The sequence below is a fragment of the Oncorhynchus keta genome, unplaced genomic scaffold, assembly GCF_023373465.1.
Source record: "Oncorhynchus keta strain PuntledgeMale-10-30-2019 unplaced genomic scaffold, Oket_V2 Un_contig_19568_pilon_pilon, whole genome shotgun sequence".
NCBI classification, from domain to species: domain Eukaryota; kingdom Metazoa; phylum Chordata; class Actinopteri; order Salmoniformes; family Salmonidae; genus Oncorhynchus; species Oncorhynchus keta.
This window is the reverse complement of record NW_026281544.1, coordinates 32,154-95,149: the sequence shown is the minus strand read 5'-3', so window position 1 is coordinate 95,149 and position 62,996 is coordinate 32,154. Positions and strand designations below refer to the sequence as shown.

General features: G+C 44.6%; 3 protein-coding genes and 2 long non-coding RNA genes across 73 annotated transcripts; 3 read left to right on the top strand and 2 right to left on the bottom strand.

Annotated features, from left to right (window-relative positions):
* The first annotated feature begins 6,144 nt into the window (after positions 1–6,144).
* On the top strand, positions 6,145–7,212 carry LOC127920467 (uncharacterized). Of its 2 annotated transcripts, none has more exons than XR_008106346.1 (3): positions 6,145–6,935; positions 7,016–7,048; positions 7,196–7,212. It is a non-coding gene; the product is annotated as an uncharacterized LOC127920467 (long non-coding RNA). The 2 variants fall into 2 exon arrangements; XR_008106345.1 differs by lacking the exon at positions 7,196–7,212 and adding an exon at positions 7,163–7,179.
* An 18,331-nt stretch (positions 7,213–25,543) lies between these two features.
* Positions 25,544–29,556, top strand: LOC127920469 (uncharacterized). The gene is made up of 4 exons (XM_052504557.1): positions 25,544–25,709; positions 25,908–26,076; positions 28,021–28,655; positions 28,955–29,556. Exons 1-3 carry the CDS (start codon positions 25,592–25,594, stop codon positions 28,532–28,534), a joined length of 801 nt encoding a protein of 266 aa, XP_052360517.1. The 5' UTR covers positions 25,544–25,591; the 3' UTR covers positions 28,535–28,655; positions 28,955–29,556.
* Positions 29,557–29,752: 196 nt separating this feature from the next.
* On the bottom strand, positions 29,753–32,561 carry LOC127920465 (uncharacterized). 50 transcript variants are annotated; one of them, XM_052504526.1, is made up of 8 exons: positions 32,173–32,561; positions 31,855–32,021; positions 31,734–31,765; positions 31,252–31,447; positions 31,188–31,219; positions 31,080–31,149; positions 30,786–30,817; positions 29,753–30,132 (listed from the first exon to the last, which is right to left on the bottom strand). In XM_052504526.1, exons 1-8 carry the CDS (start codon positions 32,476–32,478, stop codon positions 29,792–29,794), a joined length of 1,176 nt encoding a protein of 391 aa, XP_052360486.1. In that variant the 5' UTR covers positions 32,479–32,561; the 3' UTR covers positions 29,753–29,791. The 50 variants fall into 50 exon arrangements, 30 of the variants coding, with proteins under 30 accessions (XP_052360486.1, XP_052360484.1, XP_052360490.1 ...); XM_052504524.1 differs by having other exon boundaries at positions 31,188–31,447; XM_052504530.1 differs by lacking the exon at positions 31,188–31,219.
* Positions 32,562–36,097: 3,536 nt separating this feature from the next.
* On the top strand, positions 36,098–37,993 carry LOC127920462 (uncharacterized). 3 transcript variants are annotated; one of them, XR_008106305.1, is made up of 4 exons: positions 36,098–36,388; positions 36,459–36,503; positions 36,548–36,682; positions 36,783–37,993. It is a non-coding gene; the product is annotated as an uncharacterized LOC127920462 (long non-coding RNA). The 3 variants fall into 3 exon arrangements; XR_008106304.1 differs by lacking the exon at positions 36,459–36,503 and having other exon boundaries at positions 36,098–36,343; XR_008106306.1 differs by lacking the exon at positions 36,459–36,503.
* A 2,142-nt stretch (positions 37,994–40,135) lies between these two features.
* Positions 40,136–48,643, bottom strand: LOC127920464 (mpv17-like protein). 17 transcript variants are annotated; one of them, XR_008106316.1, is made up of 6 exons: positions 47,372–48,643; positions 46,970–47,040; positions 45,885–45,914; positions 42,279–43,174; positions 42,138–42,246; positions 40,136–42,105 (listed from the first exon to the last, which is right to left on the bottom strand). XR_008106316.1 is itself a non-coding variant. In XM_052504520.1 (5 exons), the coding sequence occupies exons 2-5, from the start codon at positions 47,691–47,693 to the stop codon at positions 42,941–42,943; spliced, it is 657 nt and encodes a 218-aa protein (XP_052360480.1). In that variant the 5' UTR covers positions 47,694–47,802; positions 48,097–48,643; the 3' UTR covers positions 40,136–42,940. The 17 variants fall into 17 exon arrangements, 4 of the variants coding, with proteins under 4 accessions (XP_052360480.1, XP_052360481.1, XP_052360482.1 ...); XR_008106319.1 differs by having other exon boundaries at positions 40,136–42,137; positions 42,183–42,246; XR_008106321.1 differs by having other exon boundaries at positions 40,136–42,137; positions 42,183–42,246; positions 42,311–43,174.
* Positions 48,644–62,996: the final 14,353 nt, after the last annotated feature.

The window sequence follows — 62,996 nt, the reverse complement described above, 5'->3', positions numbered from 1 at the left end:
TCAGTAGGCTAAATTTAGATGATCAACAGTGATTTATACTTTTTCAACCAAAAGAGATAGACTTCTCTATTCAGCATTTCCAAGTCAACAATGTGCTTCAGGCAAGAAAGGACAGCAGAAACGGGTTAAAGGAGGTCAGTGAAAACTACAACGACATAAGTAAGTCATCACAGTCATCACCTAGCTAACAAGTGCGCTGTCAGTGTCAACTGATGACAATAGGCTGGCTGTCAAACTATAGGAACGCAAAGAAAGGCACAACGGCAAGGCTTAATGAACATCAATTTTATTTAAAAAGCCATTTTTACATCAGCCGATATCTCAAAGTGCTGTACAGAAACCCAGCCTGAAACACCAAACAGCAAGCAATGCAGGTGTAGAAGCACGGTAGCTAAGAAAAACTCCCTAGAAAAGCCAAAACCTAGGAAGAAACGTAGAGAGGAACCAGGCTATGAGGGGTGGCCTGTCCTGTGCCGGGTGGAGATTTTAACAGTACATGAATATATAATGTTTATTCAAAACAAAGCAAATGGACCAATTTGGAATATGACTTGTTTATTTTGTAGCCATTGCCATTCTACTCATAACCAAAATCTTAAAAGCAGTGTTTGTAAGATTTAAACAATATCTAAAACGTGTACATTCAAGTACTTGCTAACTGATGTTTGGCAACAAGCAAACAAGGCTGCAAACAAAAGAGGCTGCACTTTGGTCAGAATACAAAAGGGGAAGTGTATTCTCTCCTTCACACCAGTGACAAGCAGTGTCAACTGGATAACGTTAGATTGCGAATGCTTGCAATATGTCGTCTCTGGTCAAAATAAGTAGCTACACTCTGGCATTTATTTTCTGCCAATTTTACAACAACGCAACCAGAGTCAGAATTGACAAAAATGCAGTTACAAATGTATATGTGCAGACAGCATCATTTGCCTGTACATCGAACTATCGGACGAGTGTGTCATAAATTCACGTTACCATCGCGATTTAAATCCCAGTAATTTGACAGTTAATACTAACCTACCGAGGATTGCTTGCGGTGGCTAGCAGCCGGTGCTCCAACAGTGCCGAAAGATGACGGTACCTTTATAACGGAGCTACAAAACGGAACAGAAGTATCCAGCAAATGTTGTTACATAGATCATTCCTTGGCTGAAAGTAGTGACAAAGTTGCCACCTAGAACAATGCGAAGGCTGCATATATATATCTCTTTTGTCCAAAGTAGACTCATCGCTAATCCTCCAACCACCGCGATAGTTTAACCGCTCACCATTGGTCGGTTAAACTGTCAATCAAGTGTGTAGGGCGATGAATGGCCAATCGCGTTCATGATTTGCCTACGAGGTCGGTTAAATCAAATGCGCTTTTAAGCAGAGAGGAAGAGGCGAAGCGAGAGGTTTTACTCCGCAGAAAATCTGTCCAAGAAAATGTTTGTATTGGAGGTCAATGAGTGTTGAATTTGGTAAACAAAATATGTAATTGCTAATTTGCTACGTGAGGCTTATATGATCTAATAAAGGTTTGTAATGGTTAGGTTGTTACAAATGAACTGATATTAGTGAACGCACGTGGCAACTTCGAGAAAAACCCACATTTATATCCAGTGTTATTTTTTTAATGTGTAAATGACGTCATCATTTCCTAAATCAACGTTTGTACTGACAGATGTAACCTATCATTACAGGGCTCTCCAACCCTGGTGCTCTACCGTGCTGAAAGGATTCACTGCTACCCCAGTTGTAACTAGCCTGGTGCTCCAAGGGGTCATTACAGACCTTGGTTCGATTCAGGCTTTATCACAGCCGGCCATGATTGGGTGTCCCATAGGGCGGCGCGCAATTGGCCCAGCGTCGTCCTGGTTAGGGTTTGACCGGTGTAGTGGCTTCCTTCCCTCTTTACCATAACCACTGCCCAAGCCTGAAGCGGGGTTGTTTGGTACACATACAGTCCACACTCAAGGTTTCCAAACGGCCAAACATTCCATGACATCCAGGGATGTGGTGCAACAAAAATGTTTATTCTTCTTATATCTAACAAATAAATGAGTCTCCAATCAACTTAAAGCATAGAATACTTGATATGGAAAATACATATTATGACCTGTATGTCTGTATGTCTGTATGGTCAAAAAACTATACCGCTCCCGCATCTAGCAAGGACTCTCTCTCCCGAAGGCCCAACTTCCTGCCTTTATCCTAACACACTTACCACAATACAATGAACAGGCAAGAGGGGGGCAAATGGCTGAGTTACACTAACAACAAATTAATATATCTCAATCAGGTGAATATAAATCATAAAGGTACGTACCTAATATTTCATCATTTACATTAATATTTAATATATTTACACAAATATACATGGAGCTCCATATGTTCGGTCTTTTATACAAATATGTCCAAATCGGCTCTAACAACCGGGGTGAATTAATTTGTTCTTAACTGACTCGCCTCGTGAAATAAAGGTTAAATAAAAATAAATAAAATAACCTGATTAATCTTATAAACCAGCAAATTATTAGAATCAGGTGCGCTGGATTAGGGTTGTAAATGAAAACCTACAGGACGGTAACTCTCCAGACGCAGGGATGGTGAGCCCTGTTACAGAATACGCATAAAATGCATCTTCCATTAGCAACGTCTGACTAGGCCCACACATATTGTCTCAAGAACATGTTTTATTGTTAATGCCCTCAAACACCAAGTTAGACATACCTATAATTAAAACGAATAGGCCGTCATCACTGTCAATCGTTGCTCGTAATTCTTCAGATTTTACCGGTGAAACGGCATCTGCATGCCAATCGTTTGATTGGCTCTCAATCAGTTTTCAACTACAGCAGATGGTGTTAACTAAGTGTTAGTCTTTCTTGTATTCTAGTTTCAATCGAAGCATATATATCCGGCCTAGTGGCTCTTTTGAGTTTGGGCAATATATATATATATTTATTTTTTTTTTTTTTCCACTTTTCAGCTTCACCATCCTACAATCTCGATAGAAATGTGGTGTGTTTGGTGTAACAGTAATGTTATTGCCCTACTGCGCTACGCTATTATATTTGGTTTTGTCAAGTGAAATAGGCTACTAATGAATCATTGTGATTTTACAAGACATTGATTCCCGCTTTGATCTAACTTTACTAAACGAGCACCTTTGTGAGAAGTGATAATCTTCTTATTTTGTATCAATAAGTCACGAGCAGGACTATTCAGCCGTAAGGCAACAGATGTTGAGGGTTATTTTTTAAAGGTTTGGAGCGCCCTTCGTGGTTCTAAAAGGTCAGCGCGAAATCTATTTTTATTTGATTAGCTTGAACACATGGTTACAATATACCCTATTACTGAATAAAAGAAAAACACAGGGGTTAACTATAATCTAATTTATTTGCATAGACGTAATCATCAAATCAATTGATTAAGTAGTGAACATAAATCATTACTACGTAGAATTGCAGGAAATTCGTTTTAAAAACAGCCATTATTATTATTATTGCTAACTATGTGTATTTGACCAATAACATCTGCTAACCATGTGTATTTGACCAATAACATCTGCTAACCATGTGTATTTGACCAATAACATTTTATTTGATTTTGGAGGATTGAGAACTTTGGCCAATCAGAACGTTTAAAAAGCCCCAACTAGATTCAGTGTGTCTGCTTTGATGTCCGTGAAACTCCATCGACCCCCTCTCTCGTGTCTGCTTTGATGTCCGTGAAACTCCATCGACCCCCTCTCTCGTGTCTGCTTTGATGTCCGTGAAACTCCATCGACCCCCTCTCTCGTGTCTGCTTTGATGTCCGTGAAACTCCATCGACCCCCTCTCTCGTGTCTGCTTTGATGTCCGTGAAACTCCATCGACCCCCTCTCTCGTGTCTGCTTTGATGTCCGTGAAACTCCATCGACCCCCTCTCTCGTGTCTGCTTTGATGTCCATGAAACTCCATCGACCCCCTCTCTCGTGTCTGCTTTGATGTCCATGAAACTCCATCGACCCCCCTCTCTCGTGTCTGCTTTGATGTCCATGAAACTCCATCGACCCCCTCTCTCGTGTCTGCTTTGATGTCCGTGAAACTCCATCTACCCCCTCTCTCGTGTCTGCTTTGATGTCCGTGAAACTCCATCGACCCCCTCTCTCGTGTCTGCTTTGATGTCCGTGAAACTCCATCGACCCCCTCTCTCGTGTCTGCTTTGATGTCCATGAAACTCCATCGACCCCCTCTCTTGTATCTGCTTTGATGTCCATGAAACTCCATCGACCCCCTCTCGTGTCTGCTTTGATGTCCATGAAACTCCATCGACCCCCTCTCTTGTGTCTGCTTTGATGTCCATGAAACTCCATCGACCCCCTCTCTTGTGTCTGCTTTGATGTCCGTGAAACTCCACCGACCCCCTCTCTTGTGTCTGCTTTGATGTCCATGAAACTCCATCGACCCCCTCTCTTGTGTCTGCTTTGATGTCCATGAAACTCCATCGACCCCCTCTCTTGCACAGTGGAACCCAAAACGATATGTCACCACTTGGTTACAGTTATACCGTTCTTCCCGAGGACACCCAACCCAGAGTGGCCACAGCAAATCCCAAGGAGCCGGACCCTCTCTGGAAGTTTCTGTAGCCCTGCTTGGGATATTTAGCCTATATTGGCTATTGGTTGAGATGGAGTGCCGTTCCTCGTCTTTCTCGCCACCACCAGAGAGAAGACCTGTAGGCTGCTGTAGGCTGCTGTAGGCTGCGTATTTATTTGGTTGGTCATTCAATCGTTGTTCATGGAATTTTTGTGAAAATTAAATATAATATATTTCGGATCTGAATACATTTTCGGTGTATTGTCAAACTGAAAAAGATGAGGAAGTGCACCTACCTCCTCCAGCACTACACACCTGTTATATCTGAGTTGTCCCTGTTGTCATAGAGATAAGAAAACTCATGAGAATAAACCGTTTTATTACAAGGGCTTCCAGTTTCACCATTTTAAAGTAGGGTGGGGATTCATGAGTTGGGAGCAATTAATCCAATGAAGAAGAAAAATGTACTACTTTAAAATGGAGATAAGAGCTAAAAAAAAATGGCTGATACAAGAATGAGTCCTGTATCTATCTCAATGGCCTGTTGTTCACAGTGTATCTGCCCTCTCTTTGGCTAGACCGGTCCCACCTGATCTCACCTCCTCCAGCCTGCCTTCCATCATGGAGGATTCCATCATGGATTTCCATTGTTAAAGCAGTCACTCAAAATCTTGTCAATTTAATAAACAATTGTTGTTTCAGGACAACTGGGAATTCAGAAAAAACTGAGGTCAAATCCTGATTTCAAATGACCTTCATGTCAGAGGGATTCCGACTTGAGCTGGACGACGTTTAAAAACACATTTTCCCTGTCAGAGATAAAATTAGTAAAGTTGGAGGTTGGCGATTTCCAAGGTCCCAGATGTCTTGAACGCAGCATGATGGTAAATTGGGACTGATGGTCTGTTTACGTAGCAGGTTAGGATAATTAACTTTGCAGGTTAAAATAATCTGGTTTCCCATTGTTGACGTAGCTATGCAGTTCTGAGACAACCATCCGTGGGTGGAGGGGGCACAGACTGACGCCTTGATCACACCGACAGTGTTATTGCGCAAAATAGAACGCAACATAATCTAGATATACGGCCAACAGAAGTTCAACGTTGACCTACTGCTATTTCTGTCAAGCCATCTACACATAGTTTGACGAATCCAATGTATGCACCACGCAGAACGCACTGCAAGGCAAACGCAGCATTCCATTGGAAATGAATGTCCTTCTGGTGTACCAAAACGCAATGGCACTGTCGGTGCAATCGAGGCGTGAACGTGTCACCTCCCCACAATTCCCAACCAAACGCAGCTCCATCAGGACCAACTCAAGAAACTGCTTGAGCTACGGCTGAGAATTAGAAAAGTATGAAAGACAACGGTCCGATATTCTAGAACATTGCTGTGCTCTAAAAAGGAATACACCTTTTTGGATTATGATCGACACACTCCTTGATCCCAGCGACAGCGTCATTGCGTTTTGGTTCACTAGAAGTGCTTTCCTTTCCTATGGGAACGATGTGTTTGCCTTGCACCATCGCGTTGCAGAGGCAGTTGCAGTGCGTTCTGTGTGGTGCACACGGGTGGATTTAGCTAACATATGCATCAAACTGGATGCAAAGACAGCTTGACAGAAATGGTAGCAGAAGTTGAATGTTAAACTTGTGTTGCACACATATCTAGGGGCTCCCGAGTGGCGCAGCGGTCTAAGGCTCTGCATCTCAGTGTTAGAGGTCTTACTACAGACCCTGGTTCGATTCCAGGCTGTATCACAACCGGCCGTGATTGGGAGTCCCATAGGGCGGCGCACAATTAGCCCAGCATTGTCTGGGTTAGGGTTTGGGGTAGGCCGTCATTGTAAATAAGAATTTGTTCTTCACCAACAGACAAGGACAGGTCAGTTCTAGGCTGAGGAACAGACAAGGACAGGTCAGTTCTAGGCTGAGGAACAAACAAGGACAGGTCAGTTCTAGGCTGAGGAACAGACAAGGACAGGTCAGTTCTAGGCTGAGGAACAGACAAGGACAGGTCAGTTCTAGCCTGAGGAACAGACAAGGACAGGTCAGTTCTAGGAACAGACAAGGACAGGTCAGTTCTAGGAACAGACAAGGACAGGTCAGTTCTAGCCTGAGGAACAGACAAGGACAGGTCAGTTCTAGGCTGAGGAACAGACAAGGACAGGTCAGTTCTAGGCTGAGGAACAGACAAGGACAGGTCAGTTCTAGGCTGAGGAACAGACAAGGACAGGTCAGTTCTAGGCTGAGGAACAGACAATGACAGGTCAGTTCTAGGCTGAGGAACAGACAATGACAGGTCAGTTCTAGGCTGAGGAACAGACAAGGACAGGTCAGTTCTAGCCTGAGGAACAGACAAGGACAGGTCAGTTCTCGCCTGAGGAACAGACAAGGACAGGTCAGTTCTAGGCTGAGGAACAGACAGGTCAGTTCTAGACAGGACAGGTCAGTTCTAGGCTGAGGAACAGACAAGGACAGGTCAGTTCTAGGCTGAGGAACAGACAAGACAGGTCAGTTCTAGGCTGAGGAACAGACAATTCAGTTCTAGGCTGAGGAACAGACAAGGACAGGTGAGGAAACAGACAAGGACAGGTCAGTTCTAGCCTGAGGAACAGACAAGGACAGGTCAGTTCTAGCCTGAGGAACAGACAAGGACAGGTCAGTTCTAGCCTGAGGAACAGACAAGGACAGGTCAGTTCTATATTATTATTATTATTATTATATATTATTACAGTTCTAGCCTGAGACAACAGACAAGGACAGGTCAGAGTCATTCTAAATGGAACAGATTATTATTATTATTATATATTATTACAAGGACAGGTGAGGAACAGACAAGGACAGGTCAGTTCTCGCCTGAGGAACAGACAAGGACAGGTCAGTTCTAGGAACAGACAAGGACAGGAACAGACAAGGACAGGTCAGTTCTAGGCTGAGGAACAGACAAGAGAGACTGTGAACAGACATTGGACAGGTCAGTTCTAGGAAACTCTGAAACAGACTTGACTGGTCAGTTCTACACGCCTGAGGAACAAGTCAAAATACATTTCCTTGTTCCGCTAGCAGTTGGTAGACACGAGTGACTGATCTGGTCAGTAAGGAACAAAGAGAGACACAGGGATGTGTCCTATCAGTGCTGCCAGTGCTTTAGCCTCCTGGTGGATGGACCAGTCCATTACACCAAGGCATACAACTCAAGGTGAGATGGGTGAGTGATCTTGCATTGGTGATACATCTTAAAGCAGGGGGCAGGATCGACTTCGTGAAACCCAGTCTTAAAACCACCATAATCAAGGCCAGATTAAGAAATCGTAGGCGCCAGCGCATAATATAGACTGGATTTTGTTTTGCTGCCTCTGGGGCCCCCACTTTGGCCCCCCACCTTGGGCCCAGGGGATCAGCCCCAGTGCCCTGAAATGTATTCAGAGTTAAAGTAGGCCTATAGGCCTATTAATCCAGCACAGAGTTTTAAAAAGTGCTTGACATTGAAAAACAAGATTTGTTCCTAAAATAAAAACCCAATTTCAAATTCAGTTTCTTGGTCAATGTGGCGTTTAAAATTCAGCTTTTCACCAAATCCCAAGTTACAGGTAACACTATCAATTTGCTGGCCTCACATCTGAAAGTGACTCCACCTGTCTACTTTCAGAGAAGAGAAAACCATACATTTACTCTTGCTTGCAATAAAAGCACACGTTTCAATTGGAAAAAGTTGATTTTGAACAGCATCATGGTGTCTTCAGCATACAGATGAAGATTTGCAGTCAACAGTCTTCCCTATATCATTTAAATATAGTGAAAGGATCAGTTCTTGAGCCCAGAAACTCCTTTTGTAAACCTCCAAAACTCAGGACCCTCCTGTGCTACAGTTCTGTTTCAGTTCTAGGAACAAACAACTGGTCACACGTGCTGACAGGTGTAGACCGAACAGTTCTTACAAACCTCTTAACCAACAATGCAGTTTTAAGAAAAACAGGAACAGAATAGCATATACAGGGGTACCAGTTCAGAATGAGTCAATGGGGGCAAATTAGTTTATGTACATGCCTAGGGATATTGAAGTGGCTATGCATAAATAATAACAGAGAGTAGCAGCAGCGGGGGGTACAAATAGTCTGGGTAGACATTTGATTAGCTGTTCAGGTCAGAAGCTGTTTTGAGCTTCTTGGAACAAACAAGGACAGGTCAGTTCTGGCTGGAGTCTTTGACTGAGGGCCTTCCTCTGACAGATTGAGGTCCTGGATGGCAGAAGCTTGGCCAGGTGATGTACTGGTTCTAGGCTGAGAGGAACAGACAAGGACAGGATGCTCTCGATGGTGCAGCTGTAAAACCTTTTGAGGATCTGAGAACCCATGCCAAATCTTTTCAGTCTCCTGAGGAGAAATAGGTTTGGGATGTTGGCCCAAACTCATAGGTTTACTCCAATATCTACATTGTTTTTTTTACATTGCATGTAGACAAACAATTGACATCTTGATTTTAGATTTTTACTTTCAAAATCTACAAGTAATACTGTTTCACAGAACTTTTTGAAATTGGCTGATTTAAGATAAAACTACAACCCTGTTACGGTCCACACAGAGACACTGTACTTCTGGAAACACCTACAGCTAAGGCACACGTTATGCCCTGGGGTCTGGACCACCCGTTTCATCAGATATCCCTGGGGTCTGGACCACCCGTTTCATCAGATATCCCTGGGGTCTGGACCACCCGTTTCATGAGATATCCCTGGGGTCTGGACCACCCGTTTCATCAGATATCCCTGGGGTCTGGACCACCCGTTTCATCAGATATCCCTGGGGTCTGGACCACCCGTTTCATCAGATATCCCTGGGGTCTGGACCACCCATTTCATCAGATATCCCTGGGGCCTGGACCACCCGTTTCATCAGATATCCCTGGGGTCTGGACCACCCGTTTCATCAGATATCCCTGGGGTCTGGACCACCCATTTCATCAGATATCCCTGGGGTCTGGACCACCCGTTTCATCAGATATCCCTGGGGTCTGGACCACCCGTTTCATCAGATATCCCTGGGGTCTGGACCACCCGTTTCATCAGATATCCCTGGGGTCTGGACCACCCGTTTCATCAGATATCCCTGGGGTCTGGACCACCCGTTTCATCAGATATCCCTGGGGTCTGGACCACCCGTTTCATCAGATATCCCTGGGGTCTGGACCACCCGTTTCATCAGATATCCCTGGGGTCTGGACCACCCATTTCATCAGATATCCCTGGGGTCTGGACCACCCGTTTCATCAGATATCCCTGGGGTCTGGACCACCCGTTTCATCAGATATCCCTGGGGTCTGGACCACCCATTTCATCAGATATCCCTGGGGTCTGGACCACCCATTTCATCAGATATCCCTGGGGTCTGGACCACCCATTTCATCAGATATCCCTGGGGTCTGGACCACCCATTTCATCAGATATCCCTGGGGTCTGGACCACCCATTTCATGAGATATCCCTGGGGCCTGGACCAGCCATTTCATCAGATATCCCTGGGGCCTGGACCAGCCATTTCATCAGATATCCCTATGAAGATCATTGAACACTATGGGAAAAGAGACAAGGTCTCATATTATAATATACTCTACTCAACCTTAAGTCTCCAATCAGATTGCATGGGAAAATACTTTATTTAACCTTTATTTAACTAGGCAAGTCAGTTAAGAACAAATTCTTATTTACAATGACTGCCTACCCCGGCCAAACCCGGACAACGCTGGGTCAATTGTGCGCTGCCCTATGGGACTCACAGCCGGATGTGATACAGCCTGGAATCGAACCAGGGTGTCTGTAGTGACGCCTCAAGCACTGAGATGCAGTGCCTTGGACCGCTGTGCCACTCGGGAGCCATATGGACATATCCTTCACAGATGAGGAATGGCAAAACATACTGAGGTCCAATAAGACACGAAGACCGTTGCAAGAGAGCTGCGGTCAAGGCTATCTCCGTTGACAACCATCCACAGGTTCTACTGGACTCTCCTGACTGCTGGGGATGCAACCAGGACAGAGGCACCTTGGTTCACTTGTTATGGACGTGCCCACATTTACAACAGTTCTGGAAGATTCCCTTTGGCCCCAGACTGTTCCCCAGACTGTTACCCAGACTGTTACCCAGACTGTTACCCAGACTGTTCCCCAGACTGTTCCCCAGACTGTTCCCTAGACTGTTCCCCAGACTGTTCCCTAGACTGTTCCCCAGACTGTTCCACACTGTTCCCCAGACTGTTCCCCAGACTGTTCCCTAGACTGTTCCCCAGACTGTTCCCCAGACTGTTCCCCAGACTGTTCCCCAGACTGTTCCCCAGACTGTTCCCCAGACTGTTCCCCAGACTGTTCCCCAGACTGTTCCCCCAGACTGTTCCCTAGACTGTTCCCTACTGTTCCCCAGACTGTTCCCCAGACTGTTCCCCAGACTGTTCCCTAGACTGTTCCAGACTGTTCCCTAGACTGTTCCTCAGACTGTTCCCAGACTGTTCCACACTGTTCCCTAGACTGTTCCCCAGACTGTTCCCCAGACTGTTCCCCAGACTGTTCCCTAGACTGTTCCACACTGTTCCCTAGACTGTTCCCCAGACTGTTCCCTGTTCCCTAGACTGTTCCCCAGACTGTTCCCCAGACTGTTCCACACTGTTCCCTGTTCCTCAGACTGTTCCACACTGTTCCCCACACTGTTCCCCAGACTGTTCCCCAGACTGTTCCCCACACTGTTCCACACTGTTCCCTAGACTGTTCCCAGACTGTTCCCTAAACTGTTCCCCAGACTGTTCCCCAGACTGTTCCAGACTGTTCCCTAGACTGTTCCCCAGACTGTTCCCCAGACTGTTCCCACTGTTCCACACTGTTCCTGTTCCGAAGACTGTTTCCCAAACTGTTCCCCAGACTGTTCCTACTCTCCAATCCCTCTGAACTGAAACAGAACATCACCCTCGCTGCCTTGTTTTCGTCCTAACCAACTCACTTTTTTTTGTGACCCCAAACTTTTGAACAGTAATGTATGCCCAGGCCGTGAGCAGAGCAAAAGGCCCAACCCCAACTAACGCACCCCCAAGTCCCATCCTGGACCTAAAAGGTATGTATCAGAAGCTCAACATGCTCTGCTCACACTCCCTTTGGCCCTAGACTGTTCCTACTGTCCCTCTGGACTGAAACAGAACGTCCCCCTCCCGCCTTGTTTTCGTACTAACCAACTCACTTTTCAGTCTCAGTCAGGCCTTTTTTAAATGACCCCATTTCTATGAGTAGAACATGTATTTTTCCTTCTGTCCTTTTCTTGTCGGCCAGGTTCTCTGTTCAGTTGGAGCTCTCAGCGTGGCAAACGACACTGGGGATTGTAAAACAAAACTACCCTGCACTGTGCCTGCAAAACTATACACCCCCCCCCCAAATAGAAGAGCCATGACATTGATCCAGTACAGGATGTGCTAAATGGTTAAGACTGCTGCATATGAACACATCTGATACAAACTGATTAAGCACATTCAAAACGTTTGAGTTAAGGTGGGCGAGCCAGCTAGGCAATATTTCAGACCCCTCCCACCCTCAGATAGCAGGTTGACGCTTGTCATGGTTCTTGTCCTGGAGGCAAAACAGAGCCGTTTCCCCTCCGATAGATCAGCTGCAAAGTCCAAATTGGCTACAGTGAATTCGGAAAGTTATTCAGACCCCTTCACTTTTTTTTTTCTTACATTTTGTTACATTACAGCCTTATTCTAAAACTGACAACGAAAAAAATCCTCTTCGATCTACACACAATAACACAAAATGACAAAGCGAAAACGGGTTTTTAGAAATGTTTACAAAAAATAAGTATTCTGACCCTTTGCTATGAGTCTCAACATTGAGCTCAGGTGCATCTTGTTTCCATTGATCATCCTTGAGATGGTTATACAACATTATTGGAGTCCAGCTGTGGTAAATTCAGTTGATTGGACATGATTTGGAAAGGCACACACACACCTGTCTATATAAGGTCCTACAGTTGACAGTGCATGTCAGAGCAAAAACCAAGCCATGAGGTCGATGGAATTGTCTGTAGAGCTCAGAGACACAATTTTGTCGAGGGAAGGGTCACAGATCTGGGGAAGGGTACCAAGAAATATCTGCAGCATTGAAATTCCCCAAGAACACAGTGGCCTCCATTATTCTTAAAAATGGGAGAAGTTTGGAACCACCAAGACTCTTCCTAGAGCTGGCCCCATCGGCCAAACTCAGCAATCGGGAGAGAAGGGCCTTGGTCAGGAAGGTGATCAATAACCTGGTGGTCACTCTGACAGAGCTCCAGAGTTTCTCTGTGGAGATGGGAGAACCTTGCAGAAGGACAACCATCTCTGCAGCACTCCACCAATCAGGCCTTTATGGTAGTGGCCAGATGGAAGCCACTCCTCAGTAAAAGGCACATGACAGCCCGCTTGGAGTTTGCCAAAGTGCACCTAAAGGACTCTCAGACCATGAGAAACAAGATGCTCTGGTCTGATGAAACCAAGATTGAACTCTTTGGCCTGAATGCCAAGCACCACACCTGGAAGAAACCTGGCACCATCCCTACAGTGACGCATGGTGGTGGCACCATCCCTACAGTGAAGCATGGTGGTGGCACCATCCCAGTGAAGCAGTGAAGTGAAGCATGGTGGTGGCAGCATCATTAACTCATGCTGTGGGGATGTTTTTCAGCGGCAGGTACTAGGAGACTAGTCAGGATCTAGGGAGTTTTTCCTAGCCAACGTGCTTCAACACCTGCATTGCTTGCTGTTTGGGGTTTTAGGCTGGGTTTCTGTGCAGCACTTTGAGATATCAGCTGATGTACGAAGGGCTATATAAATACATTTCATTTGATCCTTGATGAAAACCTGCTCTAAAGCGCTCAGGACCTCTCAGACTGGAGCGAAGGTTCACCTTCCAACAGGAGAAAGACCCGAAGCACACAGCCAAGACAACATAGGAGTGGCTTCGGGACAAGTCTCTGAATGTCCTTAAGTGGTCCAGCCAGAGCCCGGACTTGAATCCGATCGAACATCTCTGGAGAGACCTGAAAATAGCTGTGCAGTGATGCTCCCCATCCAACCTGACAGAGCTTGAGAGGATCTGCAGAAAAGAATGGGAGAAACTGCCAAAATACAGGTGTGCCAAGCTTGTAACGTCATACCCAAGAAGTCTGCTGTAATCGCTTCCAAAGGTGCTTCAACAAAGTACTGAGTAAAGGGTCTGAATACTTATGTAAATGTAATATTTCATTTTTATTAACAAAATTAAAATAATTGCTAACATTTCTAGACCTGTTTTTGCCTAGTCATCATGTGATGTCATCATGGGGTATTGTGATGTCATCATGGGGTATTGTGATGTCATCATGGGGTATTGTGCATAGATTAATGAGGAAAATAACAAATTAATCCATTTTAGAATTAGGTTGTTATGTAACAAAATGTGGAAAAAAAGGGGAAGGTGTCTGAACTTTCCAAACACACTGTATGTTGTCAAAAATCATACAAACACAAGTTAAGATCAAAAAGCAAATTTAAGGTTAGAAATTAGGGTTAGCAGTATGGTTAACAATTAGGTTTAAAATCAGATTTTATGACTGTGCCAGCTAGTGAGCACTCCGCAGCGCTGCCTCCAGAACAACATTCAAAACTAAGAATGCTCTCCCATCTTGACCCCCCTTATCAAGTTGTGTTGACAGAATGCTAATAGTAGTTGAAATAAAAGTTACACTACCCAAAATATACTCAATTTGTGGAAGGACCCACACACTCGGTCCTCAGCCCTAGGCTCAATGCCAACAAGGTATCCACACTCACTATGTCCTCTGTATGCTGTTCTAACCCATCTATGAAAGGGTGTGATGCACTCTTGGTTGGAATGAGGTCCATGTCCATCTCAGCTTTTCTCTTCCTTGGAGAAAAGGTCAGTGGAAGGTCTTTATCCTGTGGAACATGGGCCTTCATATCCAGCAACACGCTTCTGAGCTGTGAAGACAGGTCAGTCACGTACTGTTCCTCTTCGAGATGATAAGTGAGTTCTGTGATGTCTTTAAGATATCCTGCACATTGCCTCCGTAACCGCAACAGCTTCCTAGAGGACCTCTTCTTTCCTCTTCCAGATGGACCTTCGTATGGACGGTCAATGTTGGAGTCTCCGGTGGCCCGCTTGGTCTTAAACATGACATTTCTTATGTCACTGTCAGTGGGGTAATAGCGCCTGCGAGTAGGTGGAGGGGGCTGCTCTCCGTGGAAAAGCTCTTCCACTACAAAGGTGTTCAGATGACACTTCATTTCAGTCATCTTTCTCACACCAGACAGAGTCAGCTGCTCAATCTTCTCTCTCAGCCTGGCATCTACAGCTTCCCTAACATGAGCTGCCTGTTGGAGAAAGAACACATGGGTTTATCATAAAGAGGTCAGTGGGTAACTTAACCAACACTCTATTATATAGGTTCTATAGTTATATTAACCTCGCCAACAACTGCATGTGAGCTGTGCTCAGAGAGGGAGGGGAACCTGACACAGTAGACAACCTCTGCCTTCACGGAGCTGGGCGTTTCACTTAGTGCTGCCTTCAGAGTTTGGGAGGCCTCCTTTTTAGAGCACACTGTACTTTCCTCAATCTAGACATAAAAACAGTGGTATTTGTTACATATGTACTGGTACCATGTACGGTGTTAGGATGATTCACACAGACAGCCCAATTCTGATCTTTTTTCCTCCCACTAATTGATCTTTTGACCAATCAGATCGGCTCTTTTGCCCATAATTGGAAATGGGCTGCCTGTGTAAACACGGCCTTAGACTTTGACCAACTGTAGGCGTAGACGTTAAAACTTTTTCATATTTACCTTAAAATCAGGAAAGCGAATAACGTGGGCGATGTTTATTATAGCCTTGCAGTCCACCTTTTTGGTATTTTGTACCAGTTTCCGTTTCTGTAGAAAGGTATGGTCTTCAAGCTACGGAAGATATAATAAAAATACATTTGACTTTTATAGCTAAACATTTAATAATAATAATAAAATAAATTGACTGACAATACCAGTTAAAAGTTTGGACACAGCTACTCATTCAATTTGTACTATTTTCTACATTGTAGAATAATAGTGAAGACATCAAACATAATGATATATATAACATGTATGGAATCACGTAGTAACCAAAAAAGTGTTAAACAATTCCAAATATATTTTTGATTCTTCGAAGTAGCCACCCTTTGCCTTGACAGTTTTTGTACACGCTTGGCATTCTCTCAACCAGTTTCAACCGGCATTCTCTCAACCAGCTTCACCTGGAATGCTTTTCCAACAGTCTTGAGTTCCCACATATGCTGAGCACTTGTTGGCTGCTTTTCCTTCACTCTGCGGTCCAACTCGTCGCAAACTATCTCAATTGGGTTGAGGTCGGGTGATTGGAGGCCAGGTCATCTGTTGCAGCACTCTCCTTATTGGTCAAATAGCCCTTACACAGCCTAGAGGTGTGTTGGGTCATTGTCCTGTTGAAAAACAAATGAGTCTCACTAAGCGCAAACCAGATGGGATGGCGTATCGCTGCAGAATGCTGTGGTAGCCATGCTGGTTAAGTGTGCCTTGAATTCTAAATAAAATCACTGACAGTGTCACCAGCAAAGCACCCCCACACCATCACACCTCCTCCTCCATGCTTCACGGTGGGAACCACACATGCAGAGATCATCTGTTCACCTACTCTGCATCTCACAAAGACACGGTGGTTGGAACCAAAAATCTCCATTTTGGACTCAGACCAAAAGGACAGATTTCCACCGGTTTAACATCCATTGCTCGTATTTATTGGCCCAAGCAAGTCTCTTCTTCTTGTTGGTGTCCTTTAGTAGTGGTTTCTTTGCAGCAATTCGACCATGAAGGAGTGATCCACGCAGTCTCCTCTGAGCAGTTGATGTTGAGATGTGTCTGTTACTTGAAGTCTGTTATGCAATAATTTGGGCTGCAATTTCTGGGGCTGGAAACTCTAATGAACTTATCCTCTGCAGCAGAGGTAACTCTGGGTCTTCCTTTCCTGTGGTGGTCCTCAAGAGACAGTTTCATCATAGCGCTTGATGGTTTTTGCAACTGCACTTGAAGAAACTCAAAGTTCTTGAAATTTTCTGAATTGACTGACCTTCATGTCTTAAAGTAAAGATGGACTGACGTTTGTCTTTGCTTATTTGAGCTGTTCTTGCCATAGCCTTATTTGGTAAAATACCAAATCCGTATTATCTTCTGTATACCACCCCTACCTTGTCACAACACAACTGATTGGCACAAACGCATAAAGAAGGAAAGAAATTCCACAAATTAACTTTTAACAAGACACATCTGTTAATTGAAATTTCCAGGTTCCAAGTGACTACCTCATGAAGCTGGTTGAGAGAATGCCAAGAGTGTACAAGGCTGTCAACAAGGCAAAGGGTTCCTACCTCATGAAGCTGGTTGAGAGAATGCCAAGAATGCAAGGCTGTCAACAAGGCAAAGGTGACTACCTCAGGCTGGTTGAGAGAATGCCAACAAGGCTGTCAACAAGGCAAAGGGTGACTACCTCATGAAGCTGGTTGAGAGAATGCCAAGAGTGTACAAAGCTGTCAACAAGGCAAAGGGTGACTACCTCATGAAGCTGGTTGAGAGAATGCCAAGAATGTACAAGGCTGTCAACAAGGCAAAGGGTTCCTACCTCATGAAGCTGGTTGAGAGAATGCCAAGAATGTACAAGGCTGTCAACAAGGCAAAGGGTGACTACCTCATGAAGCTGGTTGAGAGAATGCCAAGAGTGTACAAGGCTGTCAACAAGGCAAAGGGTGACTACCTCATGAAGCTGGTTGAGAGAATGCCAAGAATGTACAAGGCTGTTAACAAGGCAAAGGGTGGCAGCTTTGAAGTATCTCAAATTTAAAATATATTTAGATTTGTTTTAACACTTTTTTTGGTTACTATATGATTCCATGTGTTACTTCATAGTTTTGATGTCTTCACTATAATTCTACAATGTATAAAATAGTCACAATAAAGGAAAAACCCTGGAATGAGTAGGTGTGTCCAAACTGTCAACTGGTACTGTATGTGGCACTTTTCTAGACACCCAAAGCTCTTTACAGTGTACAGGGAAACTCACCACCCGAACCCCACCTACATACTCTTGCAATAAGTGCCATGGCCTCTTTAGTGACCACAGCGTTAGGACAACCCTTTAAAGTCCCATGGCCTCTTTAGTGACCACAGCGTTAAGGACAACCCTTTAAAGTGCCATGGCCTCTTTAGTGACCACAGCGTTAGGACAACCCTTTAAAGTCCCATCTTACTGAGGAACATTCCACTGTTAGTACTTCAACATGATTCTAATTAAATGTTATATAAAGTGTTATGGTGTAAAGGACAGTGATCCATCTGTGAACTTACTTCCTTCTTGTCTCTTTCAGCAGCATATTTCTCTTTGGCTTTTGTCTGTCTGTCTTTGCCCTGGTGGCATTCATACGTCTTTGTGCCAACAACTTGAAACGGAACGCCATTGAACGGGATACTTTTACTCTCCCAGCTGAGTTTTTCCGTGCCAAAGGCTGTGCATCTGTTAAAAAGGTCAACAATATAATATATTACTAGTAGAATGATAGGCTTGTGGGGAAACTAACAAAGTTGCTCTCTGGTCGAGCGCTTGGAATGGAATCTGTTATGCTAGCTAGCTAACTTAGTTAGCATCTCTCTGTCAAATAACTCATCTATTCTTGAAAATGGATCCCTTTATGTTGATGATGCAATAGCAATTTTGAGGCAATAAAGTTGAGCATCGTTGCCATGGCAGCATTGCTTGCTGCAACCAATGTACTCTTAAGGAGTGTAGGTGAGTCTACCATTACTCTTTAAGGTCAAAGGACCTTATACACTACACGAGTAAAAAAAAATGACACCTGCTCGTCGAACATCTCATTCCAAAAATCATGGGTATTAATATGGATTAATATGGAGTAACAGCCTCCACTCTTCTGGGAAGGCTTTCCACTAGATGTTGGAACATTGCTGCTATAACAGCCTCCACTCTTCTGGGAAGGCTTTCCACTAGATGTTGGAACATTGCTGCTATAACAGCCTCCACTCTTCTGGGAAGACTTTCCACAACATTACTGAGGGGACTTTCTTCCATTCAGACACAAGAGCATTAGTGAGGTCGGGCACTGATGTTGGGCGATTAGGCCTGGCTCGCAGTCGGCCTTCCAATACATCCCAAAGATGTTCGATGGGGTTGAGGTCAGGGCTCCGTGCAGGCCAGTGAAGTTCTTCCACACAGATCTCGACAAACCATTTCTGTATGGACCTCTTTGTGCATGGAAGTATTCAGGGGTAATATTTAGGAGTATTCAGGAAACTTTCCGTGGGGATTATATGCAAATGAATATTAATATCATTTAAATGTAGATATGTTTTGCATTGGATATATTTACCATATCATATGGAGACAGAAACAAATCTTTTACCTCATAAGTAGATATAATTGCAAATGATTAAATCCTTCTAATAGAAATAAAAAACAACAATTTAGTTACAAATTGAACTTTAATTAAATGAGTTGACTCTTCACATGGGATGATTTCACTGAACAACAACAGAAAGGGAATACTAAATGATCCCCAATGATCCATCGCATCTCTCAGAAACGTTTTCAACATACATCTGTAAAATGATATTCTAGAAACTAAAGCTTTGGTTGTCTTCCTCTCAGGCTTCCATGTCTTCTCCCTGGACCTCCTCAATGTCCACCTCTTGAACATCAGACTCTGAGGCCTCATCTTCACTATCACTTTCCAACCTTGTTGAGGATGGCTCGTTGTCAGGCTCAAAAAGTCTCAAATTTGTCCGGATGGCCACAGATTTTTCAACCCTTGTATTGGTCAGCCTGTTGCGTGCTTTGGTGTGTGTGTTCCCAAACTAGGACCAGTTGCGCTCTGAGGCGGCTGATGTTGGTGAGATTTGGAGGATGATGGAGGCAACAGGGGAAAGAGCCTCAGATCCACAAAGTCCCTTCCACCAGGTGGCTGATGAGATATGTTGGCACGGCTGCCATATTGCATCTCCATCCCAAAGCCCTTGCTTGGAAGTGTACTTCGCTAGACTGCCAAGAACCTTGCCCTCATCCAGGCCAAGGTGGTGAGACACGGTAGTGATGACACCATAGGCCTTGTTGATCTCTGCACCAGACAGGATGCTCTTGCCAGCATACTTGGGGTCCAACATGTACGCTGCGGCGTGTTTGGGCTTCAGGCAGAAGTCTTCACACTTCTTGATGTATTTCAGAACTGAAGTTTCCTCTGCTTGGAGCAACAGTGAAGTGGGCAGGGCAGTACAGATTTAAAATCGTCCGATTAATCGGTATCGGCTTTTTTTCCCGGTCCTCCAATAAATCGGTATCAGTATCGGCGTTGAAAAATCATAAATCGGTCGATCTCGAGGCCAAACACACCAAGACTGTCGTGAAGAGGGAACGACAAAACCTTTTCCCCCTCAGGAGACTGAAACTATTTTTCATGGGTCCCCAGATCCTCAAAAAGTTCTACAGCTGCACCATCGAGAGCATCCTGACCGGTTGCATCACCGCCTGGTATGGAAACAGCTCGGCATCTGACCGTAAGGTCGCTACAGAGGGGAGTGCGTATGGCCCAGTACATCACTGGGGCCAAGCTTCTTGCCATCCAGGGCCTCTATACCAGGCGGTGTCAGAGGAAAACACAAGCCATAAGACTGCTGAACAATTAATCAAATGGCCACTGGACTATTACATTGACCCCCACCATGTATTTTGTACACTGCTGCTACTCACTGTTTATTATCTATACATAGTAACTTCACCCCTACCTACATGTACAAATTACCTCTAACCTCTACCCCCACACATTGACTCTGTACCGGTACCCCTGTATATAGCCTCACTATTGTTATGTTATTGTGTTAATTTTTATTTCAGTTTACTTGGTAAATATTTTCTTAACTCTTCTTGAACTGCACTGTTGGTTAAGAGCTTGTAAGTAAGAATTTCACGGTAAGGTCTACAATTGTTGTATTCGGAGCATGTAACAAATAGTTTGATTTGACATGATCAGAATTGACTGTAGCACATATAAAGCGCCCACAAGCTACCAGTGGCTGAAAACACAATTGCAGCGGGATGTACGAGTGACGAATTTCCGGGCAAGGATGGTCCATTTAAAAGTAATTCCTTCCTCCCTTGCCCTGCAAGTGTAAACTCGTCAGACGTCATGATAAGTGTCCACTTAATTTGAGGGCTGAGGGGAGAGTGTGTTTTGAATGCAGCCTTTATTGTACAATCACCGACGAAGTGGCTTAGACTTCGGCTTGCCTCTAGAACAAATGTTGTGTGCCCGAACAACAGACCGAAAGGGTAAACCAGACACGTCTTTGGGGCTATAAGGGGAAACCAGACACGTCTTTGGGGCTATAAGGGGAAACCAGACACGTCTTTGGGGCTATAAGGTGAAACCAGACACGTCTTTGGGGCTATAAAGCAGAAGCGTCCCTTTAGAATGGTAGTGAGAGGAAATCCAGTCGCGGGTAGTGGGAGCGGATGGAAGTAGCGGAAACTGGGCCGACATTCTGCTAATTTTGTCGTCGATGAAACATCCGATCTCAATACATTTTTAAATGTCCCAAAAGTACAATATGTTACGAGCACAGTGCGCTACGTTTTATAGACTTGACGCTTTGCCGAAGTTGAAAGAAATTGCGTTTAGGAGTGCAAGGTCGAATTCAGTTTGTGCTTGGCTTTGCCCACGATGCTCATACTGTAAACAACACAGATTAACTTTTATTTTTATAACGTCGTTTTGGAAACAATTGCCAAAACGAACGAAAAAGCCAAAATGTCATAATATATGCACGAATTTTCCAAACTGTTCGGCTGGGAAGAAGCCCTGGTTCATCGTCGCTTCAGCTGATGACACCGAACATGGAAAGACTGAGACGGGCAAACCCCACTCCGTTGCCAGCAACATTGCATTGCAATATTACCCCCGCAGAAATGGCCAGTGTATCATTAGCCGTCACGTAAGTAACTTAGTTATTTCAACAGTAATTAATGAAAATGTCTAATTTATTGGGCTAGTGTATCATCAGCTTTAGGTCATTTTAGATGAGTAGCAAAAGTAAGCTACTAGCTACCTAATGTTAGCTCATTTAGGCTATGTAACGTTATGTTTTTAAAGATAACTTACCCTTTTGCCCAAAACTTTTGTCCTTTCTCAATGTTATGAATTTCAGTGACGTTTCCAATTCTTGTTCCCGAATGTATTTAGTTATTTCGTCCTCAAACTTGAACTCGAGGTATGCCATTTCGAAAATATGGCGTTTTCCACCATAGATATTAAGCAGTGTACGAGCACAGTTTCTAAACCGAGAGACGCAACATCGCGATACTTCCGGGAACGCTTGCGGACCAGGACGACGCCTCGATCACACCAACAGTTTTCCCCTCCCCCGTTTTGGAACGGTTTTATATATTTATATATTTATATGTTTTTGAAAGAAACACTTTTTTTTGTCCATTAAAACAACATCAAATAGATCAGAAATACAGTGTAGATGTGTAATTGATTCAAACTGTAATTGATTCAAACTACATAATAGTAGGATGATACACAGCCAGTACAGTAGGTGGCAGCATGCCCCTGGAACAATTGTTAGAAGAACAACAACAATAACAACATTTGGCCTCACACTCCAGAACAGTAGGTGGCGCCAAGTGCTGATTGTACGGAGATTGTGACAGCCTGTTTAAATGGTGTCCCTTGACAAGGCAAGAACAAGATGTATGTCAAGAGAAGTGCAGTATTATCATAAGGAGACTTGGAAATGGAGGAGTGGAGGGGAAAAAGAGTGGCAGAGGAGGTCGAAGAGGGAGATGGAGGAAGAGGGTGAACTTGAGTCGGGTAAAAATGGTGGGGGGGAAAAAGGAGGTGGTGGGTGTGGTGAAGTTATCGGAGCCCGAGGCGTGCACTGAGAGTCAGGATAAAGATGAGTCTGTGACAGCAGGAGTGACGTTTTGGAAACAGTGGACGCCTGCCTTTGGCAGGTCCATTTGTGGTTTCAGGGTGAAAACGGAATTGGATGCTGTGAAATCGGTGAGGGTAACCAGAAGTGGTCTTGTGGTAATTGTATGTGTTTCTGCTGGTCCGAGGGAGCAGGCGCTCCACGTTAAACGAATGGGGACAAGAGGTGTGAATTGTTTTGCTCTCCAGAAAAGGGCGCCATTGAAAGGGGTGATTACTGGGGTAGCGGTAAAAGCTGACCAACTGAAGGGGAAGATTCCCGGTGTTCGTGACGCTCGTCGTTTGATGCGTGAGTGGAGAAACAGAAGAGTCATTGTCTGTTCTTTTGAGTTTTGATGTTGAGTCTGACCGACAAAGTGCTGTTAGGATATGTTTTCCTGTACGAACTTTTGTGCCGGTAGCATTACGTTGTTTCAGGTGTCAAGCTTGTGGGCATGTGGCAGCAGTGTGTAGGAGCGAGGTACCTATGTGTGCAGAAGGGCATGAGACAAAGAAATGTGTAGCATTGGGGAATGTAGTGGTGGTATATGTTAATTGTAGCAGTGCCCATTGGGCTGGGGATCAGAAATGTCCCGTGCGAGAGAGGCTGGTTGAGGTTTGCAGGGTTAGAGTAGTGCAGAAGTTGTCATACACTGAGGCAGTGAAAAAAGTAGCGGAAGGGGAAGGGGTCAAGGGGGAGGGATCCTGAGAGGAGTGGTGTGAATAGTAGATCAGTACAGAGGGATAAACCAACAAGTGATATACAGTTGAAGTCAGAAGTACATACACCTTAACCAAATACATTAACTCAGTTTTTCACAATTCCTGACATTTTAATCCTAGTAAAAATTCCCTGTTTTAGGTCAGTTAGGATTACCACTTTATTTTAAGAATGTGAAATGTCAGAATAATAGTAGAGATAATTATTTATTTCAGCTTTGATTTCTTTCATCACATTTCCAGTTGGCCAGAAGTTTACATACACTCAATTAGCATTTGGTAGCATTGCCTTTAAAATTGTTTAACTTGGGTCAAACATTTCAGGTAGCGTTCCACAAGCTTCCCACAATAAGTTGGGTGAATTTTGGCCCATTCCTTCTGACAGAGCTGGTGTAACTGAGTCAGGTTTGTAGGCCTCCTTGCTCGCACACGCTTTTTCAGTTCTGCCCACAAATTTTCTTGTAGGCTTGAGGTCGGGGCTTTTTGATGGTCACTCCAATACCTTGACTTTGTTGTCCTTAAGCCATTTTGTCACAACTTTGGAAGTATGCTTGGGGTAATTGTCCATTTGGAAGACCCATTTGCGTCCAAGCTTTAACTTCCTGACTGATGTCTTGAGATGTCACTTCAATATATCCACATAATTTCCCTGCCTCACGATGCCATCTATTTTGTGAAGTGCACCAGTCCCTCCTGCAGCAAAGCACCCCCACAACATGATGCTGCAACCCCGTGCTTCACGGTTGGTGTGGTGTTCTTCGGCTTGCAAGCCTCCCCCTTTTTCCTCCAAGCATAACCATGGTCATTATAGCCAAACAGTTCTATTTTTGTTTCATCAGACCAGAGGACATTTCTCCAAAAGGTACAATCTTTGTCCCCATGTGCAGTTGCAAACCGTAGTCTGGCTTTTTTTTATGGCGGTTTTGGAGCAGTGGCTTCTTCCTTGCTGAGTAGCCTTTCAGGTTATATCGATATTGGACTCGTTTTACTGTGGATATAGATACTTTTGTACCTGTTTCCTCCAGAATTTTCACAAGGTTCTTTGCTGTTGTTCTGGGATTGATTTTCATTTTTCGCACCAAAGTACGTTCATCTCTAGGAGACAGAACGCGTCTCCTTCCTGAGTGGTATGACGGCTGTGTGGTCCCATTGTGTTTATACTTGCGTACTATTGTTTGTACAGATGAACGTGGTCGCTTCAGGCATTTGGAAATTGCTCCCAAGGCTGAACCAGACTTGTGGAGGTCTGCAATTTTTTTTCTGAGGTCTTGGCTGATTTCTTTTGATTTTCCCATGATGTCAAGCAAAGAGGCAATGAGTTTGAAGGTAGGCCTTGAAATAGATCCACAGGTGCACGTCTAACTGGCTCAAACTATGTCAATTAGCCTATCAGAAGCTTCTAAAGCCATAACATAATTTTCTGGAATTTTCCAAGCTGTTTAAAGGCACAGTCAACTTAGTGTTTGTAAACTTCTGACCCACTGGAATTTTGATACAGTGAAATTGTTGGGAAAATGTATGTGTGTCATGCACAAAATAGATGTCCTAACCGACTTGCCAAAACTATAGTTTGTTAACAATACATTTGTGGAGTTGTTGAAAAAAGAGTTTTAATGTATGTAAACTTTATAGTAATCGTTATCAACTGTTCTGCAGAGATGGAACATAAAGTCACAGAAAATAGAAGTTGTGGTGGCAGCTGCAGAGAGGTCTTTGGGTGTGTGAGACTTGACATCAGAATAATTACAGGGTGTGTTAAGTGGTGGTCTCCATCCTTTCAGGCTGTTGGCCTGAAGTAGGACTAAATATATATTGTTTTATTTTAACTCGGCAAGTTGGTTAAGAACAAATTCTTATTTTCAATGACGGCCAAGGAACAGTGGGTTAACTGCCTTGTTCAGGGGCAGAATGACAGATTTGGACCTTGTCAGCACAGGGATTTGACCGAGCAACCTTTCAGTTACTGGCTCAATGCTCTAACCACTAGGCTACCCTGCCACCCCAATAGTGGAGCATGGTATTTATTATTATTTTGTGAGTGTAGTGTGAAATTGTTGGGCATTTGTTGTATTTTTTTATAGATATTTTTTAGCAAGGTATAAATAAGGCAGTTATACTCCAGTCTAATGGTAGCGGTAAACCTCATCGGAGAAGAACAGTAGGTGGCAGTGTTTGCTGCTAAAGGTTGAATGCGATCCGCCAACCCAATCTCAAAGAAGAAGAACGTATATTAGCTAACGCCGCATTTTCGAAATGGCATATCTCGAGTTCAAGTTTGAGGACGAAATAACTAAATACATTCTTGAACAAGAATTGGCAACGTCGCTGAAATTCGTAATATTGGGAAAGGACAAAAGTTTTGGGCAAAAGGGTACGTTGTCTTGTCCTATTTAAATTGTATAACTAGTAGCTAACTTTTGCTACTCTCATCTAAAATGATGCTAGCTAAGTTAGCTAGCTAGCATAACAGATTCCATTCCAAGCGCTCGACCAGAGAGCAACTTTGTTAGTTTCCCCACAAGCCTATCATTCTAATAGTAATATATCATATTGTTCACTTTTTTAACAGATGCACAGCCTTTGGCACGGAAAAAACTCAGCTGGGAGAGTAAAAGTATCCCGTTCAATGGCGTTCCGTTTCAAGTTGTTGGCACAAAGACGTATGAATGCCACCAGGGCAAAGACAGACAGACAAAAGCCAAAGAGAAATATGCTGCTGAAAGAGACAAGAGAAGGAAGTAAGTTCACAGACGGATCACTGTCCTTTACACCATAACACTTTATATAACATTTAATTAGAATCATGTTGAAGTACTAACAGTGGAATGTTCCTCAGTAAGATGGGACTTTAAAGGGTTGTCCTAACGCTGTGGTCACTAAAGAGGCCATGGGACTATAAAGGGTTGTCCTAACGCTGTGGTCACTAAAGAGGCCATGGGACTATAAAGGGTTGTCCTAACGCTGTGGTCACTAAAGAGGCCATGGGACTATAAAGGGTTGTCCTAACGCTGTGGTCACTAAAGAGGCCATGGGACTATAAAGGGTTGTCCTAACGCTGTGGTCACTAAAGAGGCCATGGGACTATAAAGGGTTGTCCTAACGCTGTGGTCACTAAAGAGGCCATGGGACTTTAAAGGGTTGTCCTAACGCTGTGGTCACTAAAGAGGCCATGGCACTTTAAAGGGTTGTCCTAACGCTGTGGTCACTAAAGAGGCCATGGGACTATAAAGGGTTGTCCTAACGCTGTGGTCACTAAAGAGGCCATGGGACTATAAAGGGTTGTCCTAACGCTGTGGTCACTAAAGAGGCCATGGGACTATAAAGGGTTGTCCTAACGCTGTGGTCACTAAAGAGGCCATGGGACTATAAAGGGTTGTCAACGCTGGGTCACTAAAGAGGCCATTAAAGGGTTGTCCTAACGCTGTGGTCACTAAAGAGGCCATGGGACTTTAAAGGGTTGTCCTTAACGCTGTGGTCACTAAAGAGGCCATGGGACTTTAAAGGGTTGTCTGCTGTGGTCACTAAAGAGGCCATGGGACTTTAAAGGGTTGTCCTAACGCTGTGGTCACTAAAGAGGCCATGGGACTATAAAGGGTTGTCCTAACGCTGTGGTCACTAAAGAGGCCATGGGACTTTAAAGGGTTGTCCTAACGCTGTGGTCACTAAAGAGGCCATGGGACTTTAAAGGGTTGTCCTAACGCTGTGGTCACTAAAGAGGCCATGGGACTTTAAAGGGTTGTCCTAACGCTGTGGTCACTAAAGAGGCCATGGGACTTTAAAGGGTTGTCCTAACGCTGTGGTCACTAAAGAGGCCATGGCACTTATTGCAAGAGTATGTAGGTGGGGTTCGGGTGGTGAGTTTCCTGTACACTGTAAAGAGCTTTGGGTGTCTAGAAAAGTGCTACAAAAGTCAAATGTATTTTTATTATATCTTCCATAGCTTGAAGACCATGCCTTTGTAAAGAGACGGAAACTGGTACAAAATACCAAAAAGGTGGACTGCAAAGCTATAATAAACATCGCCCACGTTATCCGCTTTCCTGATTTTAAGGTAAACATGAAAACTTATATCAAGGTCTAGGCCTTCTGTTGGTCTGTCTAAAAAAAAAAAAAAAAAAAAAATGTATCAGAATTGAGCTGGATATGTAAACACAACCTGTGAATCAGCCTAACACTGTACATAGTACCAGTACAGCCAGCCCATTTCCAATTATGGGCAAAAGAGCCGATCTGATTGGTCAAAAGATCAATTAGTGGGGGAAAAATATCAGAATTGGACTGTCTGTGTGAATCATCCTAACACCGTACATAGTACCAGTACATATGTAACAAATACCACTGTTTTTATGTCTAGATTGAGGAAAGTACAGTGCGCTCTAAAAGGAGGCCTCCCAAACTCTGAAGGCAGCACTAAGTGAAACGCCCAGCTCCGTGAAGGCAGAGGTTGTCTACTGCGTCAGGTTCCCTCCCTCTCTGAGCACAGCTCACATGCAGTTGTTGGCGAGGTTAATATAACTATAGAACCTATATAATAGAGTGTTGGTTAAGTTACCCACTGACCTCTTTATGATAAACCCATGTGTTCTTTCTCCAACAGGCAGCTCATGTTAGGGAAGCTGTAGATGCCAGGCTGAGAGAGAAGATTGAGCAGCTGACTCTGTCTGGTGTGAGAAAGATGACTGAAATGAAGTGTCATCTGAACACCTTTGTAGTGGAAGAGCTTTTCCATGGAGAGCAGCCCCTCCACCTACTCGCAGGCGCTATTACCCTACTGACAGTGACATAAGAAATGTCATGTTTAAGACCAAGCGGGCCACCGGAGACTCCAACATTGACCGTCCATACGAAGGTCCATCTGGAAGAGGAAAGAAGAGGTCCTCTAGGAAGCTGTTGCGGTTACGGAGGCAATGTGCAGGATATCTTAAAGACATCACAGAACTCACTTATCATCTCGAAGAGGAACAGTACGTGACTGACCTGTCTTCACAGCTCAGAAGTGTGTTGCTGGATATGAAGGCCCATGTTCCACAGGATAAAGACCTTCCACTGACCTTTTCTCCAAGGAAGAGAAAAGCTGAGATGGACATGGACCTCATTCCAACCAAGAGTGCATCACACCCTTTCATAGATGGGTTAGAACAGCATACAGAGGACATAGTGAGCGTGGATACCTTGTTGGCATTGAGCCTAGGTTAGTAGGGCTGAGTGGATATCTTGTTGGCATTGAGCCTAGGTTAGTAGGGCTGTGTGGATACCTTGTTGGCATTGAGCCTAGGTTAGTAGGGCTGAGTGGATATCTTGTTGGCATTGAGCCTAGGTTAGTAGGGCTGTGTGGATACCTTGTTGGTATTGAGCCTAGGTTAGTAGGGCTGAGTGGATACCTTGTTAGTAGGGCTGAGTGGATACCTTGTTGGTATTGAGCCTAGGTTAGTAGGGCTGAGTGGATATCTTGTGGATACCTTGTTGGCATTGAGCCTAGGTTAGTAGGGCTGAGTGGATACCTTGTTGGTATTGAGCCTAGGTTAGTAGGGCTGCGTGGATACCTTGTTGACATTGAGCCTAGGTTAGTAGGGCTGAGTGGATACCTTGTGGATACCTTGTTGGTATTGAGCCTAGGTTAGTAGGGCTGAGTGGATACCTTGTTGGCATTGAGCCTAGGTTAGTAGGGCTGAGTGGATACCTTGTTGGTATTGAGCCTAGGTTAGTAGGGCTGAGTGGATACCTTGTTGGCATTGAGCCTAGGTTAGTAGGGCTGAGTGGATACCTTGTTGGTATTGAGCCTAGGTTAGTAGGGCTGAGTGGATACCTTGTTGGTATTGAGCCTAGGTTAGTAGGGCTGAGTGGATACCTTGTTGGTATTGAGCCTAGGTTAGTAGGGCTGAGTGGATATCTTATTGGCATTGAGCCTAGGTTAGTAGGGCTGAGTGGATATCTTGTTGGTATTGAGCCTAGGTTAGTAGGGCTGAGTGGATACCTTGTTGGTATTGAGCCTAGGTTAGTAGGGCTGAGTGGATATCTTGTTGGTATTGAGCCTAGGTTAGTAGGGCTGAGTGGATACCTTGTTGGTATTTAGCCTAGGTTAGTAGGGCTGAGTGGATATCTTGTTGGCATTGAGCCTAGGTTAGTAGGGCTGAGTGGATACCTTGTTGGTATTTATCCTAGGGCTGATGACTGTGTGGGTTCTGCCACCAATTCAGTATATTTTGGATAGTGTAACTTTTATTTCAACTAATGTTAATATTCTGTTAATGTAACAGATGTGAAATGGCTAGCTAGATTAAAGTTATACTGTTACATTAACAACTTCATAAAAACATGTTTTCTCATCTGTAATGTAAAACAAATACATGACTATAGTAAGTCATTTAGGAGGCATATAAACACACTGTTCCACTCATCTGCAGCTACTCTTGTACTTTATTTTATTATGGTCTGTCCTGATGCCTTGTCACTTTACCCTGCACATTTATCTCCTTGATCTGGTACTTCCTGTATATAGTTGCACATTGATCTGGTACTTCCTGTATATAGTCGCACATTGATCTGGTACTTCCTGTATATAGTCGCACATTGATCTGGTAATTCCTGTATATAGCCACACATTGATCTGGTAATTCCTGTATATAGCTGCACATTGATCTGGCAATCCCTGTATATAGCCACACATTGACCTGGTAATCCCTGTATATAGCCACACATTGATAATCCCTGTATATAGCCACACATTGATCTGGTAATCCCTGTATATAGCTGCACATTGATCTGGTAATCCCTGTATATAGCTGCACATTGATCTGGTAATTGACCTGGTACTGGTAATCCCTGTGGCTGCACATTCATCTGGTACTGGTAATCCCTGTATATAGCTGCACATTGACCTGGTACTGGTAATCCATGTATATAGCTGCACATTGACCTGGTAATCCCTGTATATAGCTGCACATTGACCTGGTACTGGTAATCCATGTATATAGCTGCACATTGACCTGGTAATCCCTGTATATAGCTGGTAATCCACTATTAGCTGCATTGACCTGGTAGGTAATCCCTGTATATAGCTGCACATTGACCTGGTACTGGTAATCCCTGTATATAGCTGCACATTGATATAGCTGCACATTGACCTGGTACTTAATCCCTGTATATAGCTGCACATTGACCTGGTACTGGTAATCCCTGTATATAGCTGCACATTGATCTGGTACTTGACCTGGTAATCCCTGTATATAGCCACACATTGACCTGTAATCCCTGTATATAGCTGCACATTGATCTGGTACTGTATATAGCTAATCCCTGTATATAGCTGCACATTGACCTGGTACTGGTAATCCCTGTATATGCACATTCATCTGCTGCCCTGTACATTGACCTGGTACTGGTAATCCATGTATATGCTGCACATTGACCTGGTACTGGTAATCCATGTATATAGCTGCACATTGACCTGGTAATCCCTGTATATAGCTGCACATTGACCTGGTAATCCTTGTATATAGCTGCACATTGACCTGGTACTGCCCTGTATATAGCACATTGACCTGGTACTGGTAATCCATTGACCTGTATATATAGCTGCACATTGATCTGGTAATCCCTGTATATAGCTAACATTGATCTGGTAATCCTGTATAGCTAGCTGCCCTGTACATAGCTGCACATTGACCTGGTACTGGTAATCCTGTATATAGCTGCACATTGATCTGGTACTGGTAATCCCTGTATATAGCTGCACATTGACCTGGTACTGGTAATCCATGTATATAGCTGCACATTGACCTGGTAATCCCTGTATATAGCTGCACATTGACCTGGTACTGGTAATCCATGTATATAGCTGCACATTGACCTGGTAATCCCTGTATATAGCTGCACATTGACCTGGTAATCCTTGTATATAGCTGCACATTGACCTGGTACTGGTAATCCCTGTATATAGCTGCACATTGACCTGGTACTGGTAATCCCTGTATATAGCTGCACATTGACCTGGTACTGGTAATCCCTGTATATAGCTGCACATTGACCTGGTACTGGTAATCCCTGTATATAGCTGCACATTGACCTGGTACTGGTAATCCCTGTATATAGCTGCACATTGACCTGGTACTGGTAATCCCTGTAATCCCTGGCAATGTATATAGCCATTGATCTGGTAATCCCTGTATATAGCTGCACATTGATCTGGTAATCCCTGTATATAGCTGCACATTGATCTGGTAATCCCTGTATATAGCTGCACATTGACCTGGTACTGGTAATCCCTGTGTATAGCTGCACATTCATACTGGTAATCCCTGTATATAGCTGCACATTGACCTGGTACTGGTAATCCATGTATATAGCTGCACATTGACCTGGTACTGGTAATCCATGTATATAGCTGCACATTGACCTGGTAATCCCTGTATATAGCTGCACATTGACCTGGTACTGGTAATCCATGTATATAGCTGCACATTGATATAGCTGCACCTGGTACTGGACCTAATCCCTGTATATAGCTGCACATTGACCTGGTACTGGTAATCCCTGTATATAGCTGCACATTGACCTGGTACTGGTAATCCCTGTATATAGCTGCACATTGACCTGGTACTGGTAATCCCTGTATATAGCTGCACATTGACCTGGTACTGGTAATCCCTGTATATAGCTGCACATTGATCTGGTACTGGTAATCCTGTATATAGCTGCACATTGATCTGGTACTGGTAATCCCTGTATGCTGCACATTGTCTGGTAATCCCTGTATATAGCTGCACATTGATCTGGTACTGGTAATCCCTGTATATAGCTGCACATTGATCTGGTACTGATCTGGTACTGGTAACCCTGTATATAGCTGCACATTGATCTGGTACTGGTAATCCCTGTATATAGCTGCACATTGACCTGGTACTGGTAATCCCTGTATATAGCTGCACATTGATCTGGTAATCCCTGTATATAGCTGCACATTGATCTGGTACTGGTAATCCCTGTATATAGCTGCACATTGATCTGGTACTGGTAATCCCTGTATATAGCTGCACATTGATCTGGTAATCCCTGTATATGCTGCACATTGATCTGGTACTGGTAATCCCTGTATATAGTGTTATTATTGTGTATTCTATTCCTCTTGTTACAATCCCCATGTTTGATTTTTTTTTTTAACTTTGAATCGTTGTGACGGGCTGTAAGCAAGAATTTCACGGTCAAGTTCTACACCTGTTATATTCGGCGCATGTGACAAAATAAAATTTGTTTTTGAAGTGCCCAAATAAAGTAACAGGGTTGACCTTTAAAGTGTTGATGTTTAATCTTAAATCAGACCATTTCTAAATATGCATTAATGACCGTTTTAAAAATAAAAAAGCTGTGTAGGTTTTACTTGTGCATTTAAAAAAAAAAAAAAAATTGAAAATCAAGATGTATCAATTTGTTTTGTTTTTTATATAATGGCATGTAGATATTGGAGTAAACCAAGATAGGTTTACTCCAACTAACTCTTGAGTCAGGGCCAACATGATGAGCTTGCAATCTGATTCAGTGGTTGATCTGGTTGAATGCATTGTTTTACAACTAAATATTCCCTTTCCTTGAATAGGCAACCTGGTCTCGGAGCATTTGGTATTATTCTGTACCTAAAACCGATATGCTCCATTTTAGTATATGTTTCGTATGGTATATATATTAATCTGGAGATGTCCATCACCCATTCCGTATGATGTCTTACGAAGTACAATTAATATTCTATTTTACGAATTTGCAGAAAGTATGCTATGTTACGAATTCAAGCTAGGTGGGTAATGTTAGCCAGGCCAGAGGTTAGGGGAAGGGTTAGCTAACATGCTAAGTAGTTAAAATGCTAAAGTTGTCCGTGATGAGATTCAAACTCTCAACCTTTGGCTGTGTGTTATACACCTACCCAGCCCCCTGACTTTCAGTAACCAAACCAAACGCATTCAGACCCCTTCCCTTTTTCCACATTTTGTTACGTTACAGCCTTATTCTAAAATGGATTAAATTAAATGTTCATCAATCTACACACCATACCCGCTAATGATAAAGCGAAAACAGGTTTATATACATTTTTGCTAATTTATAAAAACAAATCTGAAACAGATACCTTACTTGCATAGGTTTTCAGATCCTTTGTGATGAGCCTTGAAATTGATCTCAGATACAGCCTGTTTCCATTGATCAGCCTTGAGATGGTTCTTCAACTTGATTGGAGTTCACCTGTGTTAAATTCAATTGATTGGACATGATTTGGAAAGGCACACACCTGTCTATATAAGGTCCTACAGTTGACAGTGCATGTCAGAGCAAAAACCGAGCAATGAGCTCCGAGACAGGATTGTGTCGAGGCACAGATCTGGGAAAGGTACCAAAACATGTCTGAAGCATTGAAGGTCCCCAAGAACACAGTGGCCTCCATCATTATTAAATTAAGAAGTTCGGAACCATCAAGATTCTTGCTAGAGCTGGCCGCCTGGCCAAACTGAGCAATTGGGGGAGAAGGGCCTTGGTCAGGGAGGTGATCAAGAACCTGATGATCACTCTGACAGAGCTCTAGAGTTCCTCTGTGGAGATGAGAGAACCTTCCGGAATGACAACTATCTGCAGCACTCCACCAATCAGGCCTTTATGGTAGAGTGGCCAGACAGAAGCCACTCCTCAGTAAAAGGCAACTAAAGGACAAAACAATTGCCCACTCTGGTTTGCCAAAAGGCATCTAAAGGACTCTCAGAAAACATTGGCAAACAAATTCTCTGGTTGGATAACCAAGATTGAACTCTTAAGCCTGAATGCCAAGCGTCATGTCTGAAGGAAACATGGCACCATCCCTACGGTGAAGCATGGTGGTGGTGGCATCATGTCTGGAGGAAACATGGCACCATCCCTACGGTGAAGCATGGTGGTGGTGGCATCATGTCTGGAAGGAAACATGGCACCATCCCTACGGTGAAGCATGGTGGTGGTGGCATCATGTCTGGAAGGAAACATGGCACCATCCCTACGGTGAAGCATGGTGGTGGTGGCATCATGTCTGGAAGGAAACATGGCACCATCCCTACGGTGAAGCATGGTGGTGGTGGCATCATGTCTGGAAGGAAACATGTCACCATCCCTACGGCATGGTGGTGGTGGCATCATGTCTGGAAGGAAACATGGCACCATCCCTACGGTGAAGCATGGTGGTGGTGGCATCATGTCTGGAAGGAAACATGGCACCATCCCTACGGTGAAGCATGGTGGTGGTGGCATCATGTCTGGAAGGAAACATGGCACCATCCCTACGGTGAAGCATGGTGGTGGTGGCATCATGTCTGGAAGGAAACATGGCACCATCCCTACGGTGAAGCATGGTGGTGGTGGCATCATGTCTGGAAGGAAACATGGCACCATCCCTACGGTGAAGCATGGTGGTGGTGGCATCATGCTGTGGGGATGTTTTTCAGCGACAGGGACTGAGAATGTCCTCGAGTCTGAATGTTCTTGAGTGGCCCAGACAGAATCTGGACTTGAATTCGATGGAACATCTCTGGAGAGACCTGAAAATAGCTGTGCAGCGACGCTCCCCATCCAACCTGACAGAGCTTGAGCGTATCTGCAGAGATGAATGGGAGAAACTGCCCAAAATACAGGTGTGCCAAGATTGTAGCATCATAACCAAGAAGACTGATCGCTGCCAAAGGTGCTTCAACAAAGTACAGAGTAAAGGGTTGAATACTTATGTAAATGTGATATTTCAGTTTTTTTTTTATTAATACATTTAGTCAACATTTCTAAACTTGTTTTTGTTCTGTCATTATGGGGTTGGGGAAGAAAAAACAGTTATCAACTTTAGAATAAGGCTGTAAAGTCAAGGGTTCTGGATACTTTCTGATTGCACTGTATCATACTAGGGGCTGTTTCTGGACAGGGCCCAGCCATGGGTAGAGGGGTTAGGGGCTGTTTCTGGACAGGGCCCAGCCATGGGTAGAGGGGTTAGGGGCTGTTTCTGGACAGGGCCCAGCCATGGGTAGAGGGGTTAGGGGCTGTTTCTGGACAGGGCCCAGCCATGGGTAGAGGGGTTAGGGGCTGTTTCTGGACAGGGCCCAGCCATGGGTAGAGGGGTTAGGGGCTGTTTCTGGACAGGGCCCAGCCATGGGTAGAGGGGTTAGGGAGTTTCTGGGGGCCCAGCCATTAGGGGTTAGGGACTGTTTCTGGACAGGGCCCAGCCATGGGTAGAGGGGTTAGGGGCTGTTTCTGGCTAGGGCCCAGCCATGGGTAGAGGGGTTAGGGGCTGTTTCTGGACAGGGCCCAGCCAGGTTCTAGGAGTTCAAATACTTTCTTTTCCAGGGGTCGGAGGTCAGCCAAGCAGGGATGTCTGGATAACTTTGCGCCTTCAGAGATTACCAATGTGATCCTGGTTAATCCACATGCTAACTATCAGCAGGCAGGGCCCTACACTGTTCTCTCTCTCTCACTCACTCACTCATAATAATAATAATAATATATGCCATTTAGCAGACGCTTTTATCCAAAGCGACTTACAGTCATGTGTGCATACATTCTACGTATGGGTGGTCCCGGAATCGAACCCACTACCCTGGCGTTACAAGCGCCATGCTCTACCAACTGAGCTACAGAAGGACCCTCACTCACCCTCACTCAGAAGGTCACTCACTCACTCACTCACTCACTCACTCACTCACCACTCACTCACTCACCACTCACTCACTCCACTCACTCCACTCACTCACTCACTCACTCACTCACCACACACCAAGAGAAATCTACAGGATCTGCTCTCTCTCTCTGAATAGAGTAGATGATGTTTACACCACAGTAAACCATGACGTCTGGTCTGGGCCACCGTGTGGCATCACCACCACCAGCAGATTAAACAGATCAGTGTCTGTCTTCACCTGTCAATCACAGACGCATGGCACCCTATTCCCTACATAGTGCACTACTTTAGACCAGGTCCTTGACACCCTATTCCCTACACAGTGCACTACTTTAGACCAGGTCCTTGACACCCTATTCCCTACATAGTGCACTACGTTAGACCAGGTCCTTGACACCCTATTCCCAATGCGGCCTACACTGCCTGTTCAGTGCACTACTAGGCTTAGAGAACCAGGTCCTTGACACCCTATTCCCTACATAGTGCACTACGTTAGACCAGGTCCTTGGCACCCTATCCCTACATAGTGCACTACTTTAGACCAGGTCCTTGGCACCCTATTCCCTACACAGTGCACTACTTTAGACCAGGTCCTTGGCACCCTATTCCCTACACAGTGCACTACTTTAGACCAGGTCCTTGACACCCTATTCCCTACACAGTGCACTACTTTAGACCAGGTCCTTGACACCCTATTCCCTACACATGTGCACTACTTTAGACCAGGTCCTTGACACCCTATTCCCTACATACTTTAGTCCTTGCACTACTTTAGACCAGGTCCTTGACACCCTATTCCCTACATAGTGCACTACTTTAGACCAGGTCCTTGACACCCTATTCCCTACATAGTGCACTACTTTAGACCTGGGTCCTGGTCCTGGGTGCCATTTTGGGATGCACTCTTAGTGACCTTCAGTACGAGAGCAGTTGAGGTCAGAATGAAGTTGTTTAGCTTCACGTCCACCACACTAAGGGGCTCAGATTACGGGGTTGCCAGGGGATTCCAATATCACAAGGTAAAAGAACACTGCACACTGATGCTCCTGTGTGGTTTATTGAAACAATGTGAGGACTGGGAACACACTGTAACGAGACTCCCATTAGTGACCATCAGAGACATTTAGAGTTGGGACGTTGACGTAGCATTTACACGACACCACAATATTCTAAAGGCGGCCATGTTGGTTCCCCATTAACATTTCCCCACAGGGAATATTTAAACACGATGCTATATAACTGGATGTCTAGAATTTAGAACAATGTTCAAAGAGTTCTTTAAAAGCTGGCTGAGCTTTTCTAAATATATGGCTCTGCTGTCCACTTCATTCATCGCCCTTTGACCTCTTCCTACTGCGCAGCACCCTGACTGTGTGATCTATCCAGGTCACGGCAGTGGCACCGCTGTCAGGGTACATTGTGTTCTACCCCAAGCTAGGCTGCGGGCCAATCTGCTTCTGCTCTACTGCCGATGACTCCTGGAGTTGTCATGCCAACAATGACAACTGAGGAGCAGGCCAAATCTCAACCAGATCTGGGGACCAGGCTGACGCCAAGCGGAGGTGGAACTCACAACGTTGGACCTAATGGGCAACATCACTCGTCACTCGTAGTCAACCGCCAACAGTCTTCGCCAACAGAGCAAGAGATTAGTCTGTCTCTCCATGACAGTTGGCTTTACATCTCAGTGAAGGTCACTGATGTACTCCAGCCAACATGCAACAACAGTGGTCCCCAATCCTGGTCTTAGGAACCCAAAGGAGTTTCCCCCTGAGCACTAATACACTTCATTCAGCTAATCAACAAGCTTTTTATTATTTCGATCAGGTGTGTAGTTATGGTGAGCCTTCACTCTGCCGACTACTACACCATGTTATTGTTATGGTGAGCCTTCACTCTGCAGACTACTACACCATGTTATGGTGAGCCTTCACTCTGCTGACTACTACACCATGTTATGGTGAGCCTTCACTCTGCTGACTACTACACCATGTTATGAGCCTTCACTCTGCCGACTACTACACCATGTTATGGTGAGCCTTCACTCTGCTGACTACTACACCATCCTTCACTCTGTTATGGTGAGCCTTCACTCTGCCGACTACTACACCATGTTATGTGATCCTTCACTCTGCTGACTACTACACCATGTTATAGTGAGCCTTCACTCTGCCTTACACCATGTTATGGTGAGCTGCTGACTACTACACCATGTTATGGTGAGCCTTCCTCTGCCGACTACTACACCATGTTATGGTGGTGAGCCTTCACTCTGACTACTACACCATGTTATGGTGAGCCTTCACTCTGCCTCACTTCACTCTGCCGACTACTACACCATGTTATAGTGATCCTTCACTCTGCCTGACTACTACACCATGTTATAGTGATCCTTCACTCTGCCGTTATGGTGAGCCTACTACACCACCATGTTATGGTGAGCTACACCATTCACTCTGCCGACTACTACACCATGTTATAGTGATCCTTCACTCTGCTGACTACTACACCATGTTATAGTGATCCTTCACTCTGCCGACTACTACACCATGTTATGGTGAGCCTTCACCCTGCCGACTACTACACCATGTTATAGTGAGCCTTCACCCTGCCGACTACTACACCATGTTATAGTGAGCCTTCACTCTGCCGACTACTACACCATGTTATGGTGAGCCTTCACTCTGCCGACTACTACACCATGTTATGGTGAGCCTTCACTCTGCCGACTACTACACCATGTTATGGTGAGCCTTCACTCTGCCGACTACTACACCAAGTTATAAACTCAGCAACAACAAAAAAACGTCCCCTTTTTAGGACCCTGTCTTTCAAAGATAATTCGTAAAAATCCAAATACCTTCACAGATCTTAATTGTGAAGGGTTTAAGCACTGCTTCCCATGCTTGTTCAATGAACCATAAACAATTACTAAACATGCACCTGTGGAACGGCCGTTAAGACACTAACAGCTTACAGACGGTAGGCAATTAAGGTCACAGTTCTGAAAACTTAGGACACTAAAGAGGCCTTTCTACTGACTCTGAATAACACCAAAAGAAAGATGCCCAGGGTCCCTGCTCATCTGTGTGAAAGTGCCTTAGGCATGCTGCAAGGAGGCATGAGGACTGCAGATGTGGCCAGGGCACTAAATTGCAATGTTCGTACTGTGAGACGCCTAAGACAGAGCTACAAGGAGAAAGGACGGACAGCTGATTGTCCTCGCAGTGGCAGACCACGTGTAACAACACCTGCACAGGATCGGTACATCTGAACATCACACCTGCGGGAAAGGTACAGGATGGCAACAACAACTGCCCGAGTTACATCAGGAACACACAATCCCTCGATCAGTGCTCAGACTGTCCGCAATAGGCTGAGAGAGGCTGGACTGAGGGCTTGTAGGCCTGTTGTAAAGGCAGGACCTCACTGGCAACAACGTTGCCTATGGGCACAAACACACCTTCGCTGGATGAGACAGGACTGGCAAAAAGTGCTCTTCAGTGACGAGTCGCGGTTTTGTCTCACCAGGAGTCATGGTCGGATTCGCGTTTATCGTCGAAGGAATGAGCGTTACACCGAGGCCTGTACTCTGGAGCGGGATCGATTTGGAGGTGGAGGGTCCATGGTCTGGGGCGGTGTGTCACAGCATCATCGGACTGAGCTTGTTGTCATTGCAGGCAATCTCAACGCTGTGCGTTACAGGGAATACATCCTCCTCCCTCATGTGGTACCCTTCCTGCAGGCTCATCCTGACATGACCCTCCAGCATGACAATGCTACCAGCCATACTGCTCGTTCTGTGCGTGGAATGTCAGTGTTCTGCCATGGCCAGTGACTAGCCTGTTGGATCAGAGGGTGAGGGCTAAGGCCCCCCCAGAAATGTCCAAGAACTTGCAAATCTGGTGCAGTCCATGAGGAGGATGCACTGCAGTACTTAATGCAGCTGGTGGCCACATAAGATACTGACTGTTACTTATGATTTTGACCCCCCCTTTGTTCAGGGACACATAATTCCATTACTGTTAGTCACATGTCTGTGGAACTTGTTCAGTTTATGTCTCAGTTGTTGAATCTTGTTATGTTCATACAGATATTTACACATGTTAAGTTTGCTGAAAATAAACGCAGTCGACAGTGAGAGGATGTTTATTTCTTTTTTTTGTTTAGTAACAAGATGCTGGTCAACGCTACGTACGTCAGCTCATTGAGAAATGTATTTGAAATGGCGCGTAGCTGACAAAGCATGATCATTTGAATCCTGATCTTAGCCTGTGAGGTTTGAGGCTAATATACCTCTGTCTGTACAGTAAGTATCTCTACTAACGTGATCACTTCTACTTGAAGAGGCGAAGAAAAGGAGGTATGACTTGAGCTTGGATTTTTATTTCTCTATCTATTAATTCAATGTAATGCCATGACACAACTGTTCTATGTAACAGTAAACACAGGCCACAAATGTTGAGTCCAATATGTGTAATATTAACACCTCTTATGTAGATTATACAGTAGGGTGGAACTGAGTAAATCCGAGTATCCCCGGATTTCTTTCTTATACCCTTCAGATTCAAGGAATATTTCAACCGGGATTTGTGGAAAACCTGGGAATTTGGGGAAAATTCCACAGTAAGGTTTGACTTAAGTAAAGAATGTTGCAGATCTTCACTACCTTGATGGGATGCGAAATTCCTGAACATTTCCCAGACTCCCAGGGTTGGAAAAACTAAAAACTGGAATTGGCAAGGAATAAGGAGGAAATCTGGGAATCCTCCAATAGGTATTTCTGGAAAACCTTTGAATTTGGGATATTTTGCAGCCCTAATGGTATGTATACCTCTTGTTCATGGATATGTGTACGTTATAAGGTAACCGGGTCGATGGCAACCTGGTAGGTTAAAATAAATAAATCGACAATTCAAGTAACCGGACAGGGTAGCACTTTATCCTTCGATGGTCAATCTGGAGATGAGTTCTACAACACAGTACCAGTCAACAGTTGGGACACACCTACTCATTCTACGGATTTAATTTATACATTTTTTTTTACATTGTAGAATAATAGTGAAGACATAAAAACGATGAAATAACACATATGGAGTCATGTAGTAACCAATGTTGTGTTAAACAAATTAAACAGATTCTTCAAAGTTGCCACCCGTTGCCTTGTTGACAGCTTTGAACACATTTGGCATTCTCTCAACCAGCTTCATGAGGTAGTCACCTGGAATGCATTTCAATTAACAGGTGTGCCTTGTCAAAAGTTAATTTGGGGAATTTCTTTCCTTCTTAATGCGTTTGAGCCAATCAGTTGTGTTGTGACATGGTAGGGGTGGTATACAGAAGATAGCCCTTTTTGGTAAAAGACCATATTATGGCAAGAACAGCTCAAATAAGCAAAGATAAATGACAGTGATTTAAAGGCACACTACCACAGCATTCTGCAGCGATACGCCATCCCATCTGGTTTGCGCTTAGTGGGACTATAATTTTGTTTTTCAACAGGACAATGACCCAACACACCTCCAGGCTGTGTAAGGGCTATTCGACCAAGAAGGAGCGTGATGGAGTGCTGCACCAGATGACCTGGCCTCCACAATCATCCAATCTCAACCCAATTGAGGTGGTTTGGGATGAGTTGGAAAAGCATTCCAGGTGAAGCTGGTTGAGAGAATGTCAAGAGTGTGCAAAGCTGTCATCAAGGCAAAGGGTAGTTACTTTGAAGAATCTAAAATATATTTAGATTTCTTTAACACTTTTTTTGGTTACAACATGATTCCATATGTGTTATTTCATAGTTTTGATGTCTACATTATTATTCTACAATGTAGAAAATAGTAAAAAATAAAAACCCTTGAATGAATAGGTGTGTCCAGACTTTTGACTGGTAATGTATAAATACACACACACACACACACACACAGAGTTTCTCTGAGTAAGAACTAACTAAATCTAGAGCAGAACATGAAGGGCTCTTGTTACCAACAGAAGGCACAACCGATGGGACATAGAAATTGAGAGCATAGAATAAACACATTTTACATATATACATGAACATCAAATACACACCCTGAAGAACCTCTCTGCAAATCACAACATCTAACACCTCCTCTCCCTGCAAATCACAACATCTAACACCTCCTCTCCCCGAGGAACATCCCTGCAAATCACAACATCTAACACCTCCTCTCCCTGCAAATCACAACATCTAACACCTCCTCTCCCTGCAAATCACAACATCTAACACCTCCTCTCCCTGCAAATCACAACATATAACACCTCCTCTCCCTGCAAATCACAACATCTAACACCTCCTCTCCCTGAGGAACATCCCTGCAAATCACAACATCTAACACCTCCTCTCTCTACAAATCACAACATCTAACACCTCCTCTCTCTACAAATCACAACATCTAACACCTGCTCTCCCTGAGGAACATCAATAAAGTTATATTCAATCCAACTGATTCAGTTTTCACTATGTGTTTTTTTTGTAAGGTGTGAGAGCCTGCCCTGGCCTCACATGATGACGTTGTGGTCTCACCCTCTAACCATGCCCTTGTTCCTTGTCTTGTTGCCCTTGAAGACAGGGAGCTATAACAACGTTTTGTTGAAATTCATTTGAAATAACATTTTAGCAGTTCAGTTCTCAGTGCTCAGGTCCTCTTCTGTTTCCTGTTCCCTGAATTGAATCGAATCTCATTGAACCAATTCAGTTCAGTTCTCAGTGCTCAGGTCCTCTTCTGTTTTCTGTTTCCTGAATTGAATTTAATCTCATTGAACCAATTCAGTTCAGTTCTCAGTGCTCAGGTCCTCTTCTGTTTTCTGTTTCCTGAATTGAATCGAATCTCATTGAACCAATTCAGTTCAGTTCTCAGTGCTCAGGTCCTCTTCTGTTTCCTGTTCCCTGAATTGAATCGAATCTCACTGAACCAATTCATTTAGTTGCCAGTGCTCTGCTGCTGTTCCTCCTCTTCTTTCTGTTTCTTGCGGGCGAGGTGGGCCTCCCGGGCGGCCTGCAGCCTCTGTTTGGGATACAGGACGAAGGCGAGGGCCACGCTGGCCGTACCGTCCCCACTCTGCCGGGAGAAACACAGGAAGGTGGCCCACAGGAACGCACAGCAGCCCATGAAGACTGTCCTCAGGTACAGAGGCATCAGGATGAAGTTTAGGAACTGGGGAGGGAGGGAGGGTGAGTGGGGGAGGGAGGGATGGAGGGTGAGTGAGTGGGGGAGGGGGACGGAGAGGGAGGGGGTGAAGAGGGAGGGAGAAGCAGAGGTAGGGGTGAAGAGGGAGGGAGAGTGAGGGGGTGAAGAGGGAGGGAGAAGCAGAGGAGAGGGTGAAGAGGGTAGAAGAGGGAGGGAGAAGCAGAGGAGTAGGGGTGAAGAGGGAGGGAGAGTGAGGGGGTGAAGAGGGAGGGAGAAGCAGAGGGAGAGGGTGAAGAGGGAGGGAGAAGCAGAGGTAGGGGTGAAGAGGGAGGGAGAGTGAGGGGGGTGAAGAGGGAGGGAGAAGCAGAGGGAGAGGGTGAAGAGGGTAGAAGAGGGAGGGAGAAGCAGAGGTAGGGGTGAAGAGGGAGGGAGAGTGAGGGGGTGAAGAGGGAGGGAGAAGCAGAGGGAGAGGGTGAAGAGGGAGGGAGAAGCAGAGGTAGGGGTGAAGAGGGAGGGAGAGTGAGGGGGGTGAAGAGGGAGGGAGAAGCAGAGGGAGAGGGTGAAGAGGGTAGAAGAGGGAGGGAGAAGCAGAGGTAGGGGTGAAGAGGGAGGGAGAGTGAGGGGGGTGAAGAGGGAGGGAGAAGCAGAGGTAGGGGTGAAGAGGGAGGGAGAGTGAGGGGGTGAAGAGGGAGGGAGAGGGTGACGAGGGTAGAAGAGGGAGAGAGGAAGGGGGAGATAAAAACAGGTGTCAGTTTGAAGTGCCTCAGAAAAGAACACTAGTATTGTATTACAGCACACTGCACCACTGACTGACAGACCAATACTGGTTCATAACATGAGACAGACCAACACCTCACGAGGCTGCTTCTCTCTAAGCTGAGACCTTGAAAAGGAGATATCTTTCGTTCTCAAAACAAAGGTCTGGGCGTACTGACAAATTGCAGCTACAGATAGTGAGGATTCATTCAGTCAGTCACTTGCATGAACACAGACATGAGTTATTACAGCACATGAATAGAACACAGACATTAGTTATTACAGCAAATGAATAGAACACAGACATTAGTTATTAGAACAGCACATGAATAGAACACAGACATTAGTTATTAGAACAGCACATGAATAGAACACAGACATTAGTTATTAGAACAGCACATGAATAGAACACAGACATTAGTTATTAGAACAGCACATGAATAGAACACAGACATTAGTTATTAGAACAGCACATGAATAGAACACAGACATTAGTTATTACAGCACATAAATAGAACACAGACATTAGTTATTAGAACAGCACATGAATAGAACACAGACATTAGTTATTAGAACAGCACATGAATAGAACACAGACATTAGTTATTAGAACAGCACATGAATAGAACACAGACATTAGTTATTACAGCACATAAATAGAACACAGACATTAGTTATTAGAACAACACATAAATAGAACACAGACATTAGTTATTACAGCAAATGAATAGAACACAGACATTAGTTATTAGAACAGCACATGAATAGAACACAGACATTAGTTATTAGAACAGCACATGAATAGAACACAGACATTAGTTATTAGAACAGCACATGAATAGAACACAAACATTAGTTATTAGAACAGCACATGAATAGAACACAGACATTAGTTATTAGAACAGCACATGAATAGAACAGACATTAGTTATTAGAACAGCACATGAATAGAACACAGACATTAGTTATTAGAACAGCACATGAATAGAACACAGACATTAGTTATTAGAACAGCACATGAATAGAACACAGACATTAGTTATTAGAACAGCACATGAATAGAACACAGACATTAGTTATTAGAACAGCACATGAATAGAACACAGACATTAGTTATTACAGCACATAAATAGAACACAGACATTAGTTATTAGAACAGCACATGAATAGAACACAGACATTAGTTATTAGAACAGCACATGAATAGAACACAGACATTAGTTATTAGAACAGCACATGAATAGAACACAGACATTAGTTATTAGAACAGCACATGAATAGAACACAGACATTAGTTATTAGAACAGCACATGAATAGAACACAGACATTAGTTATTAGAACAGCACATGAATAGAACACAGACATTAGTTATTAGAACAGCACATGAATAGAACACAGACATTAGTTATTAGAACAGCACATGAATAGAACACAGACATTAGTTATTAGAACAGCACATGAATAGAACACAGACATTAGTTATTAGAACAGCACATGAATAGAACACAGACATTAGTTATTAGAACAGCACATGAATAGAACACAGACATTAGTTATTAGAACAGCACATGAATAGAACACAGACATTAGTTATTAGAACAGCACATGAATAGAACACAGACATTAGTTATTAGAACAGCACAAACATTAAAATTCCAGCACCCTATTATGACATCAGATCATCACTTCCGCAGAAGAAGGTGGTTCTGTCTAACAGTAAATAAACCATCATACCGAAATAGAACTCTCTCTGTGTGTGTGTGTGTGTGTGTGTGTGTGTGTGTGTGTGTGTGACATTACTGTATTGACAGCACAGGGTCAACCTGATGTTTATAGTAAATTCCACTGCATGTGTATTAGTTGGTGGGGACATTTCAGAGCATGATGTTATGTCTTCACACAATATAGTTTATCATCAATACACTGGGATATTTACAGCACAGTGATACACTGTCTATCAATAGCATCCTTATAATTTACCTGCATGAAAGGCCAGTACATGAGTCCAGTCTGAAATTCAAAGAGACAAGATACATGTTAATAATCAAACCAAGTCTAATACAGTATTCCAAGAGCTCCGTTCTAGCACACATCCTTCACATCATAAACTGACTAGCAAGTCTGGTCAGTCTGCCTCTCATGTCTGTCTGTCTGCCTCTCATGTCTGTCTGTCTGTCTGCCTCTCATGTCTGTCTGTCTGTCTGTCTGCCTCTCATGTCTGCCTGTCTGTCTGTCTGCCTCATGTCTGTCTGTCTGTCTGTCTGTCTGTCTGTCTGTCTGTCTGTCTGTCTGTCTGTCTGTCTGCCTCTCATGTCTGTCTGTCTGCCTCTCAGTCTGTCTGTCTGTCTGTCTGTCTGTCTGTCTGCCTGCCTGCTCAGTTTCTCTCTCCGTTTGTATTTCCTTCATAAAGTGGATTGCGAGACTGTGATAACAAAGCAATTTAAATAAAGCTTGATTTTCCACTCATAAAACAATCAGAGACTTCTTCCAGCAGCACCCTTCTCTATATGTCCAGATCTATAGATCTACCAACTCAGATCAATGGGACTTCTTCCAGCAGCATCCCTCTCTATATGTCCAGATCTATAGATCTACCAACTCAGATCAATGGGACGTCTTCCAGCAGCACCCTCTCTATATGTCCAGATCTATAGATCTACCAACTCAGATCAATGGGACTTCTTCCAGCAGCACCCTCTCTATATGTCCAGATCTATAGATCTACCACTCAGATCAATGGGACTTCTTCCAGCAGCATCCCTCTAACGTTCTACACTGACCGTTCATTTTATTTCAATGGGGGAATATGTTCTACCCAGAGGTCAGTATTATTTTACAACTGTTGTTGGGCCTGGAAGAGTTGGGCTCGACTGGCAGTAATAGTCATGCATTGCCGTATCCCTGGCCGCCTGCCCATTACTGCGCAAAAGCGGTGCCATAATCTGGGTTAATCGGGGGTGAGCTCACACCAGGCGGGCGGAAGGTGACTTTCCTTCTCTGCCTGTATGCGTGGGCCGGCCAGCCGGCCTCTCGGTCGGTTCCGGTTCGTTCTGATTTCATCTTACCTTGTACGTGTTGAGGAACTTTTCTCTCCAGTCCTCGAAGACGTCGTCTTTATTCTCCAAGAAACTCACTCCTGCAGATGAAGACGGCGAGAGAGTACAAACTGTAGGTCACACTTGTGCCCATTTCACGCAATCACGCAAACCTCGTGCATTTCGCACGCGACCTTTTGAACGAGTACACGTTAGAGCACTGTCCGTTCATCACGTTCAGCATTTACAAATACACACATCCAAGGTTAGGCTTTAGGAGAGTAGCCTAACCTAGGCCTATTACCCAATGGACATTACGCATTGCTCTGTTTCTCTATATAAGGTTATTCTTATGTAGGACACATTCGAAAATTGTTGTAGGCTACAATAGATACACTTCAATTAAACGTCCCACATTAAAATGCACGTTACCTGTGTAGAAGACACTCGTTGCCAAGGGTGATGCAAAACTTTGGTCCAGGAGCAGTTTGCGGAAGAGCATTCCGGGAGATCTTCCCGGGAAACGGCTTTCCAAAGCCCGTAACCAGAAATAATTAAAGTTTCCATGGAAGCTGATGGCCACTATGGCAACATTTCTGGTGTGTTTCCAGTCCATCTCTTCTCTTTGTGCGATCATCTGATGAACAAAGTCGCCGCCGGCAAACAGGCAGCCATACAGAGTAACGTTGGCAAGCCATGGGAAACGTTTAACCGCTTCTTTTAATACGGCTTTCCTCATTTTCAACACGTTCATTTTCAACTGCGGTGTTCTACGACAACAGAACAGAGTAGAATATCATCGTGTAGTCCATTGTTGGGTGAAACTTCAAAAGTACATTTGTCTTCTGCCTTTCCAAATCCTCCTAGGTGAAGAAACACACACGTTGAGAGAGGCACCGGTCGGTCAGTGGCAGAACAGCGGCCCTGGGGCAGGTTATAGGTTAAGTGCCCTACCCAAGGGCACAATGGCGGGATAGATATTTTAAAGTTCCTCCTATTCACACACTTGGCATGCCAGCTAAATGTAGTCTACGCGTGTATACCTGAGATTATTATCTGGTGTTAGTGAGCAAGCAGAACCCGACAATACATTCATTTTAGCCAAAAGGTTTAGACGTTACTTCCAACCATTGAAGTACCGTTACACTCATTCTTACATCTGCTTGTTTTAGAGGGAAAGTTAAACGACTCCATCACAAACGTCCCACAAGACCGTGTTGTAAACGCACCAAATCTGCCACCATTCCGTTGGGTCTCTTCATTTTGGAATCGAAAACAGGAATGGTCCATATTTAGCTCTCCCGTCATAGCTCATCTAGCCTATTTAAAGATTAGGACTACACACATTCTATCCTTATAACGACGGACTCATTTGATAATAGGAAGAGTATCGAAATACGTTACATTTAAAGCATTTCATTCGTCCATTCTAGATCATCCCGTCCCTGTATACCGACCAGTACGTTACAGTATCAGGTTGCTATCTACGAAATCCATCCTCTGCGTCAACCGCTAATCTAGAGGATTGTCCGGTGAGGCGCTCAACTGTATAGCGCGCTTCAACAACTCCACAAATCACAATGACCCCTGTTAGTTTTTAGAGTAGTGGGCATGCGGATTTTAAACCAATCAAATGTGTTGTTAATCTGTGAAACTGCGAGCACTGGACGCCGTACTTCACTTTTACACGCATGTATGGTGGCCGGCGGGTACTTTTACGCACAACTTGTTATCTCTACCTCTACTCCTCCCTCTACCTCTCTCTCTCTCTGATGTTTGACGTCGGAAACATATATTTACATTGCCAAAGCAAGTGAAAGGTATAACAAATACAAGTGAAATAAACAATAAAAAATGAAAAGTAATCATTACACTCACAAAAGTTCCAAAGGAATAGATATACTTCAAATCTCTCTATCACGAGCACACATAGAACACTCACACAGAGCAATCAACATGTAAAACCACCTTCGATTATTCTGATTGGATAAGCATACCAAGTTGTTGTTTTCTAAGAGGGTTTCTGCCTGAAATGCTTTAACCAATGATGACACGTTTTGACAACAGTTTGATTTATAAAACCTTAGAGCTCAAATAAATACAGTGTCTTTGCCGACCTATCATCGATAATATAATAATAATAATAATAATAATAATAATAATAATAGGTGGTCTTGAAACGGTATACAGACAGAGAGACATTTCTGTCTATCACCACTAGGGGGTGCTCTTGAAACGGTATACAGACAGAGAGACATTTCTGTCTATCACCACTAGGGGGTGCTCTTGAAACGGTATACAGACAGAGAGACATTTCTGTCTATCACCACTAGGGGGTGCTCTTGAAACGGTATACAGACAGAGAGCCATTTCTGTCTATCACCACTAGGGGGCTCTTGAAACGGTATACAGACAGAGAGCCATTTCTGTCTATCACCACTAGGGGTGGTCTTGAAACGGTATACAGACAGAGAGACATTTCTGTCTATCACCACTAGGGGGTGCTCTTGAAACGGTATACAGACAGAGAGACATTTCTGTCTATCACCACTAGGGGGTGCTCTTGAAACGGTATACAGACAGAGAGACATTTCTGTCTATCACCACTGTATACCGCTCTTGAAACGGTATACAGACAGAGAGCCATGGCTTTTCATGTGGCCATATACTGTATATTATTATGTTTTTAGATTGAGATTTTACTGAGATCCCCATCAGCCGACTCAAATGGCGACAATGGCTTGTCTTCCTGGGTCCGACACATAACGAAAAAGACATGACAGACAAAAAATACTTTACGATTGACAAACATTTTAAAACGTTAATATGTCGGGGAGAGGGGTTGTGTTGTGAGGTGTTGTTTTATTCGTAATAATAGCATTGTGTTTTAGTCCACTGATTAATAAAGCCTCATGGTGATGCACCATCGAGAGCATCCTGACCGTTTTGCATCACCGCCTGGTATGGCAACTGCTCCACATCTGACCGTAAGGTCGCTACAGAGGGGAGTGCGTACGGCCGAGTACATCACTGGGACCAAGCTTTCTGCCATCCAGGACCTATATACCAGGCGGTGTCAGAGGAGCGCCACAAAAATTGTCAGAGACTCCAGTCACCCAAGTCATAGACTGTTTTCTCTACTACCGCACGGCAAGCGGTACTGGAGCGCCAAGTCGAGGACCAAAAGGCTCCTCAACAGCTTCTACCCCCAAGCCATAAGACTGCTGAACAATTAATCAAATGGCCACTGGACAATCTACATTGACTGATCCTCCTCTTGTACACTGCTGCTATTCACTGTTTATTATCTATACATAGTCACTTCACCCCTACCTACATGTACAAATTACCTCAACTAACCTGTACCCCCGCACACTGACTCAGTACCGGTATTTTTTACTTTAGTTTATTTGGTAAATCATTTCTTAACTCTTCTTGAACTACACTGTTGGTTAAGGGCTTGTCAGTCAGCATTTCACTGTGAGGTCTACACTGTTGGTTAAGGGCTTGTCAGTCAGCATTTCACTGTGAGGTCTACACTGTTGGTTAAGGGCTTGTCAGTCAGCATTTCACTGTGAGGTCTACACTGTTGGTTAAGGGCTTGTAAGTTAGCATTTCACTGTGAGGTCTACACTGTTGGTTAAGGGCTTGTCAGTCAGCATTTCACTGTGAGGTCTACACTGTTGGTTAAGGGCTTGTCAGTCAGCATTTCACTGTGAGGTCTACACTGTTGGTTAAGGGCTTGTCAGTCAGCATTTCACTGTGAGGTCTACACTGTTGGTTAAGGGCTTGTCAGTAAAGCATTTCACTGTGAGGTCTACACGGTTGGTTAAGGGCTTGTCAGTCAGCATTTCACTGTGAGGTCTACACGGTTGGTTAAGGGCTTGTCAGTCAGCATTTCACTGTGAGGTCTACACTGTTGGTTAAGGGCTTGTCAGTCAGCATTTCACTGTGAGGTCTACACTGTTGGTTAAGGGCTTGTCAGTCAGCATTTCACTGTAAGGTCTACACTGTTGGTTAAGGGCTTGTCAGTCAGCATTTCACTGTGAGGTCTACACTGTTGGTTAAGGGCTTGTAAGTTAAGCATTTCACTGTGAGGTCTACACTGTTGGTTAAGGGCTTGTCAGTCAGCATTTCACTGTAAGGTCTACACCTGTTGGTTAAGGGCTTGTCAGTCAGCATTTCACTGTGAGGTCTACACTGTTGGTTAAGGGCTTGTCAGTCAGCATTTCACTGTGAGGTCTACACTGTTGGTTAAGGGCTTGTCAGTCAGCATTTCACTGTGAGGTCTACACTTGTTGGTTAAGGGCTTGTCAGTAAAGCATTTCACTGTGAGGTCTACACTGTTGGTTAAGGGCTTGTCAGTCAGCATTTCACTGTGAGGTCTACACTGTTGGTTAAGGGCTTGTCAGTAAAGCATTTCACTGTGAGGTCTACACTTGTATCCGATGCATGTGTCAAATAAAGTTTGATTTGATTTGATAGCTGTCATGATTCAGTCACCAAGGGTCTACTGCAGTACATGTATTCTCAATCACATGCATATTTTGGCGATGATAAAAAATGTCCATACAATAAAATCGCACAGTTAGAATGTACATATATTTGGTTGAGACTTGACTTGGGATGTTTATGCCAATGCATTATCCGAGTTTCATCAGTGGTTTTAACTATTACAGCAAGGCTATTGTATCACATTTGCAACTCAGAGGGCGGGCACACGGAGAGGAAGACTGGGCGATATCCTTCTTCTATTGGTTAGTTGAGCTGTCGATCAGCAGAATTTTTTTTGTGACTGGCGCAATAACGTCTTTGCTTTGGTCCGTAGCCGAAACGGCGTCGAACTTTAGAATGACCAGAAACTAAGTCCGAATCAGGTAGGATCCGTTATCGCATTATTTAATAGGCTACATTAAGCGTGTACTAATGTCTTGAATATTACTTTTGATGTACTATGAACTGGCTTACTTGGGTGTTTTCTTTGATATTTTCTGTAAATGTATTGTTTCCTGAGGGTTGGTGAAAGCCAAGCCCTCGATGCTTTACTTTCATTCATCATCAACAATAACCTCAATTGTGTGAAGTGCATATGTATTGATAAAGGCATGTTGGGTGATGACTTCTCGTGAAACGGGGGTGTTTTAGAATTACGGAAGTTGATTTTGAGCGAGTATGGGCATGTTTTTCTGTTGTGCAAAGTTGCGTTGCATCTCCGTGTCATCCGCTCGCTACGTGATAATAATAGTTGCGGTCGAAGCTCCACACTCGTCTTTATGTGAGCATCTGTCACAACTTTCCACGTTGAACACACAATGACAGACAATGTCATGACACGTCTGATGTAGGATTCTAGTGATTCTAATGATTGTAGTAGCCTACTGCTGGACATGGTGAAATTAAATGAAAGGTTTAGAAATAACTACCAGAATGGCAGTTGTCCAAAGTGATGAGATTTTGTAGGTTAATCAATCAATCAATCAATCAATCAATCAATCAATCAATCAAATCAAATCAATAAAATTTGATTTATAAAGCCCTTTCTTACATCAGCTGATATTTCAAAGTGCTGTACAGAAACCCAGCCTAAAACCTCAAACAGAAAGCAATGCAGGTGTAGAAGCACGGTGGCAAAGAATGATTATACTGGATAGTGATTATGGAATAACATTTGTTACTTTCCTTTCTTGACTTATCTATCAGTAACACTCATGGAATTAAAAGTGGAGACATGCCAGTAGGACTGTTTCCTAGCAACAGATCAAGACGTATCTATAGCTCAGTGGTCTATGTTCATAGCAAGTCCGAAAGCCAAAACCCACTGTATGGATTTCCGTGCACACGCGAAGTCCTGAAAAACAACTTTTGCGTCCCAAATAGCATCATATTCCCTACATAGTGCATTTCTTTTTACGCGAAGTCCTGAAAAACAACGTTTGCGTCCCAAATAGCACCATATTCCCTACATAGTGCATTACTTTTTACGCGAAGTCCTGAAAAACAACGTTTGCGTCATATTCCCTACATAGTGCATTACTTTTTACGCGAAGTCCTGAAAAACAACGTTTGCGTCCCAAATAGCATCATATTCCCTACATAGTGCATTACTTTTGACCAGGACCGTGGCAGACTTTGTTTCAGCTGGAGTGAGGGTGATTTCATGCTTCACTGACCGCATCTTCTCAACAATAGTCTGAGGCTTTCTGCGATCAACATTGTGTGTGTGTGTGTATGTGTGTGTATGTGTGTGTGTGTGTGTGTGTGTGTGTGATTATCCATGTGACCTGAATGTTCCTCCCACGCTGGGGGGAATCTGTTATATTGCTCCAAGATTACTGCCTTTAAATCCTGTGTGTGTGGAGGGAGGGAAGGAGGGGGTCTAGTCTTAGAAGTGGGGCATACACATTCAAGTCATAATATCTCTGTCACACACACACTATCTCTGTCACATGTAAATGCATGTGACAGAGATGAGAGATGAGAGAGACCAGGGCCAATAGGGATCAGACCCAACAGTAGTGCACTACATAGGGACTAGGGTTCTATTTGTGATGTAGCCAGTGTGTTCAGGCAGGAGGCCCGGTCTGAATCTAGGTCACCACCACCACCAGCAGCATCATCACATAGACAACACACACACACACACACACACACACACACACACACACACACACACACACACACACACACACACACACACACACACACACACACACACACACACACACACACACTCTATAATATAATAATATATGCCATTTAGCTGACGCTTTTATCCAAAGCGACTTACAGTCATGTGTGCATACATTCTACGTATGGGTGGTCCCGGGAATCGAACCCACTACCCTGGCGTTACAAGCACCATGCTCTACCAACTGAGCCACAGAAGGACCCCCTATACACATGTTCGTACACTCTCAAGCGAACACACACAAAGTTCTCCATCTTTCTAGTCCCAACATCGGTGCTAACTCAGTCCTAACCAACGTTCCCTCTAAACTGAGCGCGGCGAGCAGTGGCCTGAGAAGCACAAGATTGAACTTTACTCAACTTCCTAGAGTGTGTTCGTTCCCTGTTAGTTAACACCAATCTGCATTACGCTTTACTGTGGCGACAGTGGCCCATTTCAATGCAAACATACCTGAAACAAAACTACCTATGCAGGAGATTTTTGTTGAAGGCAGAACGCGTCACAGTAGGATTCTATTGAGCACGACTCAGCCCGTACTCTACACAGACTGGTGGGGCATAACCAATCAGAACTGCCGTTAGGCCTATATGCAAATAGATCATTGCCATATATGGATCTGTGCCATTTACTTTAAACTGGACCGTGTTTACAGCTGTGGCATCACTGACATCGCTCGTCCCAAATATTTATACGCTCTTAATTCCATTCCTTTACTGAGATTTGTGTGTATATGTTGTGAAATTGTTAGATATTACTTGCACTGTCGGAGCTAGGAAACACAAGCATTTCGCTACACCCGCAATAACATCTGCTGAACACGTGTATGTGACCAATAACATCTGCTGAACACGTGTATGTGACCAATCACATTTGACTTGATAGTGAGTAGATGCGCTTGTTTTGAGATCAAATCAACAGCAGCATGTAGCCACGTGTCCACATTTGAGTTCATATCCTTTACTAGTCAGTGAGTTATTAGCCCAGTTATAGATCATTAGTAGTCAGTAGTAGGGGAGTGATCGCTTCCTCTACAAGAGCACAAAACATTTCTAGACAAGCAGGTCAGATAAAGAGCTTTTCCTTTGTCTTTAAAGGGGCAGTGTTGTATTTTGAGACGGGCGTGAATAAACCAAGTAGCCAATAGGCAGAGGGCAGCATCACGTGTCTGATTCTCTGTAATAACGCTACGGGAATAATAACGCATTTTATTTTGTAAAGTGTAAACAACACAACAACATTTTCAGTCACCTCCTTGTCTGAAGGACAAGTAGATAAACAGGTTCATGTCAAAAGCCCTGTGTGTTGTTTTTTTTTCTTTCAAAAGTCTCATGGAATGTCGTCCGACATTGAACACCACACATTGGCTGCTACTGTAGACTGAATGACAGAACAGCAGTTTACATGTTGAATTGTTATTGGATGCATTTTCTCTATTTCTGTTGATAGGCCACTCTGGTTGGCCACTCTGGTTGGCCACTCTGGTTGGCCACTCTGGTTGGCCACTCTGGTTGGCCACTCTGGTTGGCCACTCTGGTTGGCCACTCTGGTTGGCCACTCTGGTTGGCCACTCTGGTAGGCCACTCTGGTTGGCCACTCTGGTTGGCCACTCTGGTTGGCCACTCTGGTTGGCCACTCTGGTTGGCCACTCTGGTTGGCCACTCTGGTTGGCCACTCTGCCACTCTGGTTGGCCACTCTGGTTGGCCACTCTGGTTGGCCACTCTGGTAGGCCACTCTGGTAGGCCACTCTGGTAGGCCACTCTGGTAGGCCACTCTGGTAGGCCACCTGGTAGGCCACTCTGGTACCACTCTGGTAGGCCACTCTGGTTGGCCACTCTGGTTGGCCACCACTCTGGTTGGCCACTCTGGTAGACCACTCTGGTTGGCCACTCTGGTTGGCCACTCTGGTGGTGGCCACTGGTAGGCCACTGGTTGGCCACTCTGGTTGGCCACTCTGGTTGGCCACTCTGGTTGGCCACTCTGGTTGGCCACTCTGGTTGGCCACTCTGGTTGGCCACTCTGGTAGGCCACTCTGGTAGGCCACTAGGCCACTCTGGTACCACTCTGGTTGGCCACTCTGGTTGGCCACTCTGGTTGGCCACTCTGGTTGGCCACTCTGGTTGGCCACTCTGGTTGGCCACTCTGGTTGGCCACTCTGGTTGGCCACTCTGGTTGGCCACTCTGGTTGGCCACTCTGGCCCACTCTGGTTGGCCACTCTGGCCACTCTGGTTGGCCACTCTGGTAGGCCACTCTGGTAGGCCACTCTGGTTGGCCACTCTGGTTGGCCACTCTGGTTGGCCACTCTGGTAGGCTGGTTGGCCACTCTGGTTGGCCACTCTGGTTGGCCACTCTGGTTGGCCACTCTGGTTGGCCACTCTGGCCACTCTGGCCACTCTGGTAGGCCACTCTGGTAGGCCACTCTGGTAGGCCACTCTGGTAGGCCACTCTGGTTGGCCACTCTGGTTGGCCACTCTACTCTGGTTGGCCACTCTACTCTGGTTGGCCACTCTACTCTGGTTGGCCACTCTACTCTGGTTGGCCACTCTACTCTGGTTGGCCACTGGTTACTCTGGTTGGCCACTCTGGTTGGCCACTCTGGTAGACCACTCTGGTTGGCCACTCTGGTAGACCACTCTGGTTGGCCACTCTGGTAGACCACTCTGGTTGGCCACTCTGGTTGGCCACTCTACTCTGGTTGGCCACTCTACTCTGGTTGGCCACTCTACTCTGGTTGGCCACTCTACTCTGGTTGGCCACTCTACTCTGGTTGGCCACTCTACTCTGGTTGGCCACTCTACTCTGGTTGGCCACTCTACTCTGGTTGGCCACTCTACTCTGGTTGGCCACTCTGGTAGGCCACTCTGGTTGGCCACTCTGGTTGGCCACTCTGGTTGGCCACTCTGGTTGGCCACTCTGGTAGGCCACTCTGGTTGGCCACTCTGGTTGGCCACTCTGGTTGGCCACTCTGGTAGGCCACTCTGGTTGGCCACTCTGGTTGGCCACTCTGGTTGGCCACTCTGGTTGGCCACTCTGGTTGGCCACTCTGGTTGGCCACTCTGGTTGGCCACTCTGGTAGGCCACTCTGGTAGGCCACTCTGGTAGGCCACTCTGGTAGGCCACTCTGGTTGGCCACTCTGGTTGGCCACTCTGGTAGGCCACTCTGGTAGGCCACTCTGGTTGGCCACTCTGGTTGGCCACTCTGGTTGGCCACTCTGGTTGGCCACTCTGGTAGGCCACTCTGGTAGGCCACTCTGGTAGGCCACTCTGGTAGGCCACTCTGGTAGGCCACTCTGGTTGGCCACTCTGGTTGGCCACTCTGGTAGGCCACTCTGGTTGGCCACTCTGGTAGGCCACTCTGGTAGGCCACTCTGGTAGGCCACTCTGGTAGGCCACTCTGGTAGGCCACTCTGGTTGGCCACTCTGGTAGGCCACTCTGGTAGGCACACTCTGGTAGGCACACTCTGGTAGGCCTACATTATGATCACATAGCCACAGTAGCCTACTTGACCACTAGAGGTCGACCGATTTAATCGGCATGGCCGATTTAATTAGGGCCGATTTCAAGTTTATCACAATCGTTAAATGGCATTTTTGGACGTCGATTACATTGCAGTCCATGAGGAGACTGAGTGGCAGGCTGACCACCTGTTACACGAAGGCAGCAAGGAGCAACGGTAATTTGCTAGCTAGCATTAAACTTATCTTATAAAAAACAATCTTCACAGAATCACTAGTTAACTACACGTGGTTGATGATATTACTAGTGTAACTAGCTTGTCCTGCGTTGCATATAATTAATGCGGTGCCTGTTAATTTATCATCGAATCATCGAAGCCTACTTCACTAAACGGGTGATGATTTAACAAAACCGCATTCGCGCCAATAGCCAGACCTGCAGAGTTATATCGACTTTTTGACATAATATATGTACATATACATAATATATATTAGAATATATATAACATAATATATATAACATAATATATATTATTATATATCGACTTTTTGACATCACTGGGACACTACTAACACCTTCCTGTTTGGTTTTCATGTTGGCAGCACACAGGTACAACAGGAATATATGGAATGGAAAATATGACCTGAATATATTCATTGATATGAATCTGAATATTGTATCTGTAACCCCCAACTAAAAAAGGACCAAATGAATATAAATGTGGTCTGTAGTGGACATTTCCTGTATTTACCAAATCATGAGACCAAACCACCACACAAGTCAGAGTTATCATAAAGTCCATCTTTAATTATTCTGATCTCCATCACAACCTTGTGACTCTCAGATCAATTCAGTGTCTATAAATGAATTCTCTGAGAGTCCCTTCCACATTGCAACTGAGATCCTTTATAGCAAAGACACACATAGCCAGACAGCATTGGCTATAAATTATCGTTCAGCTTTGTCTCCTAAACTATGTTCTTATCTCGCTCTTGGTACCACTCAGGACCATAAAACAAAACCTCATCAACAGGCATATATCAAAAACACCCCTCCTGGACAAGATCACAGAGACACAGTGACTGGCACACAGACATTGTGGAGCCAAGAGATAATTGGTTCCCCCTCAACCATCCCTTCACATGGTTTAAAAGATATGTTTACATATGAAGACAAGCTTGACCTCTCCCAAGTAACTGACCCCAGGACAGATAAAGGATAACTGTAAATGCCCCAAACTGTAATCTGACCCTGAGGACAGATAAAGGATAACTGTAAATGGCCCCTGTAGGATTCTACTATAGTACAACAAGATACATTCTAAATGAGAAGTAACTGAGGATTCCCTGTAGGATTCAGGACAGATGAAGGATAACTGCAAATGGTCCCCTGTACTACAGTACAACAAGATACATTCTAAATGAGAAGTAACTGAGGATTCCCCAGGACAGATAAAGGATAACTGTAAATGGCCACCACTAACTGTTGATTATCTTTAGGAGCCCTGAGAGAGACAGAGACAGTGCGTTATAATCTGTAGGATTCTAGAGACGGTGTGTTATAATCTGTAGGATTCTAGAGACGGTGTGTTATAATCTGTAGGATTCTAGAGACGGTGTGTTATAATCTGTAGGATTCTAGAGACGGTGTGTTATAATCTGTAGGATTCTAGAGACGGTGTGTTATAATCTGTAGGATTCTAGAGACAGTGTGTTATAATCTGTAGGATTCTAGAGACGGTGTGTTATAATCTGTAGGATTCTAGAGACGGTGTGTTATAATCTGTAGGATTCTAGAGACGGTGTGTTATAATCTGTAGGATTCTAGAGACGGTGTGTTATAATCTGTAGGATTCTAGAGACGGTGTGTTATAATCTGTAGGATTCTAGAGACGGTGTGTTATAATCTGTAGGATTCTAGAGACGGTGTGTTATAATCTGTAGGATTCTAGAGACAGTGTGTTATAATCTGTAGGATTCTAGAGACAGTGTGTTGTAATCTGTAGGATTCTAGAGACAGTGTGTTATAATCTGTAGGATTCTAGAGACAGTGTGTTATAATCTGTAGGATTCTAGAGACAGTGTGTTATAATCTGTAGGATTCTAGAGACAGTGTGTTATAATCTGTAGGATTCTAGAGACAGTGTGTTATAATCTGTAGGATTCTAGAGACAGTGTGTTATAATCTGTAGGATTCTAGAGACAGTGTGTTATAATCTGTAGGATTCTAGAGACAGTGTGTTATAATCTGTAGGATTCTAGAGACAGTGTGTTTTAATCTGTAGGATTCTAGAGACAGTGTGTTATAATCTGTAGGATTCTAGAGACAGTGTGTTATAATCTGTAGGATTCTAGAGACAGTGTGTTATAATCTGTAGGATTCTAGAGACTGAGAACAGCTACCAACAACAAACCTTTTTAGAAAGCTTTCACTAGTTATTTTCTAACAGATCAGTGACAAAGAAGCACATCTCAATATGCTCTAGTGTAACTGTGTCTGTGTGGTTCTGTTAGATTGACTGTGTCTGTGTGGTTCTGTTAGATTGACTGTGTCTGTGTGGTTCTGTTAGATTGACTGTGTGGTTCTGTTAGGTCTACAGTCACAGTCAATCTATCTGTTAGGTCTACAGTCACAGTCAATCTATCTGTTAGGTCTGTAGATTGAACCAAAGATGTCCACAGGGGGAGATGGAACCACTACTGCATCCCAAATGGCACCCTATTCCCTAAATACTGGACTTCGTTTTACCAGGGGGAGATGGAACCACTACTGCATCCCAAATGGCACCCTATTCCCTAAATACTGGACTCTGTTTTACCAGGGGGAGATGGAACCACTCTCTGCATCCCAAATGGCACCCTATTCCCTAAATACTGGACTCTGTTTTACCAGGGGGAGATGGAACCACTCTCTGCATCCCAAATGGCACCCTATTCCCTAAATACTGGACTCTGTTTTACCAGGGGGAGATGGAACCACTATCTGCATCCCAAATGGCACCCTATTCCCTAAATACTGGACTTCGTTTTACCAGGGGGAGTTCTTTAAGGGATACACCATGTGTTTTGTTTCATCCGTCTGGAGGGAAACGGGTGGGTTCAGCCCAGTGGGTCATGTGGTTCCACTGGTGTTGTTGTCCTGCAACACTAACTCTGACCCTACCGGTGTCTGTGTGTGTTTGACAGTCGTACCGTGACCCTTTGAACTCAATCAATCAATCAATCAATGAACCTCCCAGATGTCCTCACCAAGGCGTGTGTTTGGGGGCAGGGTAGGATACATTGTGTACACTGAGATGGCTTCTAGTGAAAACCTGTCCATCTCCTTTTTGCCTCTGGTGAAACCAGTCTATATACAGTCTGTGTGTGAAACCAGTCTTTATGCAGTACCTTCAGCCAAACTACCTCAACATGTTCTGGTCTGGTACAGGCTGTACTCTACCTTCAGACAAACTACCTCAACATGTTCTGGTCTGGTACAGGCTGTACTCTACCTTCAGACAAACTACCTCAACATGTTCTGGTCTGGTACAGGCTGTACTCTACCTTCAGACAAACTACCTCAACATGTTCTAGTCTGGTACAGGCAGTACTCTACCTTCAGACAAACTACCTCAGCATGTTCTGGTCTGGTACAGGCTGTACTCTACCTTCAGGCAAACTACCTCAGCATGTTCTGGTCTGGTACAGGCAGTACTCTACCTTCAGACAAACTACCTCAGCATGTTCTGGTCTGGTACAGGCTGTACTCTACCTTCAGTCAAACTACCTCAGCATGTTCTGGTCTGGTACAGGCTTCTTCTATCCTCTACCTTCAGACAAACTACCTCAGCATGTTCTGGTCTGGTACAGGCTGTACTCTACCTTCAGTCAAACTACCTCAGCATGTTCTGGTCTGGTACAGGCTGTACTCTACCTTCAGACAAACTACCTCAGCATGTTCTGGTCTGGTACAGGCTGTACTCTACCTTCAGACAAACTACCTCAGCATGTTCTGGTCTGGTACAGGCCATACTCTACCTTCAGACAAACTACCTCAGCATGTTCTGGTCTGGTACAGGCTGTACTCTACCTTCAGACAAACTACCTCAGCATGTTCTGGTCTGGTACAGGCCATACTCTACCTTCAGACAAACTACCTCAGCATGTTCTGGTCTGGTACAGGCAGTACTCTACCTTCAGACAAACTACCTCAGCATGTTCTGGTCTGGTACAGGCTTCTTCTATCCTGTACCTTCAACCAAACTACCTCAACATGTTCTGGTCTGGTACAGGCTGTACTCTACCTTCAGCCAAACTACCTCAGCATGTTCTGGTCTGGTACAGGCTGTACTCTCTTCAGACAAACTCCTCAGCATGTTCTGGTCTTCAGGAACATACTCTAAACAAACTACCTCAACATGTTCTGGTCTGGTACAGGCTGTACTCTATCCTTACCTTCAGCCAAACTACCTCAGCATGTTCTGGTCTGGTACAGGCTTCTTCTACCTGTAGTTCTGGTCTGGTACAGGCGGTACTCTACCTTCAGCCAAACTACCTCAGCATGTTCTGGTCTGGTACAGGCTGTACTCTACCTTCAGACAAACTACCTCAGCATGTTCTGGTCTGGGACAGGCCATACTCTACCTTCAGACAAACTACCTCAGCATGTTCTGGTCTGGGACAGGCCGTACTCTACCTTCAGACAAACTACCTCAGCATGTTCTGGTCTGGTGCAGACTTCTTCTATCCTGTACCTTCAGCCAAACTACCTCAGCATGTTCTGGTCTGGTACAGGCTGTACTCGAACCCATAGCATCAGTAGAGCTCTTTTGTGTCATACCCATGGATTTCTGTTTGTATCTGCTATGAAGTCATCTTGAATGTGAATAGGGACGATCTGCTTGAAGCTGGTTGCTGCTAGTGTCTGGTCTCTGGTTGGCTGGTTGCTGCTAGTGTCTGGTCTCTGGTTGGCTGGTTGCTGCTAGTGTCTGGTCTCTGGTTGGCTGGTTGCTGCTAGTGTCTGGTCTCTGGTTGGCTGGTTGCTGCTAGTGTCTGGTCTCTGGTTGGCTGGTTGCTTTCCTCCAATTAAAGGGAAGTGGTTTGATCTGTTTTGCACATCATCGTCAGACATCCTCTACTCTCCTCTTATCTCCCCTACTGTCTCTCCTCACTGCTGTCTGTCTGGTCTACAAGCTACTTTCTCTCCTCACTGCTGTCTCTCTGGTGTACAAGCTACTGTCTCTCCTCACTGCTGTCTCTCTGGTGTACAAGCTACTGTCTCTCCTCACTGCTGTCTGTCTGGTCTACAAGCTACTGTCTCTCCTCACTGCTGTCTCTCTGGTGTACAAGCTACTGTCTCTCCTCACTGCTGTCTGTCTGGTCTACAAGCTACTGTCTCTCCTCACTGCTGTCTGTCTGGTCTACAAGCTACTGTCTCTCCTCACTGCTGTCTCTCTGGTGTACAAGCTACTGTCTCTCCTCACTGCTGTCTGTCTGGTCTACAAGCTACTGTCTCTCCTCACTGTTGTCTCTCTGGTGTACAAGCTACTGTCTCTCCTCACTGCTGTCTCTCTGGTGTACAAGCTACTGTCTCTCCTCACTGCTGTCTGTCTGGTCTACAAGCAATTGTCTCTCCTCACTGCTGTCTGTCTGGTCTACAAGCTACTGTCTCTCCTCACTGCTGTCTGTCTGGTCTACAAGCTACTGTCTCTCCTCACTGCTGTCTGTCTGGTCTACAAGCTACTGTCTCTCCTCACTGCTGTCTCTCTGGTCTACAAGCTACTGTCTCTCCTCACTGCTGTCTCTCTGGTGTACAAGCTACTGTCTCTCCTCACTGCTGTCTGTCTGGTCTACAAGCTACTGTCTCTCCTCACTGCTGTCTCTCTGGTGTACAAGCTACTGTCTCTCCTCACTGCTGTCTCTCTGGTGTACA

Excerpts from the sequence above, each read along its gene's own strand:
- LOC127920469 (XM_052504557.1), top strand. The coding sequence starts at position 25,592 with ATGGCATATCTCGAGTTCAAGTTTGAGGACGAAATAACTAAATACATT. Across the intron at positions 25,710-25,907 it reads CAAAAGTTTTGGGCAAAAGG|ATGCACAGCCTTTGGCACGG; the intron begins GTACGTTGTCTT and ends CTTTTTTAACAG. Across the intron at positions 26,077-28,020 it reads GAAAGAGACAAGAGAAGGAA|AAATGAAGTGTCATCTGAAC; the intron begins GTAAGTTCACAG and ends GAAAGATGACTG.
- LOC127920465 (XM_052504523.1), bottom strand. The coding sequence starts at position 32,478 with ATGGGGATTGTAACAAGAGGAATAGAATACACAATAATAACACTATAT. Across the intron at positions 31,766-31,854 it reads ACAGGGATTACCAGTACCAG|GTCAATGTGCAGCTATATAC; the intron begins GTCAATGTGCAG and ends TACCAGTACCAG. Across the intron at positions 30,133-31,117 it reads CTATATACAGGGATTACCAG|ATCAATGTGCAGCTATATAC; the intron begins GTCAATGTGCAG and ends GTCAATTACCAG.
- LOC127920464 (XM_052504519.1), bottom strand. The coding sequence starts at position 47,693 with ATGAACGTGTTGAAAATGAGGAAAGCCGTATTAAAAGAAGCGGTTAAA. Across the intron at positions 47,041-47,371 it reads AACGAGTGTCTTCTACACAG|GAGTGAGTTTCTTGGAGAAT; the intron begins GTAACGTGCATT and ends CTTCATCTGCAG. Across the intron at positions 45,915-46,969 it reads AGTTCCTCAACACGTACAAG|ACTGGACTCATGTACTGGCC; the intron begins GTAAGATGAAAT and ends TTTGAATTTCAG.